The following is a 72,089-nucleotide window of genomic DNA, read 5'->3' on the forward strand; positions in this document are numbered from 1 at the left end:
AGCTCTTTTGATGGCTTTCCTCTGTGTGTGTATGTGTGTGCACGTGTACATTTTTCCATAATAGTTGTGATTGCACTTAGGAACATACATACTACTTTGCATAGTATTCAATTTGCATCTAATTGAAGTAAAAGAAATACAAAGATAAGTAGTACATATATCTTCAATGTTTAATTACGTACTTGAAATAAAAAAGAACATTGTGAAATATTGATTATTAGAAAATGGGATTTAGGAGTAATCAGTTTTTATTTTATAATGAGATTTATCTTTACTTACTCCTTGACCATAGCATTATTAAAACTCTGTAGAAGATGCTACTAAAAGTGTAGTACATTCTAAATATTACACTATAACAGTTTAATTATTAATTTGATAGATAATTTTTAGAATCACAAAATATTTTGCAGATATACAGAAACTCTTTGATTCCCAATCTTGACATTTTGAGAAATGTTTTTATTTTTCTATGCAATCATTTTGCTATATGCAATGCTCTCTATGGGATTTAACAGCAAACAGCAGAGCATAAGTGGCAATCCTAACTGAAAGTACAGCACTTGAAATCTTGCAAGTATGCAACACAAACCGCTGAGGTCTAGGACATTTATCAGCTTAAGAGACCAAAAACTAAGCATAAGTAGATACAGATGTATACTTGTAAAACAGCTTGACCACATTTGGTCCTAAAAAAAGCACACAAACACATGTTTGACATTAAATAGCTCATCAGAGTATGGCACTCTCAAAGTAGGCCACGATTTCTAAATAATTCCCCTCTGTTTTTAATCACAATTAATAAACCTTCTGGGGAAAAAAACAGATTTGATATAAATTAGTTGTATATAGGGAATGGTGGGAGAAACTTTTTCACCTTACATTTCAACAGAAGAGGGCAATTGAACTCTGATAGAGATTACCAAGGCCTGGGCACTTGAAGAAAGGGAAACTGTGGCTATATGCCATGTCACTGGAAGATAAAATAGTCCTAAGAGAAACATAGGTGGTGTCGTCTGCCCCTCATAATGATAGGGATAAAGATCACTTTACTAGAAAATTGAGAACAGGAGTGGCCTCCAGATTTAAGAAAAAGGAGAGAGAATTGGCAGCCATGTCAATTCCTGTTAATTCACGAAAGTAAAAACTTTCTGACATGAATGAGAGGGAGCATAACATTTTGTTTCATAAAACTATTAAATGACTTGCATTTGAAATATTAATTTAAAATATCTAGCGTTGATAAAATTATTAAAAGTTCTTAAAAACCTACTGAACTATATAACTGGCAAGAAAGTTAAAGACTTGTGTAGAATCATCCTTAAATTCTGGTACACATTGGAATTACCCAAGAAGCTTTAAAAATCAAGATTATCAGTCCATACTCCCCAAATTAATTTAATCAAAACATCTTCCAGTGAGACTCAGGTTTTAGTATATTTTAGAACTTTCCCCATGATCCTAATGTACTTCTGATTTTGGGAACCAGTGTTTTAGTACTGTAAATAAGGTTTCTTTTAGTGATTTTCTGGTACAGATTAAAGAATGAGTTGTTTTAGAAACAGATCAAACTGAGTTAAGCATTTTCCCTAATCCTTACCTATTTCTTATTTATCCTTTAAGTGAGGATAATGATCCATACCCCATTAGGTATCTGTGAGACTTATTAAGCTTACAGCATTTGAAAAATGAAAGTTATTAAGAAATGTAGCTCTTATTAGAGTGTCGGCCTGCAGATTGAAGGTTCACAAGTTCAATTCCACACCAAGGGCATGGGTACTGGGGTATATGTATATATATATGTATATACATAGAGCTTCGGCCTGTGGACTGACAGGCAACCAATCGATATGTTTCACTCATGTTGATGTTTCACTCTCTCCATCTCTTCCCCTCCCTCCCTCCCTTCCACTATTTCTGTGGGGGAAAAATATCCTCAGGTGGGTATTAAAAAAAATCTATTTTTCTTTTCTCTACAGAGTTATACTACCACTCATGACACTGGATCCATTAAGTTAATTTTATCTTCTTTTTCTCTTTTTTTCTTCTTTACCTCACTTAAGGCCCTCCCCATGTAATTTAATTCATTTTTTTACCTTTTTCCTCAATTTACCTTCTTTTGTTTTTCCCATCTCTCTTTGCTAAACTTCTACCTCAAAGATGGAACTTAATGTAGACTTTGAGAGCTTGTTTTCATGTACTCTGTGACAATTTTAGCCCTGGATGAACTTTGCCCTGGCTCAGTTGGTTAGGCATCACCATGTGCAGTGAAAGGTTGCTGCTTCAATTCCAATTGAGAACATATCCCCAAGTTGTGGGCTCTATCTCTGGTACAGAGTGTGCAGGAGGCAGCTGATCGATTTTTCTCTATATATTTCTTTTTCTCTCCCTAAAACATCAATTTAAAAAATCTATAAAAACAAAACAATGCTGAAACCGGTTTGGTTCAGTGGATAGAGCTTCGGCCTGTGGACTGAAAGGTTCCAGGTTTGATTCTGGTCAAGGACATGTACCTTGGTTGCTGGCACATCCCCAGTAGGGGGTGTGCAAGAGGCAGCTGATCAATGATTTTCTTTCATAGATGTTTCTAACTCTCTATCCCTCTCTCTTCCTCTCTGTAAAAAATCAATAAAATATATACATTAAAAAAAAAACAAGCTCTAGTGAGGTTGCTCAGTGGATAGAGCATTGGCCTTCGAACTGAAGAGTCCTAGTACAATTCTAGTCAAGGGCACATGCCCAGATTGCAGGCTGGATATTCAGAAGAAGGCATGCAGGAGGCAGCCAATCAATGATTCTTTCTCATCACTGTTGTTTCAATCTCTCTCTTCTTCTCTGAAATCAATAAATATATATTAAAAACAAAAACAAAAACAAAAAATACCAGATGGATTTCAACAGTTCCCTTTTTTTCTTTCTCTAGCCTTCATGACAGCCAATCCCAAAAGAATACAAACATCATTTCAGATATATGCTTTTGCCACTAGGTGGTGCTGAGTGCACATTAGATATCTTGTATTTAACTGTCCTAAAGACCAAAATTTCTCTAAAAATCACATAGAATTAACAACTTATCAGAAGGAAATGGTGGGATGGATAGTAGTGGGTGCTATTAATATGAGAAAAATTAAACTTGAGTATAATATTAGCTATGATGGTGGAGGTTCAGTACCACTCATCATATTGAAGAGGTAAGGGACCCACATATCACACATACAAGAAGAACTGGGTTGGAGGTATAAGAAATATAAATAAGGGTTGTGATTTTGGGGTGTTTTTTAAAAATATATTTTTCTTGATTTTAGATAAAGATGAAGGGAGAGGGAAAGAGAAATAGAAACATCAATGGGAGGGAAGCAACATCCATCAGCTGGCTCCTGCACATCTCCTACTGGGGATTGATACTACAACTAGGGCGTGTGCCCTGACCAGGAATCTAACTGGTGACCTATTGGTGTATAGGTCAATGCTCAACCACTGAACTACACCATCTGGGCTGGGATGTCAATTTTACTGGTATAGTCCACATGGTTTTATAAGTAAAATGGTTAAATTATAATACCCCTAAACTAAACTACTACTACTAGCTAGTGCATTTAAAAGTGTTACATAAAATTCATATATCTTCTTTATTTTTTTATATATTATTGTTAGTTGTTTATTGATTTCACAGAGGAAGAAGGGGTAGGGGAGAGAGAGAGAGAGAGAGAAAGAGAGAGAGAGAGAGAGAGAGAGAGAGAGAGAGAGAGAGAGAGAGAGAGAGAGAGAGAGAGAGAGAGAGAGAGAGAGAGAAACACCAAGGATGAGAGAGAATCATTGATTGGCTGCCTCCTGCATGCTCACACTGGGGATTAAGCCCACAACCCAGGCATGTGCTCTTACCAGGAATTGAACATTGACCTCCTGGTTTATAGGTCAATGCCCAACCACTTCGCTATGCCAACTAGGCTAGAATTCATATATCTGAGTTATCTGTTTAAAAGGAAATGGGATTCATTTTCAGTTCTGATTCAGAAATGGAATTTTTGTCATCAAAGGAACAAGCTTACAAGACCCTTTCCACAATTTAAGCTCCATACCAAGAAAAGCAGCAAAACTGGACAAGTGAAGCCATGGCTGCCTCGAGACCAGTTGCAATAACTGATGACCCCATACCCTGGAGCTGACCAATCAGCAGAGTCTACAGCCCTAAAAGGATACAACTAGAAAGCTGATGTATATTCTATTAAGACCTTCCTATGATACCTCCCCTAAGATTTCCACCTACAAGAGAGAGATAAATACCCTCAATGCAAAGGAATTAGCACATACTCTTCATCTGGTAAGCACACCCATGCCATTCCTTTTCCTCTTTCTTCCCCCACAGGCACATGCCTCCTAAACTCCCAGGGAAACCACAAGGCTTGCAACAAGAGGAACAATGGGCAGCAGCAGCTCATCCTAGGCTAAGCCTCTGAACCTGTCTCCTAGACCCTCCTTTCTCTGACTTCCCAGTGATCCAAAGAAGCCCAGCCTAGTCTCTCCTGTTGCTTCTTCTATGACCTTCCTTGTTTTACTGCCCTGAGTGTGTTTTTACTGCAGTCAATAAATTATTGCTTGCTTTGCTACATTTTGTCTCTTGATTGAAATCATTCCTTCAAGAAGATAAGAACCAAGTTCTCATCAACTTGCCATTGTTTGAAAATAAAGTCTTTAGCTATAATTAGTTTAAACTCAAGATAAAATCATCCTGGATTTAGAGTAGGTGCTAAATTCAATGACTGATATCTTCATAAGATAAAGAAAAGTAGATTTGAACACAGGTTGTGGACAGAGAATAAGGCCATATGAAGATGTAGAGTTGTTATCATAGTTAGTGAATTATTAGTTAGGAAAAGAGAGCAGGAGAATCAGACATTGTTGAGCATATTTAGTTGGGAAGCAGAGGGTTGTTTGATTCACCAGGAAGCTACAGTGGCATACACAATAGAATTCCCCCACCAAGTGATTAACAACCCTTCCTTCCCTCCTGGATTGTTGGGGGAGCAGGAGGAGATAAGGAGATCAAAAGAAATCAAAATGGCACAAGGGGAGGTGGTAGACCATAGTGTCCTGTCAGTTTAATCTGAAAAAAGGATCACTGGACTCATCTGAGGCCTGTGAAAACTTGAGAAGCTGAGTGATTATTTTGAAAAAACTCCAGGGGAACAAAGAAGTTCTCTTTTGCTTATGACCCACACTCACCCCATGAGCTAGTCTGTTCTCTCCATAGTAGCCATGTGGCCCTAGAAACCTCATAGCCAATGGCCTCGTGGACTCCATGTGCAGGCTCCAGGTGAAGCCTGGGTACAGTAACAAAGCAACAGATTGCAGCTGAGTACACAAGTTAAGTTAGCTAAATGCTGGACTGAACTAAGCATTAATATCTCACAAGATCTTTGAGCATTTGCCTATTTCTGGCCCTTATTTTTCATTTTGGAGAAGATGGAGATGAGAGATCAGAGGGACATCCTTTTGATTTTACATCACAAATAAATATCACCACTAGACATCATCATTCTCCCTTTTGGGTCCTAGAAAATGCTTTTTCTTATGACACCACAAGAACCCCCTTCTATCAGCAACAGAGTGAGATACACAAACCTTTGCTGCCACAAACGATGGGACACCAAGGATTTCAGACAACCACCAGAAACTAAGAAAGGGTCATGGGATGGTTTCTGAGGGCTTCCAGAAAGCAACAACCCAACCATACCAACAATTTGATTTCAGACTTTTGATATTCAGTTATGAAAGAGAAAATTGCTATTGTTTCAAGCCACTAAGTTTATGATAATTTATGTCAGCTTTAGGAAATTAATACAGATACCAAGTAAAATTGGACTTAAAATTCATCTCATAATCTCAGTAGCAAAATTAGTAAGTGAATTATACATATTTTACAAAATCCTAAAACCTGTAATAGGCAAAGCAAGTAAATATCACCCTTAATAGAGTATTCCAGTCCTAGCTGGTGTTTCTCAGTGGTTAGAGCATTCGGCCCAGGCACTGAAAGGTCTTGTGTTTGATTACAGGTCAAAGGTATGCACCTGAGTTGTAGGGTTCACTCCCCACCTCCTGATGGGGCATGTGTGGGAGGCAACCAGTGGATGTGTCTCAGTCTCTCTTTCTCTCCCTTCCTCCCACTTTCTCTGAAAAGTAATGGAAAAATATCCTCTGGTGAGGATCAACAACAAAAAGAGTATTCCAGAATGAATAATGTAAAAGAAGCAAAATCATTTTTCCTTCTACACTTCAGGGCTCTTTGCTGAGACATCTCTATAATCAAAGACAGATAAACAGAAAAAATAATAATCAGAAATTTAATAATACATATACCCTCTATAAACATGGGAGAGACCCAAAAAAACTGAGTAGCTCTCTCAAATAACTGAACCCACCACCATCACCTTAAATAACATATTCAGCTGAAGACAAAAGATCTTGGGGAATGTCAGTTATGAGAAATTACCAGGAAAAGCACAGTAAACATGGGTAAGGTTCTTATGCAGATTTAAGTTACCTTCTGCATTAAGAATTTCTGGAGATAAAGTTATCCCCCTCTTTCTAGTAAAGAGGTGAAAATACCAAGTGAATATTTCTGTTATAAATTTAAATGTATTTTATAAAGGGTAACTTCTACTTAGTTTTAAGAGCTTCTCATCCACCTGCTGTTTATTAAAGTTAACCAGCCTAATATAATCAATATTCACAAAAAGACATATTTTATGGTGACTAATTCTGTTCCCCTGCAATAGACTACTGATCCCTCTGGCCTTGTTTCCAGTATTTCCTCTTCTGTCATTATGGATGCACTGGAATCGCCAGGCTCAAGGTGACCCATGCCTGGTGTTACTTAATGACAGCTCATAAATAGTCCTATCCACACCTGCCAGACACATTTAAGGACTGAAATGAGAATCAAGAGTTATGGGATGGGTTGGCAGTGGCAGTGATTGTAGTCGTTACATCCAAGCACTTCCTAAAAGATGCAATAGGCCAAGATACATAGGACGAAACAGACACAAGGAGGAGAATTCCCAGTCAGAGCAAGACTGAAACAGAGGAATAAAAACTACTTATTAAATATTTTCACTACACTTAAGCCATAAATATTACTGACCAAGTCAGAAAGGAAGGAGAAAATGGTACATCTTGGGATTATTTGGCAGTCTTTTGAAAGCTGGCCTTCTTCTAAACAATGCCTGTCCATGCAAAACTACAAAAAAAAAAAAAAAAGATGTTGACAGGACTGTATAATGTCATCAAGACTTAAACACTGAAAGAAAGAAATATAAGAGTGTAATAAATATGATTGTGTCATTATTGCAAATATATTTTAATATTTAAGGGGATATATAATTCAAAAATGTATAAAATAGAATCTGCCAACTCCTTGAATTTTAAGAGGGAAGAGAACAGATTCTACCTAAGTCCCAGATTTATATACGCAGAGAACTCTTCCTAATCCTCCCCCCTACTTCCTCTCCCTTTATCTCAATCATGTTCTCTAATTTCAGTGTACATCATGTTAGTGACACACTTCTCACTTTAGCCAACATATCTTATTAGTGGTATCACTGATCAATCTTTATGTCATATGTTCCTCACCCAATATAAAGATACTAAAGGCCCGGTGCACAGATTTGTGCATGGGGGTGGGGGGCTCAGCCTGGCCTGCACCTTTTTGTAATTCAGGACCCCTCGGGGAATGTTCGACTAACAGCAGTGTGCCAAGTGGCAGGCGGCTGGGGAGGAGCCTAAGCCACTCTCAGCACTTGGCGCTTGGCACTCCTAATCACTTGCCTCTTGATCCTTAGTGCTGCCTAGGAGGTGGGAGAGGCTCCCACCACCACTGCTGCACTCACTAGCCATGAACTCAGCTTCTGGCTGAGTGGCACTCCCTCTATGGGAGTTCACTACCACCAAGGGGCAGCTACTGCATTAAGCATTTGCCCCCTTGTAGTCAGTACGCATCATAGTGACCAGTTGTTCTGGTCATTCCAGTCATTCCATCATAATGGTTGCTTAAGCTTTTATAGATATAATAGAGGCCCGGTGTCCAAAATTCCATTATAAATTTAAATGTATTTTATAAATGTATTTTATAATTATTTATAAATTATTATATAATTTAATGTAAATTAAATTAAATGCACTCAGTGGGGTAGCCTCAGCTCAGCCTGTGCCCTCTCACAGTCTGAGAGACCTCAGCGGATGTCTGACTGACATCAGGTGGACATCCTTAGCGCTGCCGTGGGGGCAGGAGAGGCTCCTGCCACCGCCACTGTGCTAGCCAGCCCTGAGCCTGGCTTTGGGCTGAGCAGTGCTCCACCTGTGGACCACACTGACCACCAGGGGGCAAATCCTGCATTGAGCATCTGCCCCCTGGTGGTCAATGTGTGTCATGGCAACTGGTGATTCCATCGTTAGAACCATTTGCATATTAGCCTTTTATTATATAGGATAGATATCTTAAATATTCATAAGTCAAAAGCTTTTAATGTTACCTGATCAGGCTCAGAACCCAGGGCTAGGAAAAGCAGACCTTGGTGGACACCTTGGTCTTTTCCAAAAGCATCCAGCCCTGTAAAAGGGACCCACAAGCTGTGAATTTCTGATAACTCTAAACAGGGTATTCAGGGCCAGTCACAAATGGCATCTGACAATCAGAGACTGGGAATCATAACAGATTTACCTAATACATAGAAATAAATCCAAACAAGTAGCTAAAATGAAGAGAGAGAAAAAAAAAATTAAGCCCCATATAAAAGAACAAGAGAATTCTCCAGAAGAGCTAAATGTAAGGAAGATAAACAATTTATCAGATACAGAATGTAGAATGATGATAACAAGGATGCTCAACAGCATGAGAAACTATATAGAAATTATTTTTAAAAGACCAGTTGGAAATGAAGGGTGGCATCATAGTAATAAAGAACACATTGGAAGGAATAAACAGTAAATTAGGGGAATCTGAGGATAAAATCAGTGAATTAGAAAACAGGGTAGAACAAAATCACTCAGAGGGAAAATAATTAAAAATCAGGAAGACAACATAAGGGAGCTGTGGGACAACATGAAATTTAACAATATTCACATTATTGGAGTGCAACTAGAAGAAGAAAGTGAGTAAATGATAGAGAACATATTTGAATAAATAATACCAGAAAATTTCTGTAACCTAGTGAAAGCAGAAGTCACACACGTTCAGGAGGCACAGAGAGTCCCAAGCAAGAAGAACTGAAGGAGCCCACACCCAGAAACATCATAATGACAATGACAATGTCATTAATTAAAGATGTCATTAATTAATTCTCTTTACAATTAAAGAGAATTGTAAAGGCAGCAAAGAAAAGCAATTTCTCCCACTGTGGCACTCGCTTGATGAAAAGAATCACTAGGAAAAGTGTTCATTGAAAAGCTAGATTTCTGAATGCCACTCTAACTCTACATAATAAGAATCTTCAGGATCTGGGAAGTTCTACCTTTAACAATGAGTGAGTTCATCTCCACCCAAATATAGGAAAAATGTGAAAAGTCTAGTCCCATAATACATAAGTGGAGTAACTGAAATTGTCTGCCTGAAGATAAGCGCCTTGCTCAGAGATCACAAGCAGGATCAAGACCAGTGCTAAAGTACCATACTCTTTCTAAAACCTACCTATCCCATCCAAGATAATGAGTCTTATAGAGAGCAAGTTGGTCTGTGGCTCCCCCTCACACCTGTGATATTTTCATAATAATTTGCACATAACCACTTGAAAAAAATGTGTGATGAATTAATTTTAGGGATAGATTGCAGACTCTATGTACATAGCTTCCAAATAGGTAAATAAAACAAAATATTTTTAAAAGTAATTTCATAAATGAAAACAGATTTAAAAAGAAACAGATAAATGAAAAGATACACATTTTATTTTGAAGAAGTACTGACACTTTTATTCCTGAAAACACCTTCCCAATTTTCTCCTGCAATTTGTTAGGGTCTATAAAATATATTCATTCCAAATTGATGATTTGGAAATGCATATAGCATTAAAAAATTCTAGTCCCTTTTTAAACACAAGAGGGAGCTATGAGATTTGAAAAGATAAATTAAACAGAGGAAGGAAAACAACAAAATAAAAAAATACATATTGTGGCTGACAGGGCATATTGCTGTAAGAAATAATGAGCACTTCTCTAAATATCCAAACTGTGATATAGATTATTTCATTAACACTTCAGCCTCTAAGTTTTTGTAGTTCTTCTTTCAAATAGTAGTAGTATTAGCAGCAGTAATAGTAATAAAGTGCAACTGTATTTTCTTGGTATCAGCATTTTTCCATCTTTGCTATGTCCTTTCACTATTATTTGATCTGAAAAGCTTAATGTTACTTGATAGGATGAAAGCAGACCATTTCTGAGAGCTGATTGCTTCAAGGGCACTCTTCTGTTTTATGAGGAATTTCTATCCCTTTCTATATTCTTTGCTTTAGATAACAGAATAAAAATGAATATATTATAAGGCGTGAAATTTTGTCAGGAAAAAAAAAATACCTCTTCATACTATCTGGAATCTTAAGATGTAGACAGAAATCTATGTTAAAATCAAGCAGATATTTTACCTAAAGTAAAAAAAGACCTATAAAAATATCTACATTTAAAAAGAACTTACCAAGATTCAGAAAATGGTGGCAGAATAGACAAACATGCTCTGAGCCTTCTCCAGGAGCAGAAAGAAAAAAACAGCTAAATGTCACACGGGGAGTGTTTGTTGGCAAGTTAAGAGACAGCGAAAGTTTAGGATAGGGTGGGGGAATGCTGGATGGGGTTCCCTTGACTGGGAAGCCCCCACTGCTGCTGGGTCCCCACCCAGAGCTAAAGGCTCAGATGTGGAAACAACACAGTCTTGAAGGGGAAAGTGGATCTTATTGGAAGCCTGAAAATCTAAAACCGCAGCAACTAATGTACAGCTGCGAGCCCCAGAACACCGGTCGCCAATTGGCACAAACACGCAGTTTCACTCCACCATGTAAAGGAGAGAGAGAACTTCATAACCAGACATCCAGAGAAGACAGACCATGGGGAAACAAAGAAACAGCTCACATATGAAAGAAAAGTAGGCAACATCAGAAAAGGAAGTGAACGAAATAGAGACAAGCAGCCTATTGGAGAAAGAATTCAGAGAAATGGTCATAAGGTGAATGAAAAGAATGGAAACAAATTAGACAAAATTAGTAAGAACCAAGAGGAAATGAAGAAGAACCAAAAAGAAATGAAAAATGACATCGCCTCTGTACAGAATTCAATAGAAAGCATCAAGAGTAGACTAGAAGAAGCAGAGGACCGCATTAGTGAGCTAGAAGACAAGATGGAAAAAAAAAATACCCAAGTAGAGCAGCATCTAGAAGGAAAAAAAATTAAAAAGTAGAAGAGCCTAAAGGAACTTTGGAACAACACAAAACAAAACAACATCTGCATAATAGGGGTTCCAGAAGGAAAGGAAATTGAGCAAGGAATAGAAAACCTGTTTGAAGAAATAATGACAGAAAACTTCCCCAATATAGGGAAGAAAAACCCCACACAAAGCCAAGAAGCTCACAGAGTCCCAAGCAAAATGAACTGCAAAAGACCAACACCAAGGCACATTATAATTAAATTTGCAAACAATGAAAAAGCAATAATCTTAAAAGCGGCCAGAGAGAGACAGAAAGTTACATACAAAGGAACCCCCATCAGACTAGCAACTGATTTCTCAACAGAAACTCATCAAGCCAGGAGGGAATGGAATGAAATATACAAAGTCATGCAAAGAAAGGGTCTGAATCCAAGAATACTGTACCCAGCAAGGCTATCAATCAAAACTGAAGGTGAAATCAGGAGCTTCACAGACTAAAAAGGACTAAGGGAATTTATCACCACCAATCCAGCAATGCAAGAAATGTTAAAAGGTCTGCTGTAAAAACAAATTTAAAAAATTATATATATATATATATACACATATATACATACATATATATATACACATATATACATATATATATATATATATATATATATATATATATATATATATATGAAGTGAAGAAGGAACACAGGGTTAAAGAATAAAAATGGCGACAAATAAGTGCCCAATCAATATAACTTTAAATGTAAATGGATTAAATGTCCCAATCAAAAGCCATAGAGTAACGGATTGGATAAGAAAACAAGACCCATATAATCTGCTATCTACAATAAAACCACCTCAGAAAAAAAAAGAAGCACAAAGACTGAGGGTGAAGGGAGGGAAAAAAGTTTTCCAGGCAAATGGAAATAAAAATTTAAAAAACTGGGGTAGCAATACTGATATCTGACAAATTAGATCTCAAAATGTAGGACATAATGAGACATAAGGAAGGCCACTTCATAAGACTAAAGGGAACAATCCAACAAGAAGCAATAACTCTGATAAATATATACACACCCAATACAGGAGCACCCAAATACATAAAAACACTCCTGCAGAATATCAAGGGAGAGATTAACAGCAATATAATCATAGTAGGAGACTTTAATACCCCACTATCACCATTGGACAAATCCTCTAAACAAAAAATCAGCAAAGAAACATCAATCCTAAATGACTCATTAGACCAGATGGAATTAAATGACATCTTCAGGACATTTCACCCCAAATCCACGGAATATACATTCTTCTCAAGTGCACATGGGTCATTTTAAAAGATAGACCAAATGCTGGGGTCATAGGCAAAATCTCTTCAAAATTCAAGAAGATAGAAAGCATATCAAGCATCTTCTCAGATCACAGTGGCATAAAACTGGAAGTCAACTACAATAAAAACAATCCAAAGAAATCAAATACATGGAGACAATACAGCGTGCTATTAAAAAATGACTGGTTTACCAAAGAGATCAAGGGAGAAAAAAAATATGGCAACAAATGACTGAAAACACAACAATCCAAAATCTATGGGACACAGGAAAAGCAGTCTTGAGATGGAAGTTCATAGCTCTATAAGCGTACTGCAAAAAATAAGAAACAATGGTAATAAATTACCTAACCCTAAAATTCAAAGAGTTAGAAAGATTGCTCAGTGTAAGCAGACAGAAGGAAATAATAAAGATCAGAGCAAAGATAAATGACATAAAGAACAAAGAAATGATACAAACGATCAACAAAACTAAGAGCTGGTTCTTTGAAAGGATAAATAAGATTGATGAACCTCTAGCCAGGCTCACCAAGAAGCAAATAGAAAGGACCCAAATAAACAAAATCAGAAATGAAAGAGGTAAAATAACAACAGACCCCACCGAAATACAAAGGATTGTTAAAAAATACTATGAACAACTCTATTCCAACAAACTGGACAACCTGGAAAAAATGGACATATTCCTAGAAAAATATAACCTTCTAAAACTCAATTGGGAAGAATCTAAACAGCTCAATAGGCCAATAATATGGAAGAATTTGAAGCAGTCATCAAAAAGCTTCCAGCAAACAAAAACCCGGGGCCAGACAGCTTCACAGGAGAATTTTACCAAACATTCAAGGAAGAACTAAAGCCTATCCTCCTCAGACTATTACAAAAAATTCAAGAGGAAGGAACACTTCCACGCCCATTCTATGAAGCCAACATCACCCTAATACCAAAACCAGATAAAGACAACACAATGAAAGAGAATTATAGGCAAATATCCCTCATGAACATAGATGCCAAAATCCTCAACAAAATTCTAGCAAATAGGATCCAGCAGTAGATTAGAAAGATCATACACCATGACCAGGTAGGATTTATCCCAGGAATACAAGAATGGTACAATACCCACAAATGTGATACATCACATAAACAAATTGAGAGATAAATATCACGTAATCATATCAATTGATGCAGAAAAAGCATTTGACAAAATTCAACATCCATTCTTGATAAAAACTCTCAACAATGTGGGAATAGAAAAATCATACTTCAACAACGTAATAACAGCTATATATGATAAACCCACAGCTAACATCATGCTCAATGGGCAAAAACTAAAACCATTTCCCCTAAGAATAGGAACAAGACAGGGATTCCTACTCTCACCACTCCTGTTTGACATAGTACTGGAAGTATTAGCCATTGCAATTAGACAAGAAAAAGAAATGAAAGGCATACAAATTGGAAAAGAAGAAGTAAAGCTGTCCTTATTTGCAGATGACATGATATTGTACATAAAAAACCCTACTAAAGACTCCATAAAAAACTAATAGATTAAATAAATGAAATCTGGCAATGTAGCAGGATACAAAATTAACACCAAGAAATCTATGGCCTTTTGATACACCAATAGTGACTTTATCCCATTTACCATCACACCAAAAATAAAAATAAAAAATAAGATACCTACGCATAAACTTAACTAAGGAGGTAAAAGACCCATAAAAAGGAAAACTACAGGACACTGAAAAAAGAGATAGAGGAATACATAAACAGATGGAAGAACATATCATGTTCATGGATTGGTAGAACAAACATCATTAAAATGTCCATATTATCTAACACAATCTATAGATTCAATGCACTCCCCATTAAAGTACTAATGGCATATTTCACAGACCTAGAAAGAACTCTCCAAAACTTCATCTGGAATAAAAAAAGACCCTGAACACCCACAGCAATCCTGAAAAAGAAGAATAATGTAGAAGGGATCTCAATACCAGATTTCAAGCTGTATTACAAAGCCACTGTCCTCAAAACAGCCTGGTACTGGCACAAGAACAGACATATAGATCAATGGAATAGAATAGAGAATCCAGATATCCATCCAAAACTCTATGCTCAATATTTGACAAAGGAGGCATCAACATACAGTTGAGTGAAGACAGTCTATTCAATAAATGGTGCTGGGAAAAATGGATAGATACATGCAAAAAAAAAATGAAACTAGATCACCAACCTATACCATAAACAAAAAATAAACTCAAAATAGACATAGGACTTAAACATAAGACCCAAAACCATAAAAATACTAGAGGAATCCACAAGCAGTGAAATCTCAGACATATGCTGAAGAACTCCTACACTGATACTGCTCCTAAGGCACTGGAAGCTAAAGAGAAAATAAACAAATGGGACTACATTAAACTAAAAAGCTTTTGACAGCAAAAAAAAACCATCAATAAAAAAAGAAATCCCACTGTAAGGGAGAATATATTTGCAAATGTTATCACTGATAAAAATTTAATCTTCAACATCTACAGAAAGCTTATACAATTTAATAAGAGGAAGATAAATGATCCAATAAAAAATGGGCAATGGACCTAAATAGAATATTTTCAAAAGAAGACAAAATGAAGGACAAGAGACACATGAAAACATGCTCAAAATCACTAATTATCTGAGAGATGCAAATCAAAACGACAATGCAGTAGCATCTCACACCTGTCAGAATGGCTATCATCAACAAATCAACAAATGACAAGTGTTGAGGAGGGTGCGAAGAAAAAGGAACCCTAGTGCACTGCTGGTGGGAATGCAGACTGGTGCAGCCACTGTGGAGAACAGTATGGAGTTTCCTCAAAAAACTGAAAAGGGAACTCCCATTTGACCCAGTAATCCCACTCCTAGGAATATATCCTAAGAAACTAGAAACACCAATCAGAAAGGATATATTAATATTCACCCCTATGTTCATAGCAGCAATATCTAAGATTTGGAAACAGCCTAGGTGCCTGGCAGTAGATTACTGCATCAGAAAACTATGGTATATCTACACAATGGAATACTATGCTGCCATAAAGAAGGGATTCTTATCATCTGCAGCGACCTGGATGGAATTAGAGAACATTATGCTAAGTGAAATAAGCCAATCAATGAAAGAAAAATACCACATGATCTCACTCATTTTTGGACAATAAAGAACAGTATAAACTGATGAACAAAAACACACAGAGGCAGTAAAGCATCCAACATACTGTCAAATTACAGCGGGAAAGTTAAGGAGAGGTGGGGGAGGTAAGCGATCAACCGAAGGACTTGTATGCATGCATATAAGAATAACCAACGGATTCAAAACATTGGGGGGTGAGGGCATTATGGGAGGCAAGGGGCAATGGTAAGATATGTACACATATAATACCTTAACTAAAAAATGGGAAAAAATAAAAACTTGGAAAAAATTAAAAAATAAAGTCTCCTATTTTGATTGTGTTGCCGTTAATCTCACCCCTGATATCTTACACAAGTATGTGTGTATATATATATATATATATATATATATATATATATATATATATATATATATTTGGGTATTCCTGCATTGGGTGCATAAATATTTATCAGTCATGTCATCTTCTAGTATCAATACCTTTAGAATTATGCAGTGGTCTTTCTTGGCTCTTGTTATGGTCTTCACTTTGAGGTATAGTATGTTTGAATACTAGTCACAATAATAAAGACAAACATACATGCATTCAAACATACATACATACATGTTCTAAGTATTTAAGTTAATGTCCACAATATTTAATATTTTGTTTAATAGCCACAAAATTGTCATAAGACAGATACTTTTATTTCAGTTTTACTGAATAGGAAATTGAAACATAGAAACTTCAATTTGTCAAAATGAGATGTCATTAAATACATAAGCTTTGATTAAAATTCTGATTTGTCTGATACCATATCATAAGCAATAACATTTCATTACTGTATGTTTGTAAGTGTAACCTTATTAATCTCACCTTGGAGTATGTAAGAAATATAGGGTATCTGACCCTACTCGAACCTTCTCAATCAGATAATGCATTTTAACAAGTCCCCTGTCACAATCTAAAAGCAAATAAAAATTAATTTAAAAAAGGGCAGAATGACTGAATAGACATTTTTTTCAAAGAAGACATACAGATGGCCAACAGGTACATGAAAAGATGCTCAACATCATTAATCAGGATAATGCTAATCAGAATGAAAATAGGAAATTATCTTACACTTCTCAGAATGACTATCAACAAATAACAAGTATTGGTGAAATTGTGGAGAAAAGAGAACACTTTGGCACTGTTGGTGGGAAGGTAAATTGGCATAGCTACTACAGAAAATAGAATGAAGGTTCCTCATAAAAAGATTTAAAATACACCTACTATATGACCCAGCAATTATACTTCTGGATATTTATCCAAAGAAAACAAACAAAAGCACTAATGCAGAAAAATTAACCTGCTTGTTAATTATGACATTATTTAAAATATCGATAGCCAATATATGGAAACAACCTTAATGTCCATCAATGGAGGAATGGACAAAGAAATTGTAATGAGGCATACCTCATTTTATTGCGCTCCACTTTATTGTGCCTCACATATATTGTGGGTTTTATAAATTAAAGGTAAGGATCTCCACCAGCAAAAAGATTATGACTGACTGGAGGCTAACATGATGGTTAGCATTTTTTAGTAATAAAGTATCTTTTAATTTAAGTGTGTATATTGTTTTGTGTGGTTTATTCAACACTATTGTGTATATAGTGGACAAACTTAAGTCCTTATTTGAAACATCTAGTCTTTCTAGATGTTTAGAAGTGCACAAAGTATGTTAAAAGCAGAGATAGCAAAATAACATATTTTGTATATATCCTTTTGTTAAGATTCATTTCAAGTATTATGTTTTAGAATTGGGATGATCAAACCATGTCTTTTAGTGGTACACATTATTATATCTGTACTGGTTCAGAGAGGAAGGAGAAGAAAGTGCAAAGAGCTTTATACCAGTATGTTTATAGTTAGGCATGATTAATCATCTTCTCTTGTGCCTATGCATTGTGTTTTACTTAGCTGTGGATATAGTGTATGTGAAGGACAAACTGTTCTAGTTTACAACTTCTAGCCTTTCTATTGATAGATGTTACAGATGTTTCCAGTGTATGACAGAAGTAGTTAGTAAAGAAATACATGGTGTATTGTTTTTGTTAGATTCCTAAGAACTGTTCTGAAAACATGAGAAGTAAAATTGTTAAAATCATCTTTAAGCATTACAGATGCTTATTGTACTGTCCACTCTGTTGACAGATATGAAAAGGGGAATAGTTTTAGGCCAGAAAGTTCCTTCCTATTCAGAAGACACTTTCAGATTATAGTCTCTATGTGCAGTTTAATTAAGTCTTTATGGCTAGTCTCTCTAGATGTTTGAACAACATCTGTTAAAAGAGTTAAAGTCACACCCTTTAAGTATTTTTTTTTGTTAATTTATAGGAATGGTGGTATTTGAGGAATGGAATTGTTATAGTTGATGTCTTGGAGAGTATGCTGACTGTTCATAAGGGAAGGAAGTAAAGAAAAAAGGGTTCTGTGCCCATGAGTCTTTAGAGAAATTAAAATTATCTAACCATTGTTGTATATGTGCATATTAGTTAATATTGCTGTGCATTCAAAGATAATCCCTGAAGTATATTAAAAGTAGAGGTATTAAAATAATCCCTTTATAAAAGCCCTCTTGTTAGCTTTTAGGAAGGACTGTCATCTGAAAGTGTCTTTGTTAATCCACCTCTTGGAGCCAGGTGTTCTGTATTTAGTCACTGGCATGGTGGAGGAAGGAGAAGAGGAAGGGTGAAGGTCAGGGCTCTTTGCTAATATCTCAATACCTAGAATAAAGTTTTAGTTATAACTGTAGGTCTATATGAATTCTTTAACGTTCCTGTGTTTATTGTGGACAAGGTTCTTTCTTTATTTTGCAACATTGGAGCTTTTTAGATGTTCTGAGGTGAAAACATCTGATAAAAAGTAGAGCTAGTGAATTAACCAATCTGTAAATATGTTTTTGTTATAATTATTAGAAAAGAGGCATCTTGGACATGGAGTTGTTGAACCATCTCAGAAATGGACATCAGGAGTTGTTCATGCGAGGGGTGTGTGTGGATGTGTTCATATTCACATTGTGGTGATAACCACTGATGTGTGTGCATCTCTTTAGACTGTGCTATAGGAATATGTTGTTAAGTACTTCAGTCAAAACTTGCCACCATGCCGAAACCGGTTTGGCTCAGTGGATAGATCGTCGGCTGAAAGGTCCAAGGTTCGATTCCAGTCAAGGGCATGTACCTTGGTTGTGGGCACATCCCTAGTCGGGGGTGTGCAGAGGCAGCTGATCGATGTTTCTAGCTTTCTATCCCTCTCTCTTCCTCTCTGTAAAAACTCAATAAAATACATTTTTAAAAAATTTGCCACTTTGCTAATATTTTAAAGTATAAATCATAATTCTCTTAGAATCATACTTTGTGTACTCTTGCTTTGGGTCACATTTTTAATGGAACTTTAAGGTAACACATTATTTTAATTGCAACTTTGTGAATATCTTTTATCTAGAAGTCTGTTGATATTTTTATCCTTTATAAAATTTTTATCACCAAGTAAGGCAGGATTACATTTTCTTCCAGGTTGAGTTGATGTAGGATATTCTTGGTTATCAAAATACTCATAGCTTTGGGACTTTGAAATGGTAAATATTCATGATGTGTGAGAAAGCATGATACATAACTATACCATCTTAATTACATAAAATTGAAAGCTTAGTTGTGTAGGTACATAGGATTTAGAAGGACACGTCAGACTGTAAACTGCTTGTGATTATGGATGGCTTCGTTCTTTGCTTGTGTTTTTCAGTTTCCTATATATGCACATTAACTTAAAAAAAGAACCTCCACCAGCAAAAAGATTATGAGTAGCTGAGGGCTAACATGATAGTTAGCACTTTTTTCCCAATAAAGAATTTTTTTTTTAATTTAGGTATGTATATTGTTTTTTAGACATATGCTATTATACACTTAATAGACTATTGTGTAACTCCAAATTTGTATATGCACTGGAAAACAGTGGCTTGCTTTATTGCTATATTTGCTTTATTTCAATGGTGTGGAACTGCACCCACAATACATCTGAGATGTGTTTGTATATATACAATAGAATTTTATTTGGTGTTAAAAAATAATGAACTCTTGCCATATGTAACAATATGAATAAAGCCTGAGGGTGTTATGCTAAGTGAAATAAGTCAGAAAGAGAAAGACAAATACCATATGGTATCACTTAAATGTAGAATCTTAAACATACACACACACACACACACACACACACACACACATACACACACACACACACACATGAACAAGCTCATATATAGAGAGAACAGATTGGTGGTTGTGAAGTGGGCATGGGGTGAAATGGGTAAAAAGGGTTAATGATATAAACTGCATAACTAAAGAACAAGCTTTAGTAATAAAATAAATAAGTCATTGGGATGTAAAGCATGGCATGGTGACTATAGTTTAAAATGTTCTATTGTGTATTTGAAAGTTGTTAAGAGAGTAAGTCTTGAAGTTCTTATCACAGGAAAGAAAATTAAAAAAAAACAAAAAACACAAAAACAAACATGCCTGGCTTGGTGGCTCAATTGGTTGGACCATTGTCCTATATACCAAAAAGTTTCAGGTTTGGGACAGGGCACATACCTAGGTTGTGGGTTTGATCCCTATTCAGAGTAGGGATGGGAGGCAACTAATGGATGTTTCACTCTCACACTGATGTTTCTCTCTATATCCACCCCTCTCTCTTGTTCTCTTTTTCGCCACCCCTCTCTCTTGTTCTCTCTCTCTCCCTCCTCCCTATCACCCTCTCTCTAAAAACAAATCCTCACATGAGGATTTTGAGAGAGAGAGAGAGAGAGAGAGAGAGAGAGAGAGAGAGAGAGAACCAATGTTCTGGGTAATTTTTAAGTACATTAAAGTTGGAGGCAGATTAAAATGGCGGCAGAGTAAGTGAATGCTGCATGAACATGCTCCCAGGAACAAGCTGGAATTTCAAGTGAAATACAGAAAGGCTTCCTGAATGGAAAACTTACAGGAGAGAATCCTGATACCTGAGGACCAAAGGCAGAGACTTAATAGAGTGGTAGGAGGGGCAGAAGCAGGAAAGGGCTGGCCAGGCACCCACAGACAGCAACTGAAGTCAGGGAGCGATATCTCAGCTGTGGGGAGGGGAGTTGCCACTGAGAACTCTGTGATCTAACCCTCAAATTGGGCTCCCCAGCAAAAGGCACCAAATCTGAGGAGGGTACCTACATAGCATCTAGTTGTAAAAAGCAGTGTGGTGCTGTCTTCCAGGGAGTGGGTGCTGAAAGTTTGGGCACCCTCTTGAAGGGCCAGTGCACAAAAATTCCCTGTGGAGCCACCCACCTTGTGCCCTGGCAGAGGGAGAATGAAGTGGACTGGAGATGTGAGAGCAGAACATAGGACTGAGGATTCAGGAGATAGAGCTCAGAAGGCAGATACCCCAAGTTTCCTGTGCAGAGTCATTCCCTCACACAGAAGAGGACATCTTTCCCACATAGACATTTGCCTTGCCTGGAGGGAAGACAGTTGACACAAACTATTGGAAAATACATTGCCCCAAGGCCACTTAAGTGATTAAAATTAACAGCCTTCAGGAAAACTCTCCCTACACTTGAAGACAATTGCCTGGGGGAATTCACATAGGAATCCTATCAGTCTGTAGGCAGAGGCAGTCTCTGCAGGCTTTGAGTCTTTGCCTAATTCAATTAGTCAGAAATAATATTTAACACTGTCCTGCAATAGAGATTGAGAGGTGTAGAGGATATACCTAAAACATAGTCACAACTTAAACAGACAACAAAAATGAGGAGACAAAGAAACAACCTCCAAACGAAAGAACTAGAGATTTCTCAAGGAGAAGAGATAAATGAAGAAGATATAAGAAATGTACCTGAAACAAAAGTTCAGAGTAATGATGGTAAAAATTCTCAACAGTATGAAAAAACATAGTAACTATTAAAAAAGAACAGTCTGAGATAAAGAATGACATAACACAAATAAAAAAAATACACAGTAAATAAAAAAAAGTACACAGTAAATTAGGGAAAGGTGAGGATCGAATCAGTGAATTAGAAGATAGAGTTGAAAATATCACTCAATTAGAGAACCAAAAAGAGAAAAAAAAGTCAATTAAAAAACAGGAGGATAGCTTTAGGGAGCTGTAGGGCAACATGAAATGTAACAATATGACAATAGCAGGTGTGCCAGAAAAGGCAGAAAGGGAGAAAGGAATAGAGAATGTGTTTGAAGAAATAATGGCAGAAAACTTCTCTAATCTAGTAAAGAAAAAAGTGACACGAATTCAGGAGGCACAGAGAAACCCAAATGAGAAGAACTCAAACAGACTCATGCCCAGACTCATCATAATTCAAATGCCAAAAATTAGAGACAAAGAGAGAATTTTGAAAACAGCAAGAGAAAACTGTTACCTACAAAAGAGTTCCCATAAGGCTGACACATTATTTCTCATCAGAAACTCTACAGGTCAGAAAGGAATGGCATAAAGTACTCAAGGTAATGGAAAGCAAGGATCTGAAACCAAGATTACTATATCCAGCAAGGCTATCATTCAAAATAGATGGTCAAAGAGCTTCCCAGTTTTATTAAAAAAAAAAAAAAAAAAAAAAAAAAAGGCTAAAGGAGTTCATCACCACTAAGCAGTACAAAAAATGCTAAAGGAATAGCTGTAAGGGATTGCTGAGAAGAAGAAACAGAGAGAGAGAAACCTAGCCATACAGAATTAAATAAGTACCTCTCAATAATAACCCTAAATGTAAATTAATTAAATGCTCCAATCAAAAGGCATAGGGTAGCTAAGTTGATACAAAAACATGACCCAACTATACGTTTTCTGTTGAATGGAGATGAGACCACCCAAGAGGCAGAGACCCCTACCCGGGAAATAACTCCAACTAGCCAATTGCGGAGTCTAATTACAAATTTTATTGCAGATTCGAATCTGGGCTGCCGCCGTGGCAATGGCGCGGCCAGAAGTAGCAGCAGCTACAAAGCGGTCTCTCTCTTTTTAAGCATTCTTCAAACAAGCACATTCCAAACAAGGGGGGTGGTGGTCTTAACCTTGTGATTGCATGCATCAGCCAGATGGCCTAATCTCCCTCCTTGGTTTGTTCTGCTATCTTAGCCTTGACTATCCCAGACTGCTGATTTGGCCTTCAGCCTTGACTAACCCAGACTGTTGATTTGGTCTTCAGGTCCAGGAGGGGGAGGGAGTAGTAACTTTCTGCCCTCCAGGCAAGGTCAGTAATCTTTCACTCCTCATTCCCCACTGCTTTTAGTTCCTTTCCTGAGGTCAAATCCTTGGCCTCCTTTGTTTGCAAGCAAGCAAGCAAGCAAGCAAGCAAGCAAGCACTGTTTCACAAGCAAGAAGTCTGTCATTAGCGATGCTTATATCTGGGTTTCATCAGTTAGGGAAATTCTTCTATACTGGGATGCTAAGGCAAGGAGCTTAATGGCTTGGATACGATCCTTTACAAAAGCCATGAGGCGGTTAATAATGATCGGCCCACATGTTAAGCCTAGAAGGAGTAGAAGAACAGGTCCTGCCAGGGCGGATATCAGGGTCGTCAGCCAAGGTGACCAATTAAATAGCCCTTCAAACCACCCCTGTTGTTCTTCTCTTTCTACTCTCCCATTCCCTTGCACATGTAGCTTTACTTAGCCCCGGACTTTCTCACTGGCTAGCAAAAATGTTCTTACAGTTACCAAAACTTCCAGTACCACAGTTCCCATTAGTACTGTCCTCACTGAAGTCCAGTTCCCCTCCTGCAGGCATCAAGTCTCCTCCTAGGCCAGGCTAGGGATCTCGCGGGTGAGGCCGCTGGTTGCCAGGATCCAGGTTGTTTTCTGTGCAGGAGCTGGGAGTGGTGTAGCCAGGTTTGGGTGCTGTCTACTTCAACAGCTGTGGGCGTGCTCAGGACAACAGTGTAGCGTCCCCTTTCAGGTTGGGGTGAGTCCTTGGACAGTGAACTTCTTTACCCACACAGAGTCTCTGGGCTGGAAGGGGTGTACAGGGTCCACGGGGGACACTGGCAGTGTATCTGGAACAAGCTTATGGGTGGCTCTCTGGATAAATTGCAGCGCCTGTAAGGACTTGAGCAAGGGAATGGTTATGAATTCTAGCTTTCAGTTTCTTCCTGACCCTGGGAAGGAAGGAGAGGAGGTCTACCATACATGATCTCAAGAAAAATGGGGGGGACCCATCCAAGTAGGAGATACACCTGGCCCATAATAGGGCGAAGGGCAGGGGGTTGGTCCAATTTTCACCGGTTTCCAGGACAAACTTAATTAAACTTTTTAGAGTTCTACTCATCCCTGTCCTAGGACTTGAGCTATACTCTGAGATACCTTGCTACAAAGGCTGGGCTGTTATCTGATCCTATGACTACTGGCAGCTCGAATCTAGGTATAATCTCCTGGAGTAATTTCTTGACTACTACAGAGGCAGTTTCTATCCTATGCTTCAACCTAATCTGAGAAGGTGTCTATACCTTAATGCTGGTGATGACGGCAGGACATCTGTCAGTGCTGCATCTGTTACCTCTATGCCATCATGAATGGACTCCTCTGGATCATCTGGAAGCAGGCTGGCAGGGTTGATGGCCAGTGTCTTATGGAACCAGACGCATGGCTGGTCCAGGAGAAGAGCTCGGCACCGGGCGATTCCGGTGTTCGACATCCATCCCTCCGGAGCACTCAAAGGAGGATCTCAACGGCACGGGGCGCCGTCAGGGCCAGCTCCTGGCCCAGAGCCCGCTTATCCACCTCCTTCACCAGCAATGCCATGGTGGCCACTACCCAGAAGCACACTAGCTGCCACAGGGTCCAGCCTCTTAGATAGGCAACAGGTCTCTTCCAGGGACCCAAAGTCAGAGCGAGAACGCCTTTGGCAATGCTCCTTACCTCACTCATGTAGAGGTGACATCTGGCAAGGCTAGGGCAGGTGCTGAGACGAGAGCCTTCTTTAGCTCCTCAAAGGCCCATTGCTTTATTTCAGTCCAGTTCAGTGGCTGCGTTCCTCCAGTACATGTTCCTTCTTAGGTCTACAGTCCTTCTTGATGTCCAAGAAAAACAGTCAGTTTGTCTGGTGACTCCCTGGACTGATATCTTCCTAGAGGTCCCATCGGCTCTGTCAAGACTGAATAAACTGCCCAGTGCTCGCCAGGAAATTAATAGCTTTGCCTCTCACTTGTAAGATTACCCTTGGGAGCTTAGTTGAAAGGAGCCCTGGTCTTGTTAGTCTTCTTCCTCGAGGTTAAAAACCGTTGGAATCTAAGTCTCCCTTTCTTTCAGATTGTCTCTGTCTCTTCTGGCCTCACCTTCTGTCTCTCTCCCTCTCTAATCTCTGTCCTTTCCTGTCTCTTGCTCATGTCTTTCTCCCTCCCTTTCTCACATATATATCACTTTCTCTTCCAATCTTTGTTTCTGCTTCTGTCTAAATCCTTCCCTCTTGGACTCCCAGAGTCTCTTTCTTAAGTCTCTGTTTCGTTCTTTCCCTCTTTCCCAGTTTCTCCTTCTCATCACATGCACAACTTTCATAAAAACTTTCACTATTTTACATTAGCTTTTAAACCTTCTTTTTATGTCCTTCAAAAATCTACAACCATACTCAAATCTTCTATTATTTTAGAATATTTAGAAAAGGCAGAGGGAAGAGAGAGCAGGTCTAGCACTCTGTTCCCAGTAGCCGCTTGGATTTTAAACTGCCACATTCTTCCTACAGATAAAGATCTCAGATTCCCATAAGACCAAAAAGAGGAACAAGAGAATTCCTAGCTGCGCCTTTAAGGCCCCTAACAGAAAACGGTGAAAAGTGTCCAAGCAGTCACAGGGGGTTAAACTATGTTTTCACATTGTTTTAACACAATTCTAAATAAATTATAAACCTTTGTGATGAAGTCTACTTAAATCTATAAAGTAGATACACATGACTGAAACCAAAAAGGATTTCTACAGTTTAAACAAAATACAAGATGCAGGTACAAGCCCAAATTCAAGCTTACAATTCAATTAGAAATGATAACAATGGCGTATGAGAAAGGCAAAACAAAACAAATTAATATGGCTATTACTTTTTCTACATTAAGAGAAAAATATATGACTTGGCCTACTTCTTCACAAGAGGCATACTATAAATTCCCAGCAAATTTACTTAGGTCTGTATGAAACAATCTGGATAGGGCTCAAGCATCATTTAGATTCCTCATCTGACAAATGAGAATAAATCAATCCTTGAGATCTTTGATCATTACTGCTTATTCTTAACACATGTAATACAGTTTAGCCTGCCATATTCTAGGCATTTAGTTACTGCAATTAACTTTTCCTAATTTAATTTATACTTTGAACTTTTAAAGCTGGCAAGTAAAATATATTTGGCATTTTTTTTTCTTCAGATTAATAACATTACATTTCTCAATTATAATTCATACTTAAGTAGCTATATGACCCTGCTTAGCTGATACCAATGACAAAGACTAAACATTGTAAGCAAGGCCATCGGGGCATCTTCACCATGGAATTACCTGCCACTCCCTGTAGATCACTGGAGTAGCATTCAAATGCAAATGAACACTTCTTTAGCTGAAGACTCCCAGCCATTCCTGTAAACTTGTTACCAGTATCATCTAGGTAGTTTCCGCCTCACGGTGGGGAATTTCAAAAGCTGGTGGGGAATTATCTGCTGCCTCCAGCTATTCAAAACAACCCCTGGAGGGAATAGACACCAGGTGGGCTGAGGCAGGGAGCACACGGGTCCAAGGGGTCCCAGGTGTCGAAGGAGGTGCTTCCACCAGGGCTTTTTCATCTGGCAGTCCGCCGCTTGCCTCTTGCTAGCGAAGGTGCCTTGGGGGAACCGGTGACCCCTCCACTGCAATCACACTCCCTGAACTTTCTGACAGGCTCTTACTGATTTTAAAATTATAACTTGAGTTGACACACATACAAGGACCAAGAGGCCCACAAAATATTTTCCTTTTCCTTTAAAGATTTTACAATGTACTGTAATCATTAATTGCATTAAACTTAAATGCCTAATTGAAACAAACAGTTCTGAGACCGTTCCTCCACCACTGATGAAGACTGGGTGGAGGCAGGTGTCTGAAATAAGATTCATTTAATTTTTGAGCTTGCTGGGCAGACTTGGTGACTTTGCCAGCTCAAGCTTCCTTCTTGTAAATAGTTAACTTTAGAATTTGGTCTCTGCTTTTAATTTTTTTTGTACCACAATTGTTACAATTTCATACCTTCCAATCAATAAACATAGACATAAATATTGTTAGGCGGGCCGATTCCCCTCTGATAGAAAGCAAAGCACCCCTGGGAAAAAGGAATCCCAGTGGCCACTCGGGACAGTTTGCTAGCCATCAGAGCACTCAGCTTTAAACAAATTAAAGGTTTCTTTCCCAATTTTCCTTTGTCAGGGAGACAACCACACTCCTTCAGCCATTTGGGGTTATCAAAAAGAACATCAATCCAAATATCAATGTAGGGAATTTGGTTCGGATGCCCCGGGCTTCCATAGACTATCCGCCGGACTCCAGTACAGGGCCCCATGTCTAGGGTCCCTGTTGAAGGTCAATCAACCCCAAATCTCGGCCACTCCAACTTACAGAGTCTCCGGAGAGTGAAGGAATCTACAGAAACACTATAGCCTTCACCCTTTTCTGAAGTCAGAAAAAAATTTTAATCATACATTCAAGGGGACTTAGGTGACTCTCCCTCGAGTTTCCTTGCCCCATTTCTCTCTTTCTTCCCAATCTATAAACAGTTAGGCAACAAATAAGTCCAAAACAAGGACGACAAGTAACATTCCTAGAAACACAAAAAAAACAGACATACCACAGCATCTCTTTCACACTTCCACCCACTTGAACATCAAGAAACCAAGACCGCAGGTGGGGCGTCCCCCACTCCGGCCAGATCTGAGAACTTCTGGCAGCGTCCCGCCGTTCTCAGATCCCAAGCGCTCGCGAGCAACCAAGAACAAGAAACACAAGGAACAAATGAGGCCTCTACTTACCGGCGCCGTTCAAGTAGTCCGGACGATGAGAATGGGGCGTCTGCCAGTCTGGGGGTCTCTAATCCTGGACAAGCCCCCAAATGTTGAATGGAGATGAGACCACCCAGGAGGCAGAGACCCCTACCCGGGAAATAACTCCAACTAGCCAATTGCGGAGTCTAATTACAAATAAGAGATCCACTTCAAAACACAGGATGAAAGTGAAGAGTTGGAAAAAATTATCCATGCAAATGGAAAGGGAAAAAAAAAGCTGGGGTAGCATTACTCCTATCTGACAAAATAGACCTCAAAATGAAGGCCAAAACAAGAGAACATGAAGGCCACTTAATAATACTAAGGGCATCAATACAACAAGAGGATATAACCCTGCTAAATATACACTTAGTGGCCATATCATTATGATCTCTGAATGCAGAATAATTTGGCCACTTAGAGGCCCGGTGCATGAATTCATACATGGGTGGGGTCTGGTCAGCCTGGCTAGGAGGAGGGGACATAGGCAGTTGGCCAGCCTGCCTGCTGGTCGAACTCCTGGTCAAGGGAATAATTTGCATATTAGCCTTTTCTGATATAGGATATACATTGAGTGACCAGATTATTATGCATTCAGAGATCATAATAATTTGGCCACTCAGTGTATATGCACCAAATATAGGAGCACCTAAAAGTTATTTTAAAAACAAACAACTTCTGGAGGACTTTGAGGGAGAGATTGACAGCAATGCAGTCATAGCAGGGGACTTTAATACCCTATTGACTTCAATGGATGGTCCTTACAGACAAAAAATAAATAGGAAAAGAGTGCCTGTACATGACACACTAGATCAAATGGATTTAATTTATATTTGCAGAACATTTCACTCCAAAGCTGCAGAATATATCTGTTTTCAAGAGCACATGGGACATTTTCAAAGATAGACCACATATTAGGATAAAAAATAAGTCTCTACAAATTCAAGAAGAATTGAAATCATATCAAGTATCCAGTCAGATAACAATGGCATGAAATTGAAGATCAATATAATAAAAACACTCTAAAACATTCAAGCATATGGAGGCTAAATAGCATGTGACTACACAATAGATGGGTTGCCAATGAAATAAAGGAATAGAACATAAACTTCCTGGAAACAAAGGCAAGCAAACACACAAAAACACAATATCCACAAATGAGAAGTGTAGGTGAGGATGTGGAGAAGAGGAAACCCTAGAATACTGCTGGTACAAGTGCATACTGGTCAGTCTGTGGAAAACAGTATGGATTTTCCTCAAAATATTAAAAATGGAACTCCCATTTGATCCCCTCATGCCACTTCTAGGAATATATCCTAAGAAACCTGAAACACCAAATAGAAAGACTATTTGCACCCCTATGTTCATAGCAATGTTATTTAGAATAGCTAAAATTTAGAAACAACCCAAGTTCCCATCAATAAATGAGTGGATAAAAAATCTGTGGTGCATTTACACAATGAAATTCTATGCAGCTGTAAAAAAGAAAAATCTCTTACCCTTTGAGACAGCATGGAGGGATCTAGATAGTATTATGCTAATCAAAATAAGTTAGTCAGAGAAAGACAAGTATCACATGGTCTCACTTATATGTGGAATCTAATGAACAAAGCAAACTGATGAATAGAATAGAATCAGAGACATAAAGGAATAGAACAGACTGATGACTTTCAGAGGGAAGGTGGCAGTTGGGAATGGGAGGGAAATGATTAACCAAGAAACTTATATGCATACTAGAGGCCCAGTGCATGGATTTGTGCACTGGTGAGGTCCCTTGGCCTGGCCTGCGGGGAACAGTGGCCCTCTGCACTGCCACAGCCAGGCATTACCCACCAGCTCATTGGGCTCCAGCCCACTGTCCACTTTGATTCCTGCACAGCACGAAGAAGTGCAGGAAGTGGCAGGTGGCTCAAGAGGAGCCCAGGCTGGGTACCAGCCACTCCCACTCATACCAGTGCTGCTGTGCCTGCTTGGGTATGCAGGGGAGTGTCTGGGGCAGAGGCTCATGCTGCCATAGCTGCTCTCACCAGCTGTGAACTGAGCAGTGCTCCTGCTGTGGGAGCACACTGACCACCAGGGGGCAGCTCCTGCATTGAGTATCTGGCCCTAGTGGTCAGTGTGCATCATAGCTACCAGCTGGTCATCCTCATCCGATAGTCCAGTTTCCAGTCTCTTAGGCTTTTATATATATAGACTAGAGGCCCAGTGCCATGCACTGGTGGGGTCCTCAGCCTGGCCTGCACCTTCTTGCAATCAGGGATATCTTGGGAGATGGCAGGCTGCTGTTTTCAGCCCAATCCCCACAGGCCAGGCTGGGATCAGGCCAAAACTATTAATAGAAATCTGACATCACCCGAGGGATATAATAGTGCACAAAATGGCAGGTAGCTGGGAGGAGCTTGGGCCAGGCACTGCACTGCTCCTGCTCATCTTGTCCCTGTTGTGCCTACTACCACTGCTATGTAGTGCTGCTGTGAAGGCAGGAGAGGTTCACACCACCACAGCTGTGCTTGCAAGCCATGAGCCAGGTGTCTGGAGCTCCTGGGTCAGCTGAACAGCACTCCCACTGTGGGAGTGCACTCACCACCAGGGGGTAGCTCCTACATTGAGCGTATGCCCCTGGTGGTTAGTGTGCATCATAGCAACCAGTGAAATGGTTGACCGGTCACTTGATGTTTTATATATATAGACTAGTGACCCGGTTCATGAACTTCATGCATGGGGGTGTTCCCTCAGCCCAGCCTGCACCTTCTCCAATTGGAGACCCCTGTGGGATCAGGTCTAAACTGGCAGTTGGACATCCCTCTCACAATCTGGGACCACTGGCTTCTATCCGCTCACCTGCCTGCCTGCCTGCCTGATCACTCCCAGCTGCCTCTGTCTACCTGATTGCCCCTAACTACCCTCCCCTGCCAGCCTGATCTCACACCCAACTGCCTTAAAACCCTTCCTTAGCCCCCACCCTAGGTTCTGCCTTTGCACTTCACTGAGATTTGATTCTGATTGGTTGGTTTCTATGCTAGTCAGTGTCTCCAGGCCTGATCAGAGAGGTGGGGCTGATCAGAAGCCCCTGTGGAAGCCCAGAGAGAAAGCTTCCACAGAGGCTATGAATCAGACTATTTCTCTCTTCAGGGCTCTCTCCAGGCCTGATCCAAAGCCCCCTCTGCAGTCAGTGCTGGGTTATTGTGCCCTTAGTGGCTGCAGTCAGTGCTGAGTCATCATGACAACCCAGCACTCACTGCAGGACTGGCTTTCAGTGTTGAGTCGAGCCTTTGGTCATTATGGTCACTGCTTTTTAATATATATATAGATATGCATAACCCCTGGACACAGACAATACAGTGATGAAAGCTTTGGAGAGGTGTTTATGGTTTAGAGGGGTCAGTGGGGGGTAAAACCCACAAACAAATGAAGGGGACATCTGTAATACTTTCAACAATAAAAATATTGTTTTTAAAAATTAAGAAATAAATTGAAATTTTATAAAGAATGAATAGAGATTATAGGGAGATGTGTCCCATAGCACTTATGAAGTTCTTTAATGGAAATGAGGATGTGAAAAAAGCAAAATAGAGTTTAGAATCACTCTCCAGACTAAACTCTATGATAATTTATTAGGATCTGTTTCACTTGGTCATACTTGGCTGTGATTTAGGTTTATTTCTTTTTTTAATTCTTTATTGTTTAAAGTTTATCTCTGAAATGCATGAAAACTTAGTGACCAAATAAGATCCTTTCAATGAGAAATGTATACAAAAATACAATATTATTTTTTTAAATTTTGTTAATATAACATTAATGGTTTGAATTATTCAGAAAAAAATGGGGGGCAGTTATATATAATGGACTATGGATTTTTTCTTTCATATAAATTTATTTTAAAAAGGAAAATCTGTTTCTTTAGGATCTTTTATCTGTTATACTCCATTCTTTTTCCTTTTTTGTTGCAATTTTTTTTCCTGATCACACTATTTGATCAGCTTTTAAGGTCTCCTGATGCCAAGTGGAACAAAACTTTTCTTTTCTTCATTCCTGAACTCTTGGTGGATATTTATAATATCATTTATAATGAGTGCATCAGTTAAATTCAAGATATTGTGATCATCACAGTAATTGAAATGAAATATTGGTGCTTAGCTGAAAGAGGTAATAAATTGACTTGGTTCAGCTAACCTGTGAGCATTAACAAATTTTAAGAAATTACTTTTCAGTCCAGGGAGAGGAAATATCACAAGTTTGATGACTTTTATTGCTCAGCATGTGTTATTTATTTGTTGTTGTTTTTAAATATGGTAAGTGTACAGTGTTTGAACAGAAGGAATCAACATTTTCTATCTGGAAATAAAATCATTTTATAATACAAAGTTACCTCCTTTAGTTTTTTCATTGTTCATACTAGAGTATTGGCTATGGAAAAAAACCCTTCAGTACACTTTAGTTCACTTCCTGATTAATTATGGTAGAGGCTGAATGTAATATTGAATATAAAGCAGTTCAATTCTTACATTTTATTGATGCAGCATCTGAGATATTGGGGAGTAAAGTACCTCTCCCATAATCACACCACTGATTGTTGCATCAGGCCTAAGAATGCAGATGTCAGCTCCATGCTATTTTGGTCACACTATGGACTGAATTATGACTCACGTTTTTGCTTTATATTTAGTTTCTTATGAAAAGAGAATTAGGAAAACATAAGGAACATTAAATCTCTGCCTTATTGGAAGAGATTTATATTTCTTTCCAGAGAAGCTCTTGAGAGATGATAGCAGAGTAAGTCATAAATTACAGTTCAAAATTAAGGTACACAAGACCAAAATCAACACTGGCCAAGGAGCTGACCCTGATAAATGAGCAAATTCATCTTATTCACAGACAGGATTCAGTAAGGCAAGGCCTACATTCATTTCAACATGAGTATTAATTTACAAAGTACAAAAAAGAACAGAATCGGAATTCCAAAAGGACTGAGCAGGCAAAAGGACAAATACCATATGATATCACCTATATGTAGAATCTAATTAATAAAATAAACCAAGGAACAAAATAGAAAGGAGGCATGGATACATGGAACAGACTGACAACTGTAGAGAAGAGGCCAGTTGGGGAATTGGATGAATGAAGGCGAAGGGATTAACCAAAAAACATATATACATAACCCTTAGACACAGACAATAGTGTAGTGATAGCCATAGGGAAAGTGGTGTGGGGATAGGTGGAAGTGGGCAAAGGTGAGGGCAATGGGGATGAAAAGAGACTTTGCTTGGGGTGATGGGCAAATGATACAGTGTGCAAGATGATGTTTTATTGCATTATAGATTTGAAACTTGTATGATTCTGCAAACCAATGTCATCTCAATTGAAAAAAAAAAAAGGATTGAGATTGAGGACCTCAAGATTGTATTATTATAATGCCACTTATCAGATTGGTCCTAAAAAATTTCTCCACTTAATAACTCTTTAAAATAACACTATAAACACAGTTGACTTATAGGATAGACAGCTAATTCTTTAAGAACATGGGGCTTTAAGGGCATAAAATCAAACAAAGCAAAAATCAAAATTTTATGAAAGAACCCTCTTGCAAAATGATGCACTTATTTTATCAAGCAAACAAATGCAAGAAGTTACTTGTAGCCACTTATTGTGGATATGTAGTATAAAATAGCTGTGTGCCTGATTCAAAGTATTCAGGATTCTAGGAAGTTAGGACTAGCATACAGGATATGATACTCCTTCTCAGTTTGTTCAAACACTCTGCTTAATTTTTTGCTCTTCTCTTATTATGCTATACCTTGGAATATTGCCCCATTCACACAGCATCTCCCATGTTCTCCTGACTTCCTTTGTTCAGCTAAACAGTAATATTAATTGGATACAGGTGAGAAAGAAAAAGGTTGGGGGATATCTCATTCATTCCTTCCCTTCTCCAGAGCCACATGTGCAATTTCTGAATCCCTCAATGACTAGCTCTGACGACTATCTTTTCCACTGGACTAGCGTACTTCCAAGATGATAATTCTCAAAAATTTGGTAACACTTTTTTCCACCTCTTGCCTATCAGCTTTTGAAGTGATAAACAGACAAACAAACAAACAAACAAACATGTCATGCTGTTGCTCTTGCTCATCTCTGAACACTAACCAACTTTTTCTTAAAAATGTAATTTATTAGGATGACATTAGTTTCCCTCTACACCCCCTTACCTTCCTTCCCTCTGGTAATCACTATACTGTTGTCTGTGTCTATGAGTTTTTGTTTGTTTTTTTAAAGCAGCTTTATTGAGGTACAAATGAACATAGTATTTAATGTATACAATTTATATTACTATAGAAATTTATATTTACATTTATGTATAACTGCTCATATTTTATATACACATTAAAACATACATACTTAATATATATTTGATATATTTTTAATATATACAATTTGATAAATTGGTACATATACATACAGCCATGAAACTATCATCACAATCAAGATAGTAGACATATCCATCACTTCCAAAAGTTTCTTTGCATCTGTTTTTTTTGCTTTGTTCCATTTTGTTTCATGATAAGAAAACTTAACATGAGATCTACCCTGTTAACATATTTTAAAGGTACAATGCATATTTCTAAATGTAAAAAGTCTTGTTAACTATAGGCACTAAGTTGCACTGTGGTTCTCTAAAATGTATTCATCTTGCATAACTAAAAACTTATACCTGTAGAACCTCTCGTTTTCCCTTTTCCCCAGTCTTTATCAACCATCATTCCATTCTCTGCTTCTATAAGTTTCATTGTTTTAGATGGCTCACATAAATGGAATGTAATATTTGTCCCTCTGTGACTGGGTTATTTCACTTAACATAATGGCCTCCAGGCTTATTCATGTTGTCACTAATGGCAGGATTTCCTTATTTTTTAAGGCTGAATAATATAAAATTGTGAGACATACAGTTGTTTTAGTAGTGAAGAGTCTGGACTCAAGTAAATCACAGCCATGCCCTAAGATTATTAGTATCTTTATACCACATATTGCAGTTTGAAGATGGCAGTAGGACAGTAAGGTATAGGAGCTCAGACTGGGGAAGTTTGACAGGCCTCTCACACTGCATCTCTCATTTTCACAAAGGAATAGGAAGTGAAAATACCTTGAATAGTTCACCATTTCCCAGGATTACATTTGGTGTTTTTAGGCTCTATTGCTTATTATTTACTAAATCAGAACTTACTAGTTTTGTAATTCTGGTTCACAGCTTTAAAGCCATAAAATTATTAGAAATTCAGGAAATTTGGAAATGGAAGTAAAAAATAAATGTATTGAGTTACATTTGTATATATCACTATGTTAAAAAGCATTTCAAACAGTTGTACATATGGATCAGCACATTTCCTCCCAGGAGATATATCTACTTGTGAAGATACCTACAATGCACATCATAGCATTCATTTTAATATTTTCATGTAGTAAATACATAAACTAAAAAAAATATAGCATCTAGAACAGTCTGTATACATAGTAGTAAGTCTACAGATATTTGTGGAAGATAAAGAAATATAAATATTGAGCAAGGAGGATAAATTCCATAAAGAGATGTTTCCATTAGACTTCAAATTATTTGAGTTGAAAGGACAAAGTTAATGCCATACTTAGAAATTCTAAAGACAGTTCATTTCATACTTAGAAATTCTCAAATTATCTCCCAATTTATGTGACCTTCTTTATCACAACAGGAATGAAGATTTCTGAAGAATCATTGCCTTACATCATTGATAGTGAAAGGGAAAAGTAAAACAGAATCACATGTTTTCTTATTTTTAAATTAGGGGTAAGTTCCTTAAATAACAAATCTCTAAAGTTCCTGAAGTTATTCTTAATCCAAATCACATAGTCATGATAATGTTAAATGAATAAACAAAAAATAAGTAAAATGTTGCCATAGAATTGAATCCAACAATGCTTGCAAACTAACATTTTAATATTATAATTATGTTTTAATAATTTGTTTAAATTATTGTCAATGCTTTTAAAATGAGCATTTCAACAATTTAAGCAGGTGGTGTTTATAGCTGAACAACAAGATCAACTGGTATAACTCCTTCATTTAAGTGATATCACAACCTAAGCCCAGGAGTTGACTATCTCAAGTATTGTGGCTTATTTGTAGTAGAGCCAGGATACAAATCTAAGTACCCAGAAGTTGATTCAATGCTCTCTCTTCTCTGACATAAATCAAACTTGATTTTCATGGTGACTATGTGTGTGTGTGTGTGTGTTTTTTCCTCAGGAAATTAATTTATATTACAAAGACATAAAATTCTTTGAATGGATGAAGCCCTTATAATTTTAACACTTCTGCCATGTATATTACTATTTTTGTTAATTGGTACAAAATATCCATCAATTCACCTTTGCCTTTTACCTTAGAGTGATTTCTCTTAAGAGAACTCATGTAATTAAGAACTAATATTTTTTTGAGAAAGTGAGTAAAGAGCTTAAAATTTCTAAAATGCATATTTTTATCCCTTACTAGGCCATGACATAATTCTGTTAAAATCCGAAATAGCTGAAAGAAAGTAAATAAGAACATAGATAAACAGACACCTACTAAATCTGCTACAAAATTATTAGCAAAACTATCATTTGGAGTATTGCAGAAAATAACAAGTGTACCTAATAAATTCATACATTTGCCGAAGTCGGTTTGGCTCAGTGGAAGAGCGTAGGCCTGGGGACGGAAGGGTCCCGGGTTCGATTCCGGTCAAGGGCATGTACATTGGTTGTGGGCACATCCCCAGTTGGGGGTGTGCAGGAGGCAGCTGGTCCATGTTTCGCTCTCCTCGACGTTTCTAACTCTATCCCTCTCAATTCCTTTCTGTGTAAAATCAATAAAATATATTAAAAAATAAAATAAATAAATTCATACATTTGGCTAAGAGGATATATAGAAAGAATAATTTAGCCCTAGCTAGTTTTGCTCAATGGATAGAGCATTGGCCGATGGACTGAAGGTTCTCAAGTTCAATTCTGGCCAAGGGCACATGCCCAAGTTGAGGACTCCATCCCCAGTAGGGGACATGGGACATGCAGGAAGCAGCCAATCAATGATTCTCTCTCAATATTAATGTTTCTCTCTCTCTCTCTCTCTCTCTCTCTCTCTCTCTCTCTCTCTCTCTCCCTCTCCCTCCCTCCCTCTCACTTCCTCTCTGAAATCAATAAAAATAAATATATTTTTAAAAGAATAATTTGATTGATTGATTTAAATTCCTCTGATAATATATGAAAATATCAAAATTAATTTTAAAATGAATTGTTGCCTTAGCTGGTTTGGCTCAGTGGATAGAGCATCGGACTGTGGACTGAAAGGTCCTGGGTTCAATTCCAGTCAAAGGGACATGCCTGGGTTGCGGGCTTAATTCCCAGTAGGGGCATGCAGGAGGCAGCCAATCAATGATTATATCTCTCCCTCTCCCTTCTCTCTGAATTCAATAAAAATATATGTTCAAGGTAAATAAAAATGAATTGCTCCGTTTTAGAACAGAATGTAGACAAAAGAATAGAGTGCCCACGACAGCCTTTACAGCTAAGGAAAGATTAACCTTAAAAGCAAAAGGGCCAGTTGTTTTACCAGCAAAATGGGTTTATTTGAGAATGGCAAAAGAATGACAATTTGGGACAATCCAATAAAGGAGAGCCATGGACAAGTCTGAAGAACAGAGGAAAAAGATTGCTTTTTTAAGGGAAAAAGGAAGTTAAGAAGGGCTGTTCTGGAAGAATTCAGGGTGATAATGGCTACTTATTGGCTGAGTGTGGCAGTTTCTCATTGGCTGGACTATAACCTGGAGCCCAAATCTAAAGGCAACTAGCTAAAGAGGTTCAGGTGACAATTAAGATATTTTTCTGAGCAAGGAGAAATTCTTCCTCCTGCTGTTTGTCCTACTGTTTGGAATCTCCATGGCAGTGCATGAGAGTACCTGCTTCAGGGCTTCCTGACTCCATTTTAAGTAAAGTTTCCTTTCTTTTTGAGAAAATTCAAAGATGAACAATGGCCTCAGAGCAAAGAGTAAAACCTGGACAGTAAAATGCAGTCTCAAGGTAAACAAGGAAAGTGTAGAGCTATGTGATTCTTTTGTAAGATCTCAGAGCATTCTTCACTAACTTTATTTGCAAGCAACTCCACATCAGCTTCACAAGGGCCCAAGGTAGAACTTGTCATGGAAAAAAAGTGTGGGTGTGTCTTTTGTTTAATTAAGTGGAGACTGAATAATAATCATAAGCAACCTGACAGACAAACAGAGAGAATTTGTTCTATTAGAAGCACGATGAGTTTAGACCACATGTGTCAAACACAAGGCCCGCGGGCCAAATCTGTCCCACCAGGCCTTGCAATGTGGCCCGCACCGCGCTGTCATCACTGCACTCCGCTGCGTTTCCATCACAATGACAGTTTATGACTGTTCAGTAAACCATTCAGCCAGCGATTTAGGCTGGATTTTAGATTTTGGCCCCTTCTCTGATTGAGTTCGACACCCCTAGTTTAGACTAAAAGGTACAGGAACAATTTAGAATTAGAAGTCTTGGTACCCTCAACCTTTACACACAGGAAGCACACTAAGAAAGTTAATCAGCTACACACATGGAGCATTATTTTAAGGAAGGTAGGCTAACTCAGAAGGCTGAACTAAGATAACAGAGGACCAATTGGTGACTCATGGAATGAGAATGGGCCTTAACCAAGACGCTGGAAGCATGTTCCTAGTTGAATTTTAGAATTACTGTGATCTATTCCCCCTCTTGAATAGAATTTTCACTTAAGGCTCTCCTATAAGTATCTCAATATTGTATGTTAGATGTGAGAAAAGCATATGATCTGTTTCTTTATGCCACAGGACTTCTGATTAAGAGGAACTTTTGTATCTAGGCTAATTAAAATGAGGTCCTAGACCACATGTGTCAAACACAAGGCCCGCGGGCCAAATCCGTCCCGCCAGGCCTTGCAATGTGGCCCGCACCGTGCTGTCATCACTGCACTCCGCTGCGTTTCCATCACAATGACAGTTTATGACTGTTCAGTAAACCATTCGGCCCGCGATTTAGGCTGGATTTTAGATTTTGGCCCCTTCTCTGATTGAGTTTGACACCCCTATCCTAGATGTTCATACACTGCAATAAGAGGATAATATTATTTTTATGCCAGAAAAATGCAAATATTATCTGTCCAGAGGAATGACTATGGTAGATTAAAAGTGGTTGTAAGTATTTCACAATTTGAGATATTCCTTTCCCCCCCTCACTTTGAATCTGATCTGGCCTATGGTTACTTTGACCAATGGAATATCCTAGAAGTGATGCAGAATTGATACTATATACTGGCCTGGGCCTAGAATTTAACAGGACTGGTATTTCCACTGTGGTCTCTTATAAACCTAAGCAGCTATGTAAGAAATATAACTAGACTAGAAATCTGCCAAGCCAATGACATGAAATAGCTCTGGAAAAGGGGGATGGGAATCAGCTGACACCCAGCAGTTCCAGAGGAGCAATATGTCACCTAGCTAATTCAGCTGATATAATGGAGAAGAAGCAAACTCTACTGTCCCCTATATTAATCCATGTGGCTTAGAATTGTGAGATAAAATTATGATAAATTGTTAGTCTAAGCCACTAAATTCTAATACAATAGTGGATAACCAGAGCAGATATTAATTATATATAGAAGATGTTGTGGCTTGCAAAGAGCACAAAATGCTTATTGAAGGTCAAAAGTACTTAAGTAATATTTTATATTCCCTATGGTCAAGCTTATTTAATGGAGTGCAATGGGCATGACTCATCAGAAAAGATGTCAACAATTTGACTAAATAAAATTATTAATTCTGAAAACAATTTTAAATGGAAGTTACATCACGTAAACTTATCAGATAATATACTGGGTCAATTAATGAGGAAGCAGTAAATTCTAACACTGTGCATTATATCCATTATATAATCCATTATATAATTTGGAATAAGAGATCATGACATCTTTGACTCCAGTTAATTGTTCTTTTTCAAGGAGATAAGGGGACTCATTCAGTTTCTGATTACAATTCAAGCCTTGCTGGTCACTGTCAATCTTTCTTCGCCTGTTAGTATTGTTTAGTATTATTGATTACCCTGTTTGTTCATGACTTATTTTGCTATTTTGTTTGCTTTTGTCTCCAAGTAGAGAAATGTTTCAACCTTATATGAATCAGCATTGAAATATATTTCATGAGATTTTATATTTATATAAAATCTGGAGATAGGCGGGACTGCATAGAACATTCTATTGTAGCTAAGATTCCAATGCGCCTGCGTGGAATGTAGTGAAACAGAGGAGGAAATGTAAAACCGTTACAGCTGTTGGCACTGTACTTCCCAGATTGTCGGTTTCTCGGCGCTCAGTAGTGGAGGCTCAAGCTGAATTCTCAAAGGCCATGAGTTACTGGTACCCTCCTCTCAATGTTCTCGACATGACCTCTTAAGGTGGACAATCTGAACCCCTGTACTACAACCAGCAGCCTGTGGATTATCTTCCAGCAGTATGGGGAGATTGGCGATGTGTATATCCCACGAGACCGCTTTACTAAAAAAGCTCGAGGCTTTGCTTTTGTCCGTTTCCTCAACAGGCGCCATGCTGAGGATGCCATTGATGCCCTCGATGAGATCATGCTGGATGGCCATGTACTGCGGGTATATATGTCACACTACAATCGTCTTCCAGACCTCCACTCTGGCAGCCCTGTGGTAAATCCTGCGTCCAGGTACGAATTCCGGAGCCACAGCCCAGTGGGGCAAAGCCAATTTCAATCTCAAGGCACATATCTCTACAGCCATGCGACATCCTCATCTTGCTTTCCTGATGCATCTCCATCAACCTCTGAATCCACATCAGCCGGTTGTTTCAACCACAACTTCTCCTGGATGGCGGGATTTCCCTCACTAATAACATCCAGACGGAGATCCAGAAGCCTTCCAGCAGAAGAGGAGTCCAGATCTCCACCCAAGAATCCCTTTGAGTCTTTTGTAGAGGAAGGAGAAGCACCCTACTAGAGAGGGAGTCATTAGCAAGTAACCTGACTGAGGACTTGGGAGAGGGGGGAACAACTGAATCAGAGTCCTTGGAATAAGTTACTAGATGTTGAAATGGTTATTCTTTAACATGTCTAAGTTTTTACTTGTTTTAATTTTGTTTTAAGTTGTAAACTTCATTTTACTTGCTATTTTGTTGCTGTTATTAAAATATATTCTAACTTCATGAGCTGGACAACTGTAAGTTGTTATTAGTTGAGATATTTCAGGTGAAATTTCATTTTGTGTTATGTACTTTTTCTTTGAAAGTAAACAGATAATCTAATTTGTAGCCTCTTAACTTAAGAAAATGTAAGCAGCCTTTTCTTCAGTAGTCAAAAACTGTCTAGTGATTGACAATTGCATCATCCTTATAAAAATACTCACTAAAATTGCTGTAAATTTATTTACATGTGCAGTTTACCTTTGCATCTGGACCTGCATTTCTATAAAAATATTTCAGATGAAAATAATTTATTTTAAGGGATTATTTATCAATACAGTTCTAACTTTTTATGTATTTTTGTGCACTAGACATAGTTGTATAGCAATTGGGTAATGGGGGCTAGCTGTTTAAATGTTGTTTCACAGTACTGAATACTTGGCTATTTCATGTTTTACCCTGATTGTCCCTAAGTAAGGGTTATGTGCTGTGCTGAAACAAATGGTTATTGGGTTTATTAAAAAGCCTGACAATTGCACTTCCTGTCACCCATGCCTTCCATATATGTAACAAAGCATACAGTAAGCACATTTAGTAGATGATGAAAAGACCTTTAATTTTTTTCCTCTTATCCCAAAGTGGTAAAGCTGATCATCTATGATTTTAAGCATATAACATTTTAAGAAGCAAATTATTTTTACCTTTGTAAGTAATAATAAAATGCTGCATCGTTTTGCTTATGGATATACCATACTATAACCACTTTCTGAAATTTAATTAAAACATTGTTCCTGGAGTTTTAAAAACTAAAATTTGTTGTGATGATATTCTCATTAATAAAATTTTGAAACAAAAGATATTGAGGTCATCTGTCTCAAATATTTCATGAATAAAAATATAAAGGCAACTGAGTAACAACCTAAGCTAAAATCAAAGTCACATACTGCTACTACCACAAAGCTCTGATCCCCACACTTGTCATGACCTTACACTGGCTCTGCTCTAAATCTTCTTGAATTGCCTTCTATGGCTCAATTCTTCATTTCAACTTATTGGCTCTGAATTTATGTTTTGAGAGAGAGTTATTCTTTCCCTCACTTTGGAATCTGTACCTGCTCTGATTCATTTGCTTCTCTTTTAGCTCAGCATCGCTGGTACTTTAGCCCCACTCAACCTTTTCCTCTTTACTTCATGACTGCCAATCCCCCAATCTGGTTTAGATGCTATTTTTTATTTCCACTGCCCAATTCTCGTTATCTGAGCAACTGACTAAATGAAATATAAAAAGAGAGATTAAACTTTCTGAGTTAAAAAAAAAAGTCTAGAGAGATTAAATGACTGGGCAAACAATGGACTAATGGTTAGACTTTAACCTGGGTCTCTAAATTCTCAATGCAATCATCTTTCCTATACTTGAATTCCCCCAGAATAATGCATTTAAATGCATTGGATTGAAATGATGTTTGGGAGCATCAATTGTGCTGTTTGGAATAAATGTTTTCTTAAAATATATATATTTTTTATTATTATTTTTTTACAGAGAGGAAGGGAGAGGGATAGAGAGCTAGAAACATCGATGAGAGAGAAACATCAAACAGCTGCCTCTTACACACCCCTTACTGGGGATGTGCCTGCAACCAATGTACATGCCCTTGACTGGAATTGAACCTTGGACCTTTCAGTCTGCAGACCGACACTCTATCCACTGAGCCAGGTTTTGGCTGGTAAAAATATTTTTAAAGCTTTTAAAGTAGACAATAAGTAATGGTGTAGGAATTAGATGTTTACGATAAAGTGCATACATTCACATTGCACAGAAAATTTCATAACTTAAGTGCAATTGAACTCTTACTAGTATCTAAAAACTACTCTTAAGCCAATGGTTACTAAGCTAACCAAAAATCTGTTTAAACTTTTAAAACACTGCACACATGTATGCATTTGTGCACACACATCTACTCACACTCATGAACACTGCTAAACTTATCCTAAAAATCTCACCAGGGATCTAATTGGTCACCTTAACTCCTTCTTTATTAAGGTAACAGTGAAAGACATTTTACTTGCCACCAGGAACATTTTGTTTCTTAATATAAACCAAATGTTCAGTTGTACTTTACTTCAGGATATTTTCTCTTCATCTGAGAATTAAATGAGTATTATTGGGCCAAGGTATCAAATTACAATGTATAGTAAATATATGTAACAAACACAAAAATAGAGATAGTTTTTAATTTTATTTTACTGTTTAAGGTAGGGGTGTCGAACTCAATCAGAGAAGGGGCCAAAATCTAAAATCCAGCCTAAATCGCGGGCTGAATGGTTTACTGAACAGTCATAAACTGTCATTGTGATGGAAACGCAGCGGAGTGCAGTGATGACAGCGCGGTGCGGGCCACATTGCAAGGCCTGGCGGGACGGATTTGGCCCGCGGGCCTTGTGTTTGACACATGTGGTTTAAGGTATTACAAATAGTAGTGCATATGTCTCCTTTTTTTCCTCCACCTCCCCGCTGGCCTCCCCTACCCCCAGGCACTTGCCCTTGTCCCCCGCCTCCAGTGTCTTGCATTTTGAAAGGACCTCATAGTAAAGAGAAAAAGGAAATAATCACATTTAATTCATAATCAAATGAAAGTGATTCTTCATTTCTTTCAATTCAATTATACACAATTTCAGTGCTTAATAGTTAAAAAAATAAATGACATAAAATATGTTTACTTATCCATACTAAAAAAAGAGAAAAATGCTAATTGACCATACCTTTGCTATGCCCACAGTCAATCAGGAGTGATATGCAAATTAAGCCAACAAAGATGGAGGGTAAATTTGTATATGCAGGAGGGGCCAGCTGTATCTGAAGCTGCTGCAGGATCCAGCCCACCATGGAGGACCGGGCAGATTTGGTGGGCAGTGCCTGACACCACCCAGGAGATCCAGGCAGCCATTGTAGACAGGGCAGTCCTGCGGGCAGTGCTTCATGCAGCCTGTGGGGTCCAGCCTGCCATCGGTAAAGGCACAGGCCGGGTGGACAGTGCCTGTCATCACCTGCGGGGTTCAGGCCTCCATCCAGGACCTGGCAGGCCTGGAAGACAGTGCCTGATGCCACCTTCAGGGTCCAGCCTTTCTTCAGGGTCAGGCAGGCATGGCGGGCTGTGCTTTATGCTGCCTCAGGGCCAGGTCGCCATCGGGACCAGGCAGGCCTGGCGGGCAGCGCCTGACGCAGTCTGCGGGGTCCAGGCAGCCATCTAGATCCTGGCAGGCCAGGTGGGCTGAGCCTGACATTGCCCGCTGGGTCGAGGCTGCCATTGGGGACCCAGGCCAGGGATCACTGTCTGCCCCGGGCCGCCTGTGGAGCAGGCCGGGGTTGAACATTTTAATGAAAATGGGATGCCTGTGCCCCAGCCCACCGCGCCCAGTCTCTGTCGAGGAGCGGACAGTGGGCAGTTAGCAGGCACCAGGGTTTGGAAGGGACTGGGCGCAGCCTGCAGGCATGCTACCAGGAAGAGGTGCTGAACCATGATGACGCAGAGGGCTGGCTGATGGCGGAACGCAAAGGTACAGATGAGGTGGCTCTTACTGGCGCTGAGCTTGAAAAGTGCACCAACAACTTTCTGAAGAAAGTGCATGAAGAGATCGCTGATCTGCAGATACAGATCCAGTACACTCAGATCTCTGTGGGGATGGACATGTTCTCCAAGTCCATGCTCTCTGCAGTGTTCAAGAACATTGGCGCTCATTAGGAGAAGCTGGCTGCCAAGGACATGCAGAGTGCAAAAGAATGGTACAAGAGCTGACCAAGAGCACCAAGCTGACCAAGAGCACTGCCAAGAACACCTATGGAGTGCATGCCACCAAGGACGAGGTGTCTGAAAGCCACCGCCTGCTCAAGGCCAAGACCCTGGAGATCAAAGCATGCTGAGGCATAAACTAAGCTCTGGAAAAGCAGCTGCAAGAGCTGGAGGATAAGCAGATCTCCAATGTTAGTGCTATGCAGAACACAAACAACAAATTAGAAAGTGAGTTGAGAACTACAAAGAGTGAAATGGTACAATGTTTAAAAGAATACCAGGACCTCCTCATTGTGGCTTTGGATATTGACATTGTAGCTTGCAGGAAACTCTTGGAAGGAATCGGCTCAGTTTCACCAGCATGGGAAGCATAGCCAGTGGCTACACCCAGAGTTCCCATATCTTTGGTCGATTTGCCTAAGGGGGTTTACAGAGTAGCTCCTACTTGATGTCTGCTCACTCATTCCCTTCTTAATACACCAGCAACGTCCAAGAGGAGCAGATCGAGGTAGAGGAGACCATTAGGAAGCTAAGAATGAACCCCCCTCTGAAGGAGAAGCTGAAGAGGAGGAGAAGGAGAAGGAAGTGGCTGATGAAGAGAAAGGAGAGGAAGAGAAAGAAAGTGCCAAGGAAAAATTTGAGGATACAAAGGAGGAAGAAAAAGGAGGTAAAGGTGAAGGAGAAGATGCCTGAGAAGATGAGGATGAGAAGAAAGATGAAAGTGCTGGGGAGAAGCAAGCAACGAAGAAAAGATTGAGCCCTCCTTTTCTTAATTATTCCAGGAATAATCCTCCTGAAACCAGGTCAATCCCGTCACTAACCAAGTAGTTGAGTTCCTGATACTATATGAATTAATAAGTCAATATATATAACATTCTGAGGTGACTCAGGTTGGACATTAAATGTTGTGCTGACTTTTCTCTTTATGCAGAGTATCTGTTTGTTTGCAGAGTGGCTTCCTGGCTTGCTGCCATCCCGTTTATGGTCCATGCTTATGAGTTCAGGATTTATGACAATGTGAATAATTCAGATGTTTACAATAAAAACACAGGAATACATTAATTCACTGATATTAATGTTAAACTTCATTGGAAAAAAAAGTCCTTTGAATCTTTGGTGGTTAGAAATTAAAGATCTCAAATCATGTGCAATAAACAGTAAATAAAGTTACACTGAATGACCAAATATATATCTTTAAAGAACTGGGGAACCATTCCCAAATCAGGAAGAGAAGTCACAGGGTGTATATTATTGCTATGAATACAGTATTTTCTACTACTTACAACATATACAATGTAATGTATTAGATGCCTTCCTATAGCATGAACTATGTATTCTCATAGAGTAATACTGGTACATATGTTATAGATTTGGCAGTTTGTCATATATCTATATTAGTAAAAGGTTAATATGCTAATTAGACCATGAGACCTTCCAGAAGTCCTTCTGGACAAAGCCATGGTGGCAGGGCCAAGGCAGAGGTGCTTAGGAGTGATCAGGCCAGGAGGGGAGGGCAGTTGGGGGTGATCAGGCTAGCAGAGGGGACCAGTTGGGGGTGAGCAGGCCAGCAGGAGGGTGCAGTTGGGGGCAATCAGGCCAGCAGGCAGAGTGGTTAGGGGTGATCAAGCAGGCAGGCAGGTGAATGGTTAGGAGCCAGCAGTCCCAGATTGCGAGGAGGTTGTTCGACTGTCAGTTTAGGCTGATCCCACAGGGGTCTCAGATTGGAGAGGATGCAAGCCAGGTTGAGAGACACCCCCACCCAGTGCATGAATTTTGTGCACCGGGCCCCTAGTTTTTTCATAAAAGACTAAACCAAATTAAACTTGTTATATAAGCATGTTAATTTTATAGAATGGACAATCACCAAAGAGTCTTATGTGGAACATTTATTAAGAATTACGTTTTTAGACATCTGATTAGATCGCTGATCATATTATTTTCTTGTGCAATTATAAGGACCTTTCCATGGTAAATGAACATAAATCCTTCACAAGCTTTAAATTTAAAAAATAAAACACACTGGTTTATAGATCCAAAAATCCTATGACACAAATAATTTCACATATTTCTCAACTTTTTTCTTGGATATATGGCTCTTCCTCCATCTTTGTTTTTCTCTGTCTCTTTATGTCGACTTTCTTCATGTTCATGGACACAAAATAGCCATGAGCATCTTTAGGTTTACATCCTGCCAGTTTAGCAACCACAGTGGAAAATAATTTCTCATGTTCAGTAGTTTTAGCTAAATCTAAAATTTAATTCCTATATGCATATTTGGTCACATACCCAGGCTTAAAACAATGACCATAACCAGCAATTTTAGATATGTTAATTGGACATAGATGCATCATATGTCCTTTCCTTTAGCCAATCAATGACAGTGAATTTCGTTAAACCTAAAACAATTGAACTAAGGTTAGAGAATGGTTTGTTTTCCTCCTGGAGAATCAGGTTCTATCATCATAAGTATGTTAGTTTGATGCTAAGCACCTAAAAACAAAATCCACTGCTTATTCTAAAAAAATAACAAACATTTTCCCCTGCTTGTGTGACTCAATTGGTTAAAGTGTTGACCATGTACCAGGGGTTGCAGGTTCGATTCCCGATTAGGGCACATACTTGGGTTTCAGGTTCAATCCCTGGTCAGGGCAACTATGGGAAGGCAATTAATCTCTCTCCCTCCCTCTTTTTAAACGTATCACTGAGTGAGGATTTAAAAAAAAAAAAAGACAGTTTTTTTTTGTTTTTTTTTTTTACCAGTGTCCTATTCCTTACACACACACACACACACACACACACACACACACCAATCAAAGGTCAATTTATACTCTGTGCTCCTTATTTCTTTTTCAATTAATTTAACAACATTTCCACCAACCTCAAAATTGTGGCCACAATTGCCCAAAAAAGCCAAATAAGCTCAAGTATATTCCTTCTGCCTGACATAGTCTCTCTTCACCAACATATACCCAACTGCCAGTTTCCATCTGTGGAAACTCATAATAATAAAGAATCAGATTTAAATGCAATGTCTCTCTGAAACATTTTCCAACTCCCATGAAATAAACATCACACAGTCCTCACACTTACACAATGCTACATATATAAATCTATTACAGCATTAATATATTTTATTTTGATGGTTTATATGTGATATTTCCCTCAACTAGAGTGTGAATTACTTGGGAGTACAGACTACTGCAACAGTTAACTAACATATCTGTTGTGGCTAGGGCAGTAACTGACTCAATTTATGCTAAATGTACTAAGTAAGTGAAATGAAATAATGTCTCAAATTTAGTAGGCACATCTTATCATGAATAACTTAAATGAAGGATTTCTAAGCATGTGTTAAGTGATATGGGTAACAATAATGAGTCCAGAAACTCTCAGAGGTGCCTTTCAGATAGGATTGCAAATGAGCATTATTTTTACCAAGCCCTCTTGGCTGCACGAACTTCTAAAACCTGGAACAAAATTAGCAACAATAGCACTTATTACAGTAGGTAAAATAACTATTATGGATCCGTTTAAAAAGTCACTGTGATGTTCTGACTAGCTTTGTTTGATTGATATTTATAATACTTATGAGAAAGGAAAACAAAAATGAAATTCAATGAATTTCTGGAGAATTCCTTAATGCAGGGGTGAGAACATCCAGCCTGTGAGCCTACAAGGCCTGTAAAATCATTTGGTTGGACCCTACCAAGACATTAGGGGTGAGTTAATTAAATGTTTGACCAAATATAGCAGACTAATTTTTAAGTTGATAATTTTGTATGGTCCAAGAATGGTACTATAAATATCCAAATGGCCCTTGGCAGGAAAATGGTTCCCCAGCCTTCCCAAAAGGGATTCTCTAGGTGAGAGAAAACCTGCCAACATTTTAATTAATATATTTATTTTTAAAAATTTTTAAACAGGAGCTTGATGGATTATATAATGAAAGATGAAGGCACTAAGAGTTAAAAAAGGAAAGGACCCAGTTAAACAGAGTTAGCTATGGTCCAAGTAAATTACTAAAAATTGTGGGCTTCCTTTGTGAGTGTCTATGATTTAAGGAGTTATTAGGAGAAAATACAGAGGTAAATGGGCACTTGAAAATGAGAATTGTTGCATTTAACTATGACTCTGGCATGGCATATTGAAAAAGGCAGTCATGTGAAATGTAACTAGCTGCATTTGGGTTCTGTAATTTAACATACAAATAACTAGAGCATATCAGAGCCTGAAAAAGCCTCCTGAAAACCTCAGAATAAGCTCACGTGGGTTAAAGGAGATAAAGCACTGTGCTTGGTATACAAGAAGCCCTCTTCAGTATTTGCTGGTTTGGAATGAATTGAAACCTAACCTGAATGTGGTCCTTATTTGTTACCCATGGAGAAGATCATGGTTGCCTAGGCAACAATTACTAGCATGCTTAGTATAAAGGTGGACTCACCAGAAGCTGCAGAACTGCCATAGCAGGAGAGGTGAGAGAAACATAAGCTAGGTGGGTATGACTGACTGAGTTGTGCCCTGACACTGAAGCAGAAAATATTTGTTTGTATTTCAAAGCCATTTTATAAAAGTCAGATAATTTTCCATTTGTTAATCAAAATGGAAAACTCAGATTATGGTGATCAAGGAGATGAATCTGTGTCCCAGTGTGGAAGTTAGATGGACCAATTGGTTCAGAAAGAAGTTGTCTATTGTTTTTTAAATAACCTGAGAGAGGATCACAATATTATGATGATGACAATTTAATAGGCAACCTAGTGAAACTATAGAAAAGTTACAGAAAAGACTTCAACTAATTAAAAAAAAAAAAACACTGGAAAACTCAGATGAAAATCTATAATAATAAAAGAATAATATGCTACCAAACGACCTTCTGGATGACCTTCCAGACAAAGCCAGCTCTGCACAGGCCAAGCCTGTGCATCAGGCCTCTAGTACAGGTATATTTTGCCTGTAAGGGAAATAGAATGGGGTGGATAAGGAACTTTATGACAATACATATCAACCAGAGATCACACAGAGTGGCACAAATTAATCTGGTGCTAAGTAACTTCTCATTTAAAAAAAAGGAACTGAAATTTACTTGATTTTTTCCGGATTCACATTAGGGCTGCTTTAATTGGAAAACAGTGTGAAATAACATATTGATATTTCACTTGGTTTTCCACCTCAATTGAAAGTTCCTCCTTGATATAACAGGACAACTTTCTAACCAACTGAGTTACATGGCCACTATAAGTGCTAATAAATTAATTCGGGAAAGTAGCAGGATATAAAAGAAATAATCAGAAATCAGTTCCATTTTTATATAGCAATAATGAACTACCAGAAAGAGAAACTAAGAAAACATTCCTATTTATAGTTGCTTCAAAAGACTAAAATATCGGGTCTAGTAATAAATAATGTCGTTTTTAAACATTCCTTTAAAATCTTGCTTGGCGTTGACTTGTATTGACATAACCTTCAAACACGTAGTATCTACAGAACGTGTGAAGTGCAATTAACAAGTTTTGCTTGAAAAAGTTTGTGTTTGGTTTGGTTTTTGTTGCAAAACTAGGGCTAAGAAGATGGCGGATGAAGAGCATATTCGGCACTGCATGCTTTATGAGTTCCAATTAGGAAGAAAAGCAAGTGAGGCTGCAAAAAACATCTGTAGTGCTCTTGGTCAAGATGCAGTTAGCGCCAGAAAATGCCAGTGTTGGTTTGAGAAATTTTGCGAGGGAAATTTTTCGTTAGATGACAAGAGTGGTCAAGGCCGTGTGTCCAATTTTGATCAAGAAGCTCTTCAAGCTCTTTTGGTGCAAAATCCTCAAATTACCCAACAAGAGCTTGCGACAACTTTAAATTGTTCACAAAAAACAATTTCCAATCAATTGCGTGCACTTGGCAAAGTCCAAAAGTTTGGAAAATGGGTTCCTCATGAGTTGACCCACAACAACCGTAATCAAAGAGTCACAATTTGCAGTTCGCTCTTCTCTCGTCAAAACCGTTTGCCGTTTTTAGAGCAAATTGTTACCGGAGATGAACAATGGGTGCTGTATGTTAATTTGAAAAGGCGGCCTCAATGGTTGGACAAAAATGAGGCTCCGCAGCCCAGGCCAAAACCTGACTTGCATGAGAAAAAAGTGATGTTATGTGTTTGGTGGAATTTTAAAGGAATTCTTCATTATGAACTTTTACCATCTAACCAAACCATTACAAGTGCAGTGTATAGTGCCCAATTGGAAAGGTTAGCCCAAGCTTTAAGAGAAAAAGAACCTGCTCTGATTAATCAGAAGGGCGTAATTCTTCACCACGATAACGCACGACCGCATACTGAAAACTATGGTACATCTACACAATGGAATACTATGCTGCCATAAAAAAGAAGGAATTCTCATCATTTGCAGCAACCTGGATGGAATTGGAGAACATCATGCTGAGTGAAATAAGCCAATCAATGAAAGAGAAACACCACATGACCTCACTCATTTGTGGATAATAAAGATCATTATAAACTGATGAACCAAAAGATAGATACAGAGACAGTAAAATAACAAGCAGATTGTCAAATTTCAGTGGGGAGGGGAGGAGGATCTGGGGGAGATAATAGATCAAATGAAGGACTTGTATACATGCATATAAGTACAACCAATGGACATAAAGCTCTGGGGAGGGAGGGGATGGGTGGGATGGAGGGAGGGGGGAAAATAAAATAAAATTAAAATAAAAAAAAATTAAAAATAAATAAATAAACTTAAAATAAATAAATAAATAAATAAATAAATAAAATCACACACACACACAAAAAAAGAATCACTGCTGAAAAACTGCGCCAGTTGGAATGGGAAGTTCTCCCTCAGCCTGCATATTCTCCTGATATTGCCCCTTCCGATTACCATTTGTTTCGTTCTTTGCAAAACTTTCTTCTTGGTAAAAAATTTAATAATGAAGAATGCCTCAAAAATGCATTGACCGAATTTTTTGCATCAAAATCATAAGAATTTTACAACAGAGGGATTAAAATGCTTCCTGAGTGTTGGGCACAAGTAGTAGAAAACAACGGCAACTACACTGTTGATCAAATTTTGTTGTATTGTTTAAATAAATTCGATTTAAAAAGTATTATAAAATGACATTAATTATTACTAGACCTAGGAATAAATTTAACCATGGATGTAAAATAACTGTATTCAGAAAATTATAAGATACTGAAGAAAGAAATTTAAAGATACAAATAAGTAGAAGCAATTCCTATCAAGACACAAGTAGCATATTTCACAGAACTAGATCAAGTATTCCAAACATTTATATAGAACTACAAAAGATCCCAAATAGCCGTAGTAATCTTGAGAAAGAAGAGCAAAGTTTGAGGAACCATGCTACTTTATATCAAACTATAACTACAAGGCCATAGTAATCAAAACAGCATGGTACTGGCATACAAACAGGCATATTATCAATGGAACAGAATAGGGAGCCAAGAGATAAACTCATGCCTTTCTAATCAATTAATATTTTGCAAATAAGGCAAAAACATAAAACTGAGTAAAGATTTCCTATTCAATAAATGGAGTGAGGGATATTGGACAAATGCATGCAAAAAATAAATCAGACCACTTTCTTACACCATACACAAGAATAAACTCAAAATGGATTAAAGATTTATAATAAATGCTATACTAAAACCCATAAAAATTCTAGAAGAAAACATAGGTGATAAGGAGAATCCAAGATGGCAGCCTAGGTAACACCTAACTGCAGCCTCACACAACAATTTTAATAAAATACAACTAAAATACAAAATGGACATTACCCAGAACTACAGGAAAGTTGACTGACTGGAAATTCTACAATAAGAAGGAAAGAGAAAACCAGAAGGAAAATCGGAGGAGCTGTAAAAGCCTAAGGTACGGAGACATGTTGCATGTGCGGAGAAGATGGAGCTGGAGAGGAGGGTGAGGCTGAGTGCCTAGCTGGCATTCCTAGCGGGAAGGAGATAAAAGCTCTGGACTGTGCTGAATGCCAGATCTGACAGCACTGAACCCCAGTTCTAGGCCAGACCCTGGGAACCCAGGCTCATACAGAGGGAGCCTGGCTGTAAGGCTGAATTTCAGGGGAGTGGCGAAAGGCAGTCCCGGGGGCCTGCACATTTTGTGCAGAGGACAGACTGTTAACTCTGCTGCTAGATTGCCCTAGCAGGAAGGAGACAAAAGCTCCAGACTGTGCTGAGCCCCAGTTCTGACTGCACTGAACCCCAGTTCTAGGCCAGACCCTGGGGACTAAGGCTCATACAGAGGGAGCCTGGGCTGTAAGGCAGAAACCCAGGGAAGGGGCGAAAGGAATTCCCAGAGGCATGCACATTGCGCACAGAGAATGAACAGTTGGCTGTGCCGCTGGATTGCCCTGGTGGGAAGGAGACAAAAGCTCCAGACTACTCTGAACCCCACTTCCAACCCCACTTCCAAATGAACTGAACCCCAGTTCCGGGCTCATTGGGGGAAAGCCTAGACTATTTGGTAGCGGGCGAAACTCGACTCTCAGAGGTGCCTCCATTCTGAAACTTCACCCTATCCAAGCTGAACACAGAGACTTTTAAGGCTACCAACTCAGGGAAGCTGGAAAATGCAGAGACAAGGAAACATCACAAATGAAAGAAATGGAGGACAAAAAACGACTGGATATAGAGTTCAAAACCAGGCTTATAAGGTTTTTCAAGAATTTCCTAGAAAAGGCTGATAAAATAAACGAGACCTATGAGGATATGAAAAGGGATCAACTAGAAATAATAAGAGATCAACAAGAAATAAAGAATACATTGTCTGAAATAAAAAATACTATACAGAGTCCGAAAAACAGAATGGAAGATTGCAAGAATCAAGTCAAAGATTTGGAACATAAAGAGCCACTCCTCTGCAGAAGCAAGAAGACAAGAAAATCCAGAAAGTTGAAGATAATATAAGAAACCTTTGGGACAACTTCAAATGAACCAACATCAGAATTATGGGGATCCCAGAAGAAGAGAGAGAGCAAGATACCGAAAACATACTGAAAGAAATAGTGACAGAAAACTTCTCCCACCTGGTGAAAGAATTAGACCTACAAGTCCAAGAAGCACACAGAACCCCAAACAAAAGGAATCCAAAGAGGACCACACCAAGACACATCATAATTAAAATTCCAAGAGCAAAAGACAAGGAGAGAATATTAAAAGCAGCAAGATCAAAGCAGGTAGTTACCTATAAAGGAGCACCCATACGATTGTCAGCTGATTTCTCAACAGAAACCAAACAGGCCAGACAGGAATGGCAAGAAATATTCAAGCTGATGAATAGCCAGAACCTACAGCCAAAAATAATCTACCCAGCAAAGCTATCACTCAGAATCAAAGGCCAGATAAAAAGCTTCACTAAAATAAATAAATAAATAAATAAATAAATAAATAAATAAATAAATAAAAAGCTAAAGGAGTTCATCACCACCAAACCAGAATTATATGAATTGCTGAAGGGCGTTCTTTCGGAAGAGAAAAAAAATAAAGATAAAAATTATGAGCAACAAATATGTAACTCTCAACAAGTGAATCTAAAAACCAAGGGAATTTAAAAAAATCTGATGAACAATATTAACTGGTGAATATAATAGAATCAGAGGTATGGAAGGGGAGTTAACTGATGATTCTTGGGGAAAAGGGGAGTGGGGGGTGTGGAAAGAGACTGAACATAAACTGTGCACCTATGGATGAGGACAATGGAGGGTGGGGAAAGAGCAGAGGGTGGGGTGGGAACCTGGTGGAGGGGAGCAATGGAGGGGGGGAAGTGAGGAACATTTGTAATAATGTGAACAATAAAGATTTATTTTAAAAAAAAGAAAACATAGGCAGTAAAATCTCAGATATTTCTCATAGAAATATATATTTTTTCTGATAAGTTTCCAAGGACAAGGGAAACAAAAGAAAAATAAACACATGGGCTTACATCAAACTAAAAAGTTTTTGCACAGCAAAGTACACCATCAACAAAATGAAATGACAACCTACTGAATAGGAGAACATATTTGCCAATACATCTAATAACGGGCTAATATCCAAAATTTATAAAGAGTCATAAAACTCAACACCAAAAGCAACAACAAGCAATTCAATTAAAAAATGGGCAAAGGACCTGAATAGGCACTTTTCCAAAGAGGTCAAAAGATGCTCAACATTAGAGATGCAAATTCAAACCACAATGAGATACTATCTCATACCTGTCAGAATGGCTACCATCAATAAAACAATATTTTCTGATGAGGATATGGAGAAAAGGGAATTATCATGTACTGTTGGTGGGAATGAAGATTGGTGCAGCCACTGTGGAAGCAGTATGAAGTTATATCAAAAAATTAAAAAATGAAACTGCCTATGACCCAGTGATTCCACTTCTGGGAATTTATCTGAAGAAACCCAAAACACTTATTTGAAAGAATATATGCACCCCCATGTTCATTGCAGCATTATTTATTGTACAATAGGCAAGATTTGGAAGCAGCCTTAATGCTCATTAGTAGATGATTGGATAAAGATGGGTGGTACATTTACACAATAGAATAGTATTCAACCATTAAAAAGAAGGAAATATTACCCTTTGTGACAGCATGGGTAGACCTAGAGAGCATTATGCTAAGTGAAATAAGACAGTCTGAGAAAGAAAAGTAACAATTTCACTCATATGTGGAATCTAATGAACATAGTGAACTAACAAGAAAAATAGAGACAGACTTGTAAAGAACAGGCTAATAGGTGTGTGTGTGTGAGTATTGGGGGGAGGTGAGTGGGAGGTATGGAGGGATTGAGCAAAAAAGAGAAAAAACTCATAAACATGGACAAAAGTGTCGTGACTGCTTGGATTTGGGAAGGTGGGAGGTAGAAGAGAGTATAGGGGGAATAAATGGTGATAGTTGGAGACTTGACTTGTGGAGGTGGACACACAATATAGTGAACAAACGATGTGTTGTATAATTGTGTATCTGAAACCTGTATAATTTTGTTAACCAGTGTCACATCAATAAATTCAATGAAAAGGGGGGAAAAGTTCCTCCTACTTCCTGAAATATTTTTTTTTCCTGTATGGATATGTGACTTCCACACCAACAAAAATAAATGTTTCATATTCTACTCAAGTACTTTTTAACTTGGGGCATTTGACAAGGTCTAAATATATTTTTGTTTGTCACAGGTAGGGGTTGGGTGCTACTGGCAACCAGTGGGTGGAGGCTAGAAATGCTGTCAAAAAACCCATAATATACAGTGTTTCCCAAAGTGTGGTATGCGTACCCCCAGGGGTATGGGTAGAGTTTGGTGGGGGTACACGTTGCACCGGAGTTTGGTGGAGATATGCACTGCACTGTGCTTAGCTGAGCCTAATTCTATGTTCTCATGAGTACATGGGGTATTCAGCGTTATGAAAATTATAGAAGGGGTACACATATGTCAAAAGTTTGGGAATCACTGATGTACAGGATAGCTCCCCCAAACAAAGAATTGTATAGTGCCAAAATGCCAATAGTGTTAAGAAACCCTGCTCAAACCTCAGGTCTGGTGTTTCTATCCCAGTTTGATATAGAGATATTTACTATGTAATGCAGAGAATACTAAAATATTTTGGTCCTTGAGTATTTTCTTGTATGTACTCTGCTGGGTTCAGTTTATTTATTTGATCTAACCTTCAATTTCATGTCAATTAAAATCTTGATATCATCAAGAAGTATTCAAATACTTTTAAACCTACAAACATTCATTATATTTTGGGTAATGGCTACAATAGTCATATATTTTAAAAACAACTTTATATATTATCAAACATTTAAGTCAAAAGCCTAGAAGTTATGTTATAGACTGAGAATTACACAATAATGTAAATTGAACTGAAACAATAAGCACTGTACTTTAACTGGTATTTGCCTTAATTGCATTTGTATTTTGACAGTAGAGTGAAAAAAAATGTTGTCTTTTGACATTCTTTTCACAGTGTTACACAAGGCTATGTATATGATGAAATGTTGAAAATATATGTTCTCCAGATTCCTTTATTTATTTATTTATTATTTTTTTAAATATATTTTACTGATTTTGTACAGAGAGGAAGGGAGAGAGATAGAGAGTTAGAAACATCGATGAGAGAGAGTCATCGATCAGCTGCCTCTTGCACACCCCCTACTGGGGATCTGCCCGCAACCAAGGTACATGCCCTTGACCGGAATCGAACCCAGGATCCTTCAGTCCCCAAGCAGACGCTCTATCCATTGAGCCCAACCGGTCCCGGCCAGATTCCTTTTTTTAAAAACAAATCTCAAATTTATCTAGGATTACCTCATTCTTTTCATACGAAATATAAATTTTCTTGCCTGTTGCTTGTCAATTTACAGTATAGTTTACAAAATAACCTATATAATAAAAGGCTGATATGCAAATAGATTGAACAGGGAATAACCGAACAACCAGTCACTATGATGTGCACTGACTACCAGGGAGCATGCGTGGAACATGCCGGACATCAGCTGCAGTGGGATGGTGGAGTAGGTGAGTGGGGGTGCCAGACCAAGGCAGGTTGCTGGTCATTGTCATTGGGGTGAGCCTCGGTGGTTACTGAAAATTCTTTGCTCCCACACACCGCAATCATGCCCAGTGCTCACACCTGGTGCCAGTGACCACCCCACTTACACCCACTGCCAGCACTGGCCCTGCTCACACTCACAGCTGGTTTTAGAGCCACCGCTCATATCTGCTGCTGGTGCCTAGCATTGATCTCGACCACTCAGCACCATCAGCAGATGCCAGTGGCAGCTGCTGACCCCACTCATCCCTGAGGACTTTTCCACCTCCTCCTGCTCCTGAGGGGTGATCAAGGCAGCAGCTGCAGCTCCTTGCACCCACTAGCTCCAATTGCTCCATGCTGTCAGCAGGTGCAAGCAGGACTGGCACTGTCAGTGTGTGGGAGTGTTGGTGGCAGGAGCAGGGATGCTGGCAGACAGGGAACCAGGGGTGGGGGCATGGCAGGAGGGGCTGTGTGGGGGCATGAAGGATGGGTTGAGACCCACCCCTGTGCCCACCACAACCTCAAGGCCCATAGTTCCGTTCAAGGTGCACGAATTCATACACTGAGCCCCCAGTTAATTCTATAATTGTGAAAGCTGTTAACAACATCTGAATATTTGTCATAATTTTTATGTGTTTTGGAACAAAGTTTCAGAGTGCTATTTTATGATGGCTCTGATTTTGGTAATTCCTTTCTGAGTTCCCCCTTTTTCTTTGTTAACAGGTGAAAAAGATTCCAGATGATGTGTGTAGCAGCAACCCTTTAATAGACTGGCTTATCTCTTTCAAACAAACTGAAAATGTGACAAGTGGGCAAAGAGAACACAACCTTTGAGAGATGTGAGCCAGATTAATCCACACAATGATTTCAGATTCAGTTCAGAAATAAAATTTAACCTTAATAATGGGAGTCCAAATGCAGAGAATGAATATACGTTAGCTACAAGACTTCCCAGGGGACAAAATGGACAGCAGCCAAAGTCATGTGGAAAATTCACAATCTGAAACAAGATTTATAAAACAATCTAGATCAAAACCAAGTATAACTGAAACACTAATGGAAGTCCCACCTATAAGAAGTCAGCAAGAAGCAGAAGCCTAGACCATAGTGGAACCAGAACAAGGACTGAAAGTAAGTCACCTCTACATTTACTGGGTGATCTTTTACAAAGATTCCATCACAGTATATCATCTCCAACTTTTAAGCAGCCTTTGTGTAAATAGGACACATTAAAAAAACAAACAAACAAACAAACAAAAAAACTCAGCACTAAGAAACACTGAGACAGCAAATAATTGGATTTTAATTAGAAAAGAGGGATCTTTTTGCAAGTTCTGGACCAAAGAATGCCATTCAAAGAGAAAACAAGTGATGGTGAATCTTGTGAATTGAGACACATAAATCCAACCATATCCTTTGATACTGAAATAGGGTGTATTTTGATAGAGACAGCATAATGATCAGTACTCAGATAACATCTGACACCAAATAACACTGTCACCTTAGAAAGTGAACAAGGAGAACCTAGGCATGTGTTTTCACATTATGAACAGGCAGGCATGAGAGCTTATGTTAGTATCATTGGGAATACCCATTCATAGAATTTTAAATACTGGTTTAAGTGATACATCTGTTGCAATTCAACGCACACGAAGGCCGACAGTGACAGTGATTTAGAACCTAGTCTTTCAGTTCCAAGTCAAAACATAGAAAGGGCAGTCACCAAATGGAAGAAATAGTTCTCAAGGTAATAGTAGTTCTGGTTCCAATTCAAATTCTAACTATGCTTCCTGTTCATATTCTACATTGACTTCTAGTTCAAACTCCAGGTATATGTTTAGTTCCAGTTCTAATTCAATGCCCAATTCTAGCTCCAGTGATGAAAATTCAGAAATTTGCATATTGTTCTCTGAAAGAAGATCACCAAACTCGCCATTAGAAACTAAAAGAGTAAATCTATGACCCCAGTAATATTTGATGAAGTTACTTTTAGTGTTCCCTTGTTTTTTCTCTTAAATGATAATCATAACCATCCTATCGGACTCAGCAAAGCACAGATTGACAACTTGGCTATATGATCTTTTGTTGAAAATAATACATTAGAATTCTGTAGCATTTGCATTACATAGTACACAGAAGACAACAAGCTTTACATCCTACCTTGCTCCCATGAATATCATACCCACTGCACTGATAGCTGGCAGTCCAACAACTATATTTATTCTATTCATCACAAGAAAATAATGGATCCTCATGAGAGAGAAAATTCTAACAGATCTGAATTCTCACCTATATTAACTGTTATAGTGATAGACAAACAACAGTCTCCTTCTTATATCCACTTTTGGAGTGTTGCTTAAATAGAACAATATGAATCTAATTTAATTATGAATCTAAATGTAATAATATGAACTAAATCATTGGTTCTTGAATGAATTATTGTACTTTCCCCAATTTCTGTTTGAGAATACAAGGAAATATTAAAAGCCAAATAGTATTGACCTACCTGAAAGTAAAAATAAATTTAACACTATAGCAAGTCACTGAATTTCAAGAAAAAACTTAGTAGATACACTAAGTTGAGTTGATTCTTATTCCATAAGAGAATTGTCTTAATATGATCTAATAAACCCACATAGCTCCTGGTAGTTTTATCTAGTCATGTAAATTCCATATATCTATCTCATAGCCATGTCCTGTATTGGACATGTATGCAAAGAAATAGGAGCCAAGCCACAATAATTAAGCAACTTAAGAATCAGAGTCACTCACATAAAGAAGTTGTGTTATGCCCTTGGCCTAGATGGTTTTGCTCAGTGGATAGAGTGTTGGCCTGGGGACTGAAGGGTCCCAGGTGATTCCAGTCAAGGGCACATGCTGGGTTATGGGCTCAATCCCCAGTTGCAGGAGGGAGCTGATCAATGATTCTCTCTCGACATTGATGTTTCTCTCTATCTCCCTTTCCCTTCCTCTCTGAAAAAGTTGTGTTACATTCATAAAATTGTGTAAACTTCAAAAAACCTTCTCTTCTTATCACCTTCTTATCACTCTAACCAGCAGTTTATCATACCCTAATACTACCTTGAAGTTTCTCCCATTCCTCACCACCAATGTATCAGTGTCCTGACTGAAAATTAATGACACACTTGAAAAAGGTGATGGAACAACATTTAATGAAGAGACTACTTAATAAAATGCATAAGGAAAGAAGGAAACAAGAGATGATGGAGTACCCTGAGATTAACAATTGTGAGAAACCAGTATTATCACCACTAGGCTTGAAGGGGCATAGAGACTGCAACACAGAATGTCCTGTAATTGTAACAGAAGGCCACCCAACAAGAGCTGTGACCTTAAATAGACAAATGTTAGTCACTGCCAACCTACAATTTGAGAGGGTTCATGGAAATAAATACCCTTACCTTGCTTTCCTCCTGACTTCTAATTTCCTGTTGGTAGTTCGTATTAGTCAAAACCAATCTGAAGACACAGAGCACGAGATACTGATTGATAAAGTTATAAATGGTCAATCTCCTGGCCAGTGTGGCTCAGTGGTTGAGCTTTGACCTGTGAACCAGAAGGTCATAGTTCAATTCCTCAGATTCCCTATCAAGCCACATGCCCGGATTGCAGGCTCTATCCACAGTGTGGAGTGTGCAGCCCATTAATGATTCACTCTCATCATTTATGTTTCTACTCTCTCTCCCTCTCTGTTTCTCTCTGAAATCATGACTATTATAATCACAATTCACATTATGTTTCCTTTCTAATCCAAACATAGTGATTTCTCTTAATGTAGCCTACAAACTAATGTTCTCTTACTTTTTTTTTTTTGGGGGGGGGGGATAATATATTGGCCAGTCTAGCAAATTTTGCTTAAAATTTTCAATTCTGGTTTAGGTAAGAATACATTGCATTAAAATCTAAAGCAAAAATCATAATAGTCATACATTTTATGTAATATAAAACTTATATAAATGTGAATAGTGTTAAGTATAAACCTGCTTTAAACATTTAAAGTCAGAATCATCACTGACCTTTATTTCCTATGTGAATTGTTGGCAGCCACAGTAATTGCACAGAACTATAAAATATAAGTGGGGAGTGGTTTTAAAGTGCTTTAATACATCTTTGAGGTAGCATATTTTTCACACAGAAGGTATTTGCATAGACAGAAATGTAGACTTAGATCAATTCTATAAAATTTCACATTAAATTATGAAAATTGTACAAATATTCTGTTTTTTATTAAGTATTTCTGATGCCAGATCTACTTCATTTAAAGTAAGTAGAATAATTATAACAGTAGTTGACTTTCTCACTATCTTAACATATTCTGACCTTCCAAAGGATGATAACTGCCTAATTAATGCTTCAGTACATCCGTATATACCTTCTGGGGTAGACAGAATTCTAAAATGACCCCTAATGACCTTTGTAGTAGTTCCACCCCTTGAGTATGAAACCTGTGAATATAATTAATATCATTCCCATTATTAAGTAATGATACGTGGCATAATTGATTAAGAGATTATCCAGACTGGGCCTGATTTAATTAGGTGAGCCCTTAAATGGCACAGAGAGGACTTCCGGTCCAGATAAGATAGTTTACACTCCTGTCTTCTTGCTCTCCCTCTATAAGTACAAGTATAAATCCTAGAAATAATGTAAGACAATCAAAGGAGATTTCTGAAAGGTATAAAGAAGAAGGTGAGTTGGCTAGGCACCCTTGGAATTGATGAACAATTTTATGGCAGGCCATCTTATAACCACCCCTTCTTAATAGGAAAAGGTGGCTTAAGCCCAGCATTTTCCTAATTCCCAGTTTAGTAACAGGAAGTATCACAAATAGGCTCTTCTTCTACAAGATAAAGTGTGAGTCCTACTGGATACATCAGGTGACCCCTGTAGAAGCTTCAAGGAAGAACAATTAGAAACCCTGCTGATTATAAGTGACCAGAGAAATGTGCTCTCCTTCCCCACTGGGCCTGAGACTCTCCTCCACCCAGACATACCAGTGGCCAAGTGTGCCAGTGAAAGTGATCCTACCACAAAAAGCCCACCTGGAAAACTTTTTTTTTTTTTTTCTTAGCTGGGCCTGAGACACCTCTCTCTTACCCAGATATATCAGGCAACTTGCTGGAATTAGCAAGGATACCAACACAAAAAGCACTCAGCTTAGTAAGTACCAAATCCCTGGCCTAGGAAGTATTCTTCATTCATATGGACTTGTGATTCCTTTCCCCTATCTAGAGGCACAGGGTACCCTGTCCTGAGAAGCTTCTTCTGCACCCTATAACAGCATGAGCAGGGACCAGTGGTAAATCAACCTGTACAACCTAAATTAAAAAAAGACTAAAATAGTACGACAAATGTTTTGAAAACCAGATGCCATGAAACCACAGTCTACAAAAGTAGAGGAGGTACTGTGTGCCAAACCTAAACAGAGGGAATTCCTGCTAAAATTTTAAAAAATCTGGAAATAACCAAAGTATTCTAACATAATAGCTAAAATGTAAAATAGACAATAAAATATCACATTCACACCAAGAACCAGATACAGGACAACTTGAAAAAGAAATTACAAATCATCCTAAGATGAATTGGATACTAGAGTTATCTGACAAAGGTTTTAATGCTGGTTTCAGTCCTTTAAATCATTGAAGAGAGGATACAGTCACCTCATGCTAGTATTCCAACCTAACTGTAAGCTCATAAGGGAATGTTTTAAGCCACTATATTTGTGCTATTAATATAGCAATATAAAATTAATACAACTGCTCATCTAGGATTCATCCCATACCCAGAAAAAAAGATGATAATAAGTCATAGACAACTAAATGGCTCAATGTCCTGGTTCTAGATCTACTGTGTCCTTATTATATTCTTGGTCTGCAGAAAATGCAGTTCTTAACCTAGGAACACCATTTTTTCCCCCTATAATGGAAGCCCTACATAATTATTGTTGTTGATGCTCCAATAGGATAATACTTTTCTTATTTAAACAACCACCATTATCTTATCAGTATAACTGCTTCATATCATGTTTCCCACTTGACAATTGTATGCTGCTTATATTACTACCCTGATGTTTAAACTATGAAGCCACTTGTTTTTATCTCAAAGCAACTGTTGAACTATATCGATCTCCTAAATCCCATTCCTCTATATCTACCCTGGTAAATATCCAAGTTGGGAAGATCTGAACCTGAACCTTCCAAGCTTCACCTGATTTCTGCTTTTTGCATTACATTCTATTAGTCTAATTCCACTGACTCAAACAAAGCTGTTACTGTGAGCATAAATAGTTCCATCTGGAGAATTTTCTCTATTTTCTTTTTTTTTAAATATATTTTATTGATTTTTTTTTTTTTTTTTTTTTTTTTTTTTTTACAGAGAGGAAGGGGGAGAGACAGAGAGCCAGAAACATCGACCAGCTGCCTCTTGCACACCCCCTACCGGGGATGTGCCCACAACCAAGGTACATGCCCTTGACCGGAATAGAACCTGGGACCTTTCAGTCCGCAGACCTACGCTCTACCACTGAGCCAAACGGGTTTCGGCTTCTCTGTATTTTCTTTCTAGCTTCAAAAATATTTATTTATTATGGCCTATTTCCAAATAAATGAACCTTATCTAATATATTATTTTGAAAAAAAGTTATAGCCAACAAATAGGTCTTTGATAGTAATATAAAAATTATAATTTTTGGCTATGTGCTCTCAACTTGCATGAAGAATCAAGTGTAAAGATCCTTCTATAAGCATAAATAAGCTTGAGCTCCTAACAATATAAATAAATACCAACACCCTGCATGTACTAGAAGTTTCACAAAGAAACAGGATTTTTTCTGTTGAGTAATGTTACCTGTTATCAATATATTTTGAGATCTTCAGTATATTTATCTGCAGTATCTCCTTTATAATAATTAAGTGAAGAGTTTACATCTTTTGATTATTTGAGAGGTGAATATGTAGTCCCTTCTATGAGAAGTTTTCTGGTGTGGGAAATTTCAGTGGAAATCTGAGCTATATTTCTCTTCTGAAACTTCACTTAAGATTTGAACATTTTTTCCCATCCAAATTCAGGCTTTTTCAGTATGAAATAATGAGAAACCCTCCTTTGTATAATATTTGAAACTCAATTTTCAATCATTAAACCAACATTTCCAACATGATTGGCAAAAATGTGGGGACTTGGAAAAGCATTTTCTGGAAATAACGTTTTCTTTCATCCACAATTCATACAGAACAGACACTAATTATCCAACGCTGGGATCTGGGTTACTCCTTCTGACATCACAGTTTTCCACCATCCCTGGATATATCATCTATGTTGGCAGTAGATTATTTTTTTTCTTTCACAGCACTCGTGGCTACCCAAAACATTTCTTATTCATCTTGTACTTGTTTTCTTCCCCGTTCCTACTCAAAAATAGAAGCTCCAAAATATTTTTCCTTTTTTAAAATTACTACTACATTTCTAAGGACAAGAACAGTTACTGGCATATATATATTCTCCCATCCTCAAGACAGTTCTTGGTTCTGTTTTAGAACTTTTGGCCAATGTCAGAATCCTAGACTTATTTTTTACCTTTTACTCTCCAAAGAAAACTTATTGTAATATTGTTACTGAGCATTCTGGATTTGATCGACCTGTCTAGACCTCCCCCACTTAGTTAATATATTTGTATAGTATTTCTTGCTCATTGAGTTATAACATCTGCCAAATCTTTTTCCAATCATTATTCCATGCATTGAGCACATATACAGACTGCCCCTGACTTACAACAGTTCAACTTACAATTTATTTGGCTTTACAATGGTGCAAAGCCATATGCATTCGATAGAAACTGTACTTCAAATCTGAGAGTCAAGGATCATCTGTATATTTCTCCAGAATGTGCCACACTTAATGTTGGGTTCTATAGTTATAGAAGTTCAGGTCTTGATAAGAGTATGAGCCCTGAGGACACACTGGGCAGTTGAAGCTTATGGGCCTTTCTGGAGTAAGGAGAGAGGGGTAGGGGTCTGGGATTTCAAAGGGCAAGTAGGCAGCTCACAGGCAGATGAGAAAGAGCAAGCATGTGACAGACACATTCTTGCTGGGCTCCTGGAAACAATGGTGCACACAGAGGAGTGCAACAAGCAGGCTTTGCCAGATCTCTCTGTGTCTGCCACACAGTTTATATGTGAAGTGAGAGTGCAAGGGTTAGTGTGCTGAGTGAGTGTGCTGGGTGAGTGTGCTGGGTGAGTGTGCTGGGTGAGTGTGCTGGGTGATTGTGCTGGGTGAGTATGCTGGGTGAGTGTGCTATGGCGATTGTGCTAGGTGAGTGTGCTGGGTGAGTGTGCTGGGTTAGTGTGCTGGGTGATTGTGCTAGGTGAGTGTACTAGGTGAGTGTGCTGGGTTAGTGTGCTAGATGAGTGTGCTGGGTTAGTGTGCTGGGTGAATGCGCTGGGTGAGTGTGCTAAGGTGAGTGTGCTGGGTGAGTGTGCTGGGTGAGTGTGCTAAGGTGAGTGTGCTGGGTGAGTGTGCTGGGTGAGTGTGCTGGGTGAGTGTGCTATGGTGATTGTGCTAGGTGAGTGTGCTGGGTGAGTGTGCTGGGTGAGTGTCCTAGGTGAATGTGCTGAGGTGAGTGTGCTATGGTGATTGTGCTGGGTGAGTGTGCTAAGGTGAATATGCTGGGTGAGTGTGCTAGGTGAATGTGCTGAGGTGAGTGTGCTGGGTGATTGTGCTAGGTGAGTGTGTTGGGTTAGTGTGCTGGGTGATTGTGCTAGGTGAGTGTGCTGGGTTAGTGTGCTGGGTGAGTGTGCTAGGTGAATGTGCTGGGTGAGTGTGCTAAGGTGAGTGTGCTGGGTGAGTGTGCTGGGTGAGTGTGCTAGGTGAATGTGCTGAGGTGAATAGCAAAGGTATTCCTTCCTTCAAGCAGGTATTCCTATAGGCAGGTAAGGTTCTGAGTCCTTTGGTTCTTATGGTAAAAATAACCAGCTTAAATTAATCAATATCCCTAAAGGCATATTAAAAAAAAAAACTTTAAAAAAAATGTTTTTATTGATTTCAGAAAGGAAGGGAGAGGGGAAGAGACAGAAATATCAGTGATGAGAGAGAATCATTGATTTGCTGCCTCCTGCATGCCCCACAGTGGGGATCGAGTCTGCAACCTGGGCATGTGCCCTGACCAGGAATCAAACCGTGACCTCCTGGTTCATAGGTCGATGCTCAACCACTGAGTGACACCAGCCGGGCAAAAGGCATATTTTGCAATGGCAAACTCTGGTCCCCCTCACAGTTAACTGGCAAACTTAGTATTTTTGTTTTTTAACCCAACATCATGCAGTTTCCAACCAGAGTACCTACTCAAACCAACACAGATAGAATTCCACTCATCCCATCTCATTCCATGAAGCTTTTCTCAACTGCTCTAGCTGTCACCCATCCCCCCTAACTCTGGACTGGATCTCTTTAACTTCTTTTCAGTAATTGTGGCACCTACTGTACATATTGTTCTTAAATTTTCTTTTCCTGGTGTCATAGTCTTAAAGATAATCTACTCCAGTGGCTCTCCTGCTATTGGTGGCTGTTAGAATCAGCTGGGAAGTATTCATCAACTCGCCAGTGCCCCAAGCTGCCCAGGCCAACGGAATCAGATCTCTTAGAGTGAGCCAGATAATACTTTTTAAAATAGATTTTTATAGAGGAAGGAAGAGAGAGAGAGATCAGTAACCTCCCTTACATACCATGAAGGGGAATCGAACCCAGCACTCTTTGGTAAATGGGACCACGCTCCAACCAACCACTGAGCCGACCGACCAGGATGGAGATAACACTTTTTAAAAATACTCTCCAGGTGATTCCAATGTGTACTCAAGTTTGAAAAGTAACAAGGTAGTTCAAGTTCATTCAGATTGGGAAAAAAAAAGAAGTTCAGATCTTATCATTAAGAGGGGGTAAAGGGAGTTTAATGGGGGGCATCTAAAATACTGTCAACAATAAAAAAATTAAAATAAATATACTGAATTCTAAAGAAAGAAGATGAATAAACACATGTTAACACTCTATGTGATAGATGCCCTGATACAAATTCAGATACAAGGTATAATGGAATGATCTAGGGGGAGTGATCTACACTAATAAGTCAAACCTCCCTAAAGTTGTATATTGTAGGGCTAGTGGTAATTAGCTAATGAAATGTGGTCATTAATTTTATCCTAAGCAGCCAAAACCGGTTTGGCTCATGTGGACAGAGCATCGGCCTGTGGACTCAAGGGTCCCAGGTTCGATTCCGGTCAAGGGCATGTACCTTGGTTGCGGGCACATCCCCAGTAGGGGGTGTACAAGAGGCAGCTGATCGATGATTCTCTTTCATCGATGTTTCTAACTCTCTATCCCTCTCTCTTCCTCTCTGTAAAAAATCAATAAAATATATTTTAAAAAATTATCCTAAGCAAAAACAAACAAACACTGAATTCAACACTAGAGATGTATAACAGAACACTGAAAATTTAGGGATCAGTAGGCAGTACACTGCAACTGAATCATCATGGGATAGAAGAGAAAGATGTCTGATTACATAAGCAAAACATTAAAGATGAGGCCAACCCTAGCAGTTTGGCTCAATGAATAGAGTGTCAGCCTGTGGACCAAAGGAACCTGGGTTCAATTCTGGTCAAGGGCACATACCTGGATTGCAGGCTCCTCCCTGGCAGGGGTCCTGGTCAGAGTGTGAGGGGGAGGTAACCAATAAATGTTCTTCTCTCACATCGATATTTCTCTGTCTTTTCCTCTCTCTTTCACTCTCTAAATATCAATGGAAAAATATCCTCAGGTGATGATTTTTAAAAAAAATGAGGCCAAAGTGATAACTCTTACAGTGAAGAGTTGAACTAGATCTTCTTAAGTGATGCAAATTCAATGTAATTTTAATAATAGGTATAGAATTATTCCATTTTTAGAATGGTAATACTAGCAGATATGAGCAAAATAGACGGTAGAAAAGTTAGACTGTTCAACGTATGGAGTTGTGGCATTAATTGCATGAAAAAATGTATAAGGTCCTGAAATATTGGTGAGATGTGGATGTAGTACTTAAAAAGCACAGATCTGTAGGGATAATTTAAAGAGGACCTCAAATTGCTGGATTAGGTGGCTGAGTGGCTGGCTTATGGGACGTTTCACTATTAAGAGAAAAGCAATATAATAGTTTTGTCATGATAGAGATTTAGATGACAATTCAGCTGGGATTTCTGATATTTGAGATGTCAGCCTTGTTGTATATATTATATATATTAGTGGCAATGTTTAGCTGTCATAGAATATCAAGTAAGCTTCTAAAATTAGAACAAAGATTCTAATTGAATTTAAAGAAGTATAAGATATTGCCTAGGAAAACAAGATAGCAAAGATAATTCAGACTTTTAAGAGACAGGTAAAAAGATAATCATAAATGTATGATGTGACACAAGCCAGGAAAATAGAATATTTTCAGGAGAAGTGAATGCCAAGAAACCACTTGAAAAAGTTATCTAGCTCAAAAATAGATTTTAAAAAATTAAAATATCCTACTTAAAAGCATGATTTTAAATAAAAGCTTAGTACTTTGGTATATGGCTAATAAATAGAATTCATTAGAAATTAGAATACTACTTAACAGTAAAAATATGTATGTACATTTGTTTTATTTGATAAGACTAAAAAGATTTTTTTTTGTGACTATCTATATATATAAAGGCCTTAGCAACTTTTATGACAGAACTACCAGTTGCTATGATGTGCACTGATCACCAGGGGGCAGATGCTCAATGCAGAAGCTCTCCCCTGGTGGTCAGTGTGATCCCACAGTGGGAGCGCCACTCAGCCAGAAACTGGGATCATGGCTGGTGAGAGCAATGGGGTGGCCTCTACCACCACTACAGCAGTACTAAGGAGTGGTGAGAGTGGTAACAGTGGCAAGATCATGGTATGAGCAGCAAGAGAGGTGATAGAGTGGCAAGAGAGTGGAGATAGCACCGAAGGCTGTGCCTGGCATCACCTGACCTGGCTCAGGCTAAATCCTGGATCTTTTATTTTGTGCACTGCTACATTCCTCGGTGGATGCCCCACTGCAGGTTTAGGCCCGATCTCTACAGGGCTGGCCTAAACTGGCAGTTGGACCTCCCCTGAGGGGTCCTGGATTACGAGAGGGCACAGGCCAGGCTGAGGGACACCCCCCCAATGCACAAATCTGTGCACTGGGCCTCTAGTACCTATATATTTACTTAAAATAAATTTATAGATGTAGAAATTACCAGGTCAAAGGATATAAACCATTTTATAGCCATCCTATCTAATAAAAAGAGTAATATGCAAATTAACCATCACTCTGCTACACCAACAAACCATGCCCACCAGTTATGCCTACCAGCCAGTCAAAGTGAGTATGCAAATTAACCCCAACCAAGATGGTTGTGGCCACAGAGAGCAGAAGGGAGGCTTGGGTTTCCCTGGCAATGGAGGAAGCCAAGCTTTCCACACACCCTGGCTGGCCCGGGCCTCCACTCAAGGTTAGAAAGTTTCAATTATAAAAGGTAAATAAATTCCAACAGAAATAGTGGCAGCCACTGAGCTGGAAGAACAGGAGGCTAGGGTTGCCCTGGGCAATGGAGGAAGCTAAGCTTCTGCAGCCCTGGCTGGCTCAGACCTTCACTCCAGGCTACAAAGTTTCAATTATAGAAGATAAATAAATTCCAACAGAAATGGCTGCCACCACAGAGCAAGCAGGAGGCTTGGCTCTGCTCCAGGCTAAAAAGTTTTAATTGTAGAAGATAAATAAATTCCAGATACCAGGGCCTCTGCTTGGGTAGCTGGGGAGAGTGGCTGGCCTGCAAACCACCACAGGCCCCTCATCCAGCCCCCCCCCATGCCCCCAAAAAGCCCCCACCCTGATCCAGGACACCCTTCAGGGCAAACCAGCTAGTCCCCACCCATGCAGCAGGCCTCTATCCTATCTAATAAAAGAGTAATATGAAGATTGACCATCACTCCAACCCACAAGATGGCTGCCCCCATGTGGTCAAAGATCCTGCCCCCATTTGGACACAAAATGGCCACCACAAGATAACCAGCAGGGGAGGGCAATTGAGAGGCACCAGGCCTGCAAGGGAGGGCCGTTGGGGGTGATCAACCCTGCAGGTGAGGGCAGTTATGGGTGATCAGGCTGGCAAAGGAGGGAATTTGGGGGCAAACAGGCTGGCAGGGGAGCAGTCATACATCAATCAGGCTGGGATGGGAGTGGTTAGGGGGTAATCAGGCTGGCAGGCAGAAGTGGTTAGGGGCAATCAGGAAGGCAGGCAGGCAAGCACTTGGGAGCCAGTAGTCCTGGATTGTGAGAGGGATGTCTGACTGCTCGTTTAGGCCCAATTCGGACCCCCCACCCCACCCCCACCCCACCCCACCCCAATGCATGAATGTATTTAATAAAAAAAGAAGTGAGGTTTTGCTGAGATGGGTTCATAGACTGCAGAAGGTACAGGCTGGGCTGGGGGACACCTTACTCTGTGCATGAATTTCATGCACCAGGCCTCTAGTCCTATCTAATAACGAGGGAATATGCAAATTGCCATCACACTGTAACAAAATTGCTGTGGCCACTGTGGAGGCAGGGATTCCATAACACAAGATGGCTGCATCCACAGCAGAGGCAGGGATCCCGTAACACAAGAGGGCTATGCCCAAAGTGGAGGCGAAGTTCCTGTAACAAGCTTAAAGAAGCAATCAGCTGGGACCTGAGGCTGCATGGCGCTGGGCAGGCACAGGAGAGCTGAGACTGTGTCCCTGCCTGGTGGGGCTTGACAGGGACCTAAGGCCAAGTCCTCCCCCCCCCCCCCGGGGACCTGAGGGTGTGTAGGGAGTGGTTATAGGGTTAAGCCTCAGACTAACCTGCTGGCAAAGTCACAAACAAGTCCAGCTTGGAGGGCACAGCCCTAAGCATAATTAGGCTTGATCTTGTGACTGCTTCCTAGATCTTTCCTGGGTAGCTAGTTAAATATTAACAAAATATAAAACAGCTAAACTGGCTAAGCCTGATTAGGTCTGGAAGCTACAGATTCACAGACACCCTAGGGGATACTTGCATCCTCTGCCAAAGGGGCATTAATCCCAGAGCAGGCAGAAAAGACTGGCTTTCCAATCTCCTCAGGGAACAACTGGCCCAGTTGCCCAGATTATTGGGAGAGGGGAAGGATAATCAGGAAGGGGGAATTCTTCTGCTGAGGCATGTGCAGTAGAAGCCAGATAAAGAAGGAGAATTTTGAGGCATGCACAGTAGGAGTCAAAATGAGAACCATAAATGGGAGGAGTCTATCCTGGGAAAATATGGAAAATGATCACATAGGATAAGGGTATGAAACTTCAGAAGATCCAGGTAAAGGACTGCATAGGGAGAAGGTCACTGGGAAGAATCAGGAAAGAGATTGATAGTTTAAAAGACAGTCTGCTTGCCCAGCCAGCATGGCTCAGTGATTGAGTTCCAACCTATGAACCAGGAGGGCACAGTTCATTTCCTGGTCAGGGCACATGCTGGGGTTGTGGGCTCTGTCCCAATGTGGGGTGTGCAT

The 72,089-nt window shown here is 38.9% G+C and overlaps 1 long non-coding RNA gene and 1 pseudogene across 2 annotated transcripts; both read left to right on the top strand.

The window, feature by feature from the left end:
- The first annotated feature begins 18,150 nt into the window (after positions 1 to 18,150).
- LOC118719896 lies at positions 18,151 to 36,625 on the top strand. Of its 2 annotated transcripts, none has more exons than XR_004988304.1 (3): positions 18,151 to 18,442; positions 18,731 to 18,732; positions 36,615 to 36,625. It is a non-coding gene; the product is annotated as an uncharacterized LOC118719896 (long non-coding RNA). The 2 variants fall into 2 exon arrangements; XR_004988305.1 differs by lacking the exon at positions 18,731 to 18,732 and adding an exon at positions 35,493 to 35,496.
- A 1,314-nt stretch (positions 36,626 to 37,939) lies between these two features.
- LOC118720194 lies at positions 37,940 to 45,772 on the top strand (annotated as a pseudogene).
- The last annotated feature ends 26,317 nt before the right edge of the window (positions 45,773 to 72,089 follow it).

This window comes from Pipistrellus kuhlii, unplaced genomic scaffold (assembly GCF_014108245.1).
Source record: "Pipistrellus kuhlii isolate mPipKuh1 unplaced genomic scaffold, mPipKuh1.p scaffold_m20_p_16, whole genome shotgun sequence".
In the NCBI taxonomy this organism is placed as follows: Eukaryota; Metazoa; Chordata; class Mammalia; order Chiroptera; family Vespertilionidae; genus Pipistrellus; species Pipistrellus kuhlii.